This window comes from Hylobates moloch, unplaced genomic scaffold (assembly GCF_009828535.3).
Source record: "Hylobates moloch isolate HMO894 unplaced genomic scaffold, HMol_V3 SCAFFOLD_16, whole genome shotgun sequence".
NCBI lineage: Eukaryota > Metazoa > Chordata > Mammalia > Primates > Hylobatidae > Hylobates > Hylobates moloch.
Window position 1 is genome coordinate 57579560 of NW_026652291.1, and position 71199 is coordinate 57650758.

At 40.0% G+C, this 71199-nt stretch overlaps 2 protein-coding genes and 2 non-coding genes across 7 annotated transcripts; all 4 read left to right on the top strand.

The window, feature by feature from the left end:
• The first annotated feature begins 2710 nt into the window (after positions 1-2710).
• Positions 2711-25436, top strand: CCNB1IP1 (cyclin B1 interacting protein 1). 4 transcript variants are annotated; one of them, XM_032179447.2, is made up of 7 exons: positions 2711-2843; positions 6728-6888; positions 9659-9736; positions 10796-10910; positions 19259-19592; positions 21989-22322; positions 24033-25436. In XM_032179447.2, the coding sequence occupies exons 5-7, from the start codon at positions 19296-19298 to the stop codon at positions 24233-24235; spliced, it is 834 nt and encodes a 277-aa protein (XP_032035338.1). In that variant the 5' UTR covers positions 2711-2843; positions 6728-6888; positions 9659-9736; positions 10796-10910; positions 19259-19295; the 3' UTR covers positions 24236-25436. The 4 variants fall into 4 exon arrangements, with proteins under 4 accessions (XP_032035338.1, XP_058285792.1, XP_058285793.1 ...); XM_058429809.1 differs by lacking the exons at positions 2711-2843; positions 6728-6888; positions 9659-9736; positions 10796-10910 and adding an exon at positions 13568-13607; XM_058429810.1 differs by lacking the exons at positions 2711-2843; positions 6728-6888; positions 9659-9736; positions 10796-10910 and adding an exon at positions 17823-18001.
• Positions 9926-10002, top strand: LOC116456484 (small nucleolar RNA SNORD126). The gene has a single exon (XR_004244707.1). It is a non-coding gene; the product is annotated as a small nucleolar RNA SNORD126 (small nucleolar RNA).
• LOC116456474 (small nucleolar RNA SNORA79) lies at positions 12798-12945 on the top strand. The gene has a single exon (XR_004244702.1). It is a non-coding gene; the product is annotated as a small nucleolar RNA SNORA79 (small nucleolar RNA).
• A 2335-nt stretch (positions 25437-27771) lies between the features above and the next one.
• On the top strand, positions 27772-48924 carry TTC5 (tetratricopeptide repeat domain 5). The gene is made up of 10 exons (XM_032179448.2): positions 27772-27845; positions 32104-32236; positions 33266-33477; positions 34578-34728; positions 35138-35229; positions 38403-38459; positions 38998-39144; positions 39325-39539; positions 42731-42875; positions 45451-48924. The coding sequence occupies exons 1-10, from the start codon at positions 27795-27797 to the stop codon at positions 45568-45570; spliced, it is 1323 nt and encodes a 440-aa protein (XP_032035339.1). The 5' UTR covers positions 27772-27794; the 3' UTR covers positions 45571-48924.
• Positions 48925-71199: the final 22275 nt, after the last annotated feature.

Sequence of the window (71199 nt, forward strand, 5' to 3'; positions counted from 1 at the left end):
TTAGTTTGTTTGTTTTTTAATTAATTTATTTTTTGGAGACAAAGTCTTGCCCTGTCTCCCAGGCTGGAGTATAGTGGTACAATCTTGGCTCACTGCAACCTACACCTCATTAGTTCCAGCGATTCTCCTGCCTTCGCCTCCCAAGTAGCTGGGATTACAGGTGTGCACCACCATGCCTGGCTAATTTTTTCTATTTTTAGTAGAGATGGGGTTTCAACGTGTTGGCCAGGCTGGTCTTGAACTCCTGGCTTCAAGAGATCCACCCGCTTTGGCCTCCCAAAGTGCTGGGATTACAGGTCTGAGCCATCGCACCAAGCCTGGGTTATTTATTTAGTTAGTTAGTTTTTGAGACAGGCCCTCACTCTGTCACTCAGGCTGGAGTGCAGTGGCACAATCTTGGTTCACTGCAACCTCCACCTCCCGGGTTCAAGTGATCGATCCTCCCACCTCAGCTTCCTGAGTAGCTGGGACTACAAGCCCATACCACCATGCCCAGCTAATTTTTGTATTTTTAGTAGAGACGAGGTTTCACCATGTTGGCTAGGCTGTGGGGTAATTTATTTTAAAAAAGAAATTTATTTTTTGCAGTTATGGATGCTGTGAAGTCCCAGGTGAAGGGACTGCCTCTGGGTTGCATCTGAACTCCTTCTTGCTGGAGGGGACTAGCTGTGATGTTCCAAGGTGTGGCAGGAAATCACATGGCCAGGAGGCTGAGACTGCTAACATGCTATCCTTAAGTCTCTTTTCCTTTTCTTTAAAACCACTAGTTCCCCTCCCATGATAACCTATTAATCCATGAATAGATTAATTTATTCATGAGGGCAGAGCTCTCATGATCCAGTCACCTCTTGAAGGCCCCACTTCTAATGAGGATTAAGTTTCAGCCACTTTAGGGATTAAGTTTCTTGTGTGATCTCGGTCATGCAACCTTTGCCTCCGGTTCAGCCTTCTCCTGCCTCAGCCTCTCCGTAGTGGGATGGGCCTGCCACCACCCTAGTAGAAACGGGGTTTCACCGTGGTCTCGATCTCCTGACCTCGTGATCCGCCTGTCTCGGCCTCCCAAAGTGCTGGGATTACAAGCGTGAGCCACCGCGCCTGGCCGAGTTTCAACATTTGAAGGGGACATTCAAACCATAGCAACTGGGATCTGAATCCTGACTTTACCACTTGCTAAATAGACAAATTCCTTAATCTCTATAACTCTGTTTCCTTTTTTTTTTTTTTTTTTTTGGTGAAATAGTTATAATGAAAGTGCTTACCTTCTTGGGTTAATGTGAAGATTAAACAAGGTAATGAATATTACATTTCTTGAATGTTTATAGTAAACATTCAAGAAATGTTTTGACTCTAGAAGTTACAATAAATCAATTATGAAACAACAAATGAGGATTTGATGCTAAATGTTGGGAAATTTGGGGCAGGTAAACACTAAAGTGGATTGGAATAGGTAATTTCTGGTAAGATGGAAGCAGGGTGGGTAGGATGAAATGATTAAAAAATGAGAACTACTATGAGTTAGAGTTGTATCATTTCTTTGTATACCTTGAATCTTTATACTTCAAATATTTGCACATTACATGTATATTTGTACATATAACACATATTTGTATATGTATTCTCTATTATTATAATAGTATTTATTAAGAATAATGATGAATATTGTGCCAGGGAGTCCTCTAATTATGGCTTAAAAAGAAATCTTTCAGCTTGGGCAACATGGCGAAACCCCGTCTCTACAAAAAATACAAAAATTAGCTGGGTGTGGTGGTGTACGCCTGTAGTCCCAGCTACTTAGTGGGGTGCTGAGGCAGGAGGATCGCTTGAACCCAGGAGGTCAAGGCTGCAGTGAGTCGAGATTTCACCACTGCACTCCAGCCTGAGACACAAAGTGAGACCCTGTTTCAAAAAAAAAAAAAAATTTAACAGAGTAAGAACCTATACTTTAACTGGAGGGTGATGTGAGGAGTCAAAATAATTGATTCATCAATTATGTCCTCAGCAATGAAAGTCATTGTTTTTGTCTGGAGATGTGTAAAACGTACACTTTGCTCTCTAGTTGTTTATAGTCTACTTGGGAAGATAAATCTAACAAGAAATATGTAATAACAATAATAACAGCTAACATTGTTGAGTACTGTGTACCAGGTATTGTACTGAGTACATTATATAAATTATTTTACTTAATCCTCACAACCATCAGAGTAGGAAGATTTCATCTTTTTTCCCTCTTTTTATGGTTGAGGGAACTGAGGCTTAGATGTGTGCAAATAAGTGGCAAGGTTCAGATTCAAAATCAGATAAATTTTATTTGAAGCCTAAAACAGTTAATCCACCTACCTTTTATCTGCTAAGCCTGTTAGTTCAAAGATTACCTGAAGGTAAATTTTATCAGGCCAGCTTTGGATCTGGGGGGAAAAAAATGAAGGTAAATTTTAACTTGAATCGATCTACACTGTTTATAATGGAATCTGTTGCCTAGCATAAGTTAACCATGTTGAGGTCACAAAGATAATAAATTACCCTTAAGGGATGAAAATTCTTTGGAATAGAATGCAGTAGGCCCACGCAAACAACAACGTGTATAAATAGCTTAAATTAGCCTGTTTTTGCCTAAGTACATTAACTCAAAAGGAAACTTGGTTTAAGAAGTTCACTCTAAAAATAGTTCAAGAAGCATCACTGGTCCATAAAGAGAGAGGGGTGGAGTGGGTTACGTCATTTCAGCACCTTTTAAGGTAAAGGAGGAGGGAATCCTCTTGAACTCATTAGCCAATCAGGTTCTGAAGACACTTCCCAAGGCGACTTCCTGTCTCTCCACTTTCCCTCTCCGTTTTGGTGGGCTGGTGAGTGTGCGCTTAATTTTGCTGTCTAATTGTTTTGAATTTCTCTTCCATTTGAGTTATATACCCAGGTGGCAGGCCTTTATTTCATAAGTCAGCATTGGAGTGTGTGTGAGTCGCAAGGAGATTAATTTCGGCTGTGTGGAGGTTGGGAGAAGGCAGTGAAATGCTCTGCCTGGCTTGTTTCCACGTGGGCCTCTGCAGTACTGGGTTTGCCTTCCATCTCCGAGTCCTGGTGACCCAGGAACAATAGGCTGTGCTTCATGTGCACAGTGCGTGTGTTCTTGGAAAACGCCGGCTTCATTTTGCTTGGCGGGAAAGATATTATCATCCCAATGCTGTTTTGATTTATATCTCCCTGGGTGAGGTCAGATTTCGGGAGAAGGCGTTCAGCTTAGTAGAGTTTAATTCTCCGGTGAGCGTCTAGAGGGCCCAGGTCCTTACTGGGTTTGTGGAAGCTGCAGCGGTCCTTGTCTTTCCCCTGGCCTTTGCTCAGATCATTTCGGCTTTCTTGGTGAACCTGGGCAGCAAACTCTGAAGACAGATAAGCCTTAAAAGGAGCTCCTAATTTTTAATGTTGCCACTGTGGTGATTGTGTCCTTAAAAGCTATGGAAAAAGATCAGGGAGCTTAGTTCAGGGCGAGCCTCTAGATTTAAATTCCAGCGCCACAGTTTACAGCTCTGGTGACCTTGGGAGAAGCAGTGAGCCATTCCGAGACTTAGCTTTCCAAGATCAGATAAAATATATAAAAACTAGGCTCCAGTTGGTGTGTAATAAATGTTAGGTACCTTTAGAAGTAAGCAGTACTTATTTATTTACAGTAAGTATTTTGGATATCTGTTTTCTCATAAAAAGTTTTGCTTAGTGACCTTCAATGTAATTTCACTACATTCCTTTCTTTCTTTTGATACATGTTAATTTTTTTTTTTTTTTTTTTTTGAGACGGAGTCTCGCTCTATCCCCCAGGCTGGAGTGCAGTGGCGCGATCTCGGCTCAATGCAAGCTCCGCCTCCCGGGTTCACGCCATCCTCCTGCCTCAGCCTCCCGAGTAGCTGGGACTACAGGCGCCTGTCACCACGCACGGCTAATTTTTTGTATTTTTAGTAGAGACGGGGTTTCACCGTGGTCTCGATCTCCTGACCTCCTGATCCACCCGCCTCGGCCTCCCAAAGTGCTGGGATTACAAGCGTGAGCCACCGCGCCCGGCCGACGCCCGGCTAATTTTTTGTATTTTTAGTAGAAACGGGGTTTCACCATGGTCTCGATCTGACCTCGTGATCCGCCCGCCTCGGCCTCCCAAAGTGCTGGGATTACAAGCGTGAGCCACCGCGCCCGGCCACTCAAAGTGGATCTTAAAGCAGATTGGGTTTTGGTATATTCTTGTTTAAAAGGACTCTAGATATTTTGCAGTGCTTCCTATTTATATTTATGTTGTACACATAGTGGTGATTAGAAACCAATCAATACTCTAAACTTGATTGAGCAATAAAGGATTTTCTACCGAAAGGAAAATCATCTTGATGGCTTTTATATGAATATATCTTTGCCCACTTTGGTTTGAGTAGGGGATGGTTTATCTTGTTATGAGCATGTGTTTAATGTTGGGAAGGAGTGACAGCAGTGACCCAGAACAACCAAGTCATCTTTGTATTCACAGGGGCAGAAAGGGCATGCTTTCAGTGTTTACTTAGAATATGTGTGCTGGATATGCCCCTGAACTCATGGTGTTGAGGGAGTATTTTAGTATTAAGTTGAGTATTAAGTTACAGTGTTGAGGGAGTATTTTAGTATTAAGTTAGGAAAAGCTGAAATGTATTTTAGGACGTAAACATGCAAAATAAAAAAGGAAGCTTTTGGGAATTTCTCCAAAGCTGTTTTAGTCTTAAGAGGCTTAGTTCTGGTTTTTTAGGTGGAAGTTTCGTGAGTTGGGAAAAAATTACGTTCTTTCCAATGGAAGCATGCTTTTGTTAATAAGTAACTTCATAATACATTGGAGTCTTCATTGTTAAGTAGGAAATGAGGGGAAGGAGGAAGCAAACCTGTGTCTTTTTTTGCTTGAAAGACAATATGGCCGGGCGCGGTGGCTCATGCCTGTAACCCCAACACTTTGGGAGGCCGAGGAGGGTGGATCACCTGAGGTTGGGAGTTCCAGACCAACCTTATCAACATGGAGAAACCCCGTCTCTACTAAAAATACAAAATTAGCCGGGTGTGTTGGCACATGCCTGTAATCCCAGCTACTCGGGAGGCTGAGGCAGGAGAATCGCTTGAATCCGGGAGGTGGAGGTTGTGGTGAGCCGAGATCACGCCATTGCACTCTAGTAGTCTGGGCAACAAGAGCAAAACTCCATCTCAAAAAAAAAAAAAAAAAAAAAAAGACGCACTATCTTGGAGTTGGAAGGGCCCTTATGAGTACTGTATGAGTGACCTTTCTGGCTTCTGGGTTATTGTGAGAAGTGTGACTTTTTGTTGTTAAATTTGTTTTTATTGTAGATTCATGGGGTACATGTGCAGGTTTGTTTCAGGGTATATTGCATGATGCTGAGGTTTGGGCTTCTATTGATCCTGCCATCTAGGTAGTAAACATTGTACCCAATAGGAAGATTTTCAGCTCTTGCCCCTCTCTTTTTTTTTTTTTTTTTTTTTTTTTGAGACGGAGTCTCGCTCTGTCGCCCAGGCTGGAGTGCAGTGGTGCAATCTCGGCTCACTGCAAGCTCCGCCTCCCAGGTTCACGCCATTCTCCTGGCTCAGCCTCTCTGAGTAGCTGGGACTACAGGTGCCCGCCACCACGCCCGGCTAATTTTTTGTATTTTTAGTAGAGACGGGGTTTCACTGTGGTCTCGATCTGCTGACCTCGTGATCCGCCCGTCTCGGCCTCCCAAAGTGCTGGGATTACAAGCGTGAGCCACCGCGCCCGGCAGCTCTTGCCCCTCTCTCTCCTTTCTTCCTTTTGGAGTACCTAGTGTCTCTTGTACCCAACTTTATGTCCCTGTGAACCCAGTATTTAGCTCCCTACGCAAGGCTTAGCTCCCACTTATAAGTGAGAACATGCAATACTTGGTTTTCTGTTTTTGTGTAAATTCGTTTAGGATAATGGCCTCTAACAGCATCCAGCAGCTCCATTTGCTGTAAAGAACATTTTTTTTTTTTTTTATGTCTGTGGAAAAGTGTAAAATTTTTAGGCAGAATATTTGCCTTTCTACTCACTAGCTGGTTGACCTTGGGCAAGACATAGAAATAACATATTAAACATTTAACTCCATGCCAGCTACAGTGCAAAGTGCATTTATTACCTCAGTCTTCACGGAAGTTTTAAGAGGTATGTGGTATTTGTCCTCATTTTACAGAGGGGACAGCTGAGGTTTAGAGAAGTTGCATAACTTACCCATGGGCACAGCAAATACATGAGAGAGCCAGGATTAAAATCTAGTTTAGTATGATTTCAAAATCTATTATTTTAGGGAATATTAATTAGTGCAGCTATTATGGAAAACAGTATGGAAATTTCTCAAAAAATTAAAAGTAGAACTACCATATAATCCAGAAATCCCATTTCTGGGTATATTCAAAGGAAATACAATTAGTATGTCAGAGATATCTATACTCCCATGTTCATTGCATCATTATTCACAAAAGCCAAGATACGGAATTGACCTGAGGGTCCATCAACAGATGAATGGATAAAGCAAATATGATACATATGTACAGTGGAATACTACTCTGCCTTAAAAAGGAAGGAAACTCTGATAGTGAGTGGGAAATAAAACTTGGAGTCTGTTCTGATAGCAGTAACTTATATAACTATCTCTAAAGGAAAACTATGCCAAGCTATTAGTTTAGTATTTACTTCCTATAAACAAAATTTTGTGTCTTCATTTTGTTTCAGGTTGAAGATGAAATCCACTGAGGAGGGAAGTCCAGCACCGTGTGTGCCAGTCCAGAACTGGCCCATCTGTAGACCCCCTGAAAATCATATGGGCCTGCCGGGCGCGGTGGCTCACGCTTGTAGTCCCAGCACTTGGGAGGCCGAGGCGGGCGGATCACGAGGTCAGGAGATCGAGACCACGGTGAAACCCCGTCTCTACTAAAAATACAAAAAAATTAGCCGGGCGTGGTGGCGGGCGCCTGTAGTCCCAGCTACTCGGAGAGGCTGAGGCAGGAGAATGGTGTGAACCTGGGAGGCGGAGCTTGCGTTGAGCCGACATTGCGCCACTGCGCTCCAGCCTGGGCGACAGAGCGAGACTCCGTCTCAAAAAAAAAAAAAAAAAAGAAAATCATATGGGCTTGGATTTGGATTTGGATATTCTCAACAGAAAGGGTTAAAGGCTGATGGTACCTAAAGCCTGGTACTTGAATTTTGATCAAGATAAGCTGCCTTAAGTTCTCTTAATTACACATATTTGTGTCTTTTCTATCTAAAAAGCCTAGCTTAGAGATTCTTTGAGTTACCATTGTATCCTATAATGCTAGGTGGCACCGAGTAAATTGGAATACAGTCAAAAGGAATGGTAATGAAATCTTAACACAAGTATCTGCTGATTTAGTATCAATTTGTAGTTTGTATTAGGCCTTCATGAAGCATCTGTTCACACCTATAAAATGCACCTTTTGGCTATGAACACTAGTACTTTGAAGTGATTATTGCCCACAGTCAACAAAATGCTGGGATCATTGATTGTTTATGGAGCATTTGCAAAATACTTAGTAAATACGAAATGTCCTTTGTATGGTGGAATGACACTTGTTGAAGCATGCATGACTAGAATCCTGCAGGGAGCATCACATATTGGGAAAGGTATCACATATGTGATATGTCACATATTTAACATCAGGATTTATGTGCCAGGCTTTGTGCTATGTGTCAAAACAAAAAGACCAGGCCTCTTGCAATCTGAGTTTTGTTTGTGAGTTGAGATTAATAGAGAAGTTGTTCCTTTCAACCTATAATTATTATCCTGTAAGAATACTTAGATCAAGTAGTTTTTTTTTTAATTTCCTTTTTAAAAAAATTTATTTTGGGTTTGGAGAGATCAAGGAGTTTTAAGGTAGACGTTGTTAAAACTGGAGAAACCTTTCACACCATGTCTTGCTTCTTGTCTACATTCTCTTAGTTAACGTTGCATCCTGCTGATCTGAAAACATTTTACATAGTTAAAGCATTGTAGAAATATAGGGCAAGGAAGAAGTAAAATAACATTTTGATCATATCTGTCTGAGATATTTAAAATGCTTCAGTTTCTTTCCAACCTACTGAGCTAGCATGTCACTGCATTACATTTTAAAGCAAACCATCTTCTTTAGCTCTGCTTATTTCCTGTACGAAGTACCATGGTGGATTGAAGAGTATGGAGTTTTGATGGAATTGAATTTAAATCCTAGCTCTTACTAGTTAGGTGACCTTAAGAAATTTATGTAATTTTTCTGAGCCTCAATTTTCCTGTAAATAGGGGGTTGTAAAATGTAAATGATACAAATTCTATACTGCTTGACAGATAGGATTTCTAAAGAATGATAACCACTGCTTTCTTATCTGTCAGCTTATTTTAGACTCATTCTTAAAGGCACTGATGTCCAATGGAGGCTTCTGTTATGATGGAAATGCTCTATGTTTGTACTGCCAATATAGCTATTGAGTAATGAAAATGTGACTAAGGTAATGGAGAAATTTACTTTTTAACTCTAATTAAGTGGTTACTTATTGGACATGCAACTTTAGGGTCCACTTATGACCCACTCTTTTTGCTTCATGAAGCCTTCCTTGACCAATTCTACTTCTTTTCTTAACCTTACTTGCTTTCTACTACTTATTTGGTGGTATGTTAATTTCTATGAGTCTTGTCTTTCTGGCTAGATTGTATGAGTTTATGGATTTTTAAATCTCCACATTGCTGCATGAAAAAGAACACAATGATGAAAGTATAACTGCAGTATTTTTAGCTAACAAGTTTTAGATGATCATAACAAGTAAATACAAAAAATTTTCTAGCTAGTAATTAGGTGAAGAGTAGGGAATAGTGTGAAGGTTGGCCTGCAAAGATGAACTGCGTATCTAGTATGTATGTGACCTGAAAGTTCAGATTACATGCAAATGCTGGAAGAGGAAATTAAAGCAAGCCTCTTTCTTACATTGCCATCTTGTGGCAGACTTGGGTTACAAATGTTACTAATTCAATTTTCCTATATAAAGGGAAGATTTTCTTCAGATTGTTTTGACAAAGGATTACAAAGAGTAAAGGTTAAATACCATCCGGCATTGGCTCAAATGAAATTGAAACATGCTTTGAAAAAACTATTTTGGATTATTTTCTCAGTTACCTGAATCTTACAAGTTCTTAACTCCTTCCTCTTGCATAACTGTTTTCTTACTGTGAAGCTGTTAACCTTTATAGCCTTTCAGAAGTTGGTTAGACTATTGTGCAGTTTTATCCAAGCTTGTAAATTTATACAAAATTAAGCTTGTGTAGGTGTCCTGCTCAGTTTTTTGTTGTTGTTGTTGCTGTTAAATTTTTTTGTTTTGTTTTGTTTTGTTTTGTTTGAGACAGGGTCTTACTCTGTTGCCTAGGCTGGAGTACAGTGGCACGATCACAGCTCACTGTAACCTTGAACTCCTGATCCTGCCCTATTTGATATTGAGCTTGGGCATTTGGTGACATTTTCCAAATAGATGAGTCAATAATTTGTATTAATGAATGGAGAGTTAAATAAAGGATGCACGGTTACTCTAAATTTTCTTGTGACTTGGTGTAGAACATGCTGGTGTGAGTTGTCATGTAATCATAACCTTTGTGAATTAATTTATTTTTTTTTAATTTTCCAGAAATGATCCTAGGTAATTGATAGATCCTGTGGTTCAACTGGATTTCTAGATAGAAGCTGGATTCATGTGATGCCAGAGGTAAGAGTAAGAGCAAAATCTTCATTTTTACCTCATTTGGATTTCTAATCACTTAGCAAGACTTGGGACTCAGTGTTATTAGTGGATGGAATTTGGTAATTCAAAAAAATCCCCAGTTCTAACCTTAGGAGAATTTTCCTGTTTAGGGATGAGGAGCCGGTGCTGGTTTGCCCTTCCCCAGTCATTTACAGTTTGCCATGATGAAATGCATGTTAAGTCCGTGTTTCAGCTGATCAGCCTGATTAAACACATGCTCTGAGCAGACTAAAGCTAGGGGCAAACACCTGCAATTGAATTCTGCTTGTTGGAATTCATACTGGGATTTAGTCTGTAATCCCAGGTAATTCTTAGATCTTAATAAATTATGAATTTGAAACTAATGTTTTGTTGTGCTTTGATCTTTTGCGATATCTCTATATCCCCAAAAAATCACTTTTGTGAGTTAGAACTAGGGTCAGGAATCATTAATCTAAAAGTTAAAACACTACAGAAAAAGCACTGGCAATGGTATAATTCTATAGGCAATTTAGCCTGGCAGTTTTAAACTAATCATTATTTTATCAATCTATACATATAGATTAAAGGAAACACAGAGTTGATTAAATCAATTTTGTGAAGACTATACGGTACAACACTATAGAGTCACTTAAAAGTTATGATACAGGTTTATGTTTATTGAAATGGAATGGTATTCATGACACATGAAAAACAGATTATATAGAGCAATATGTTTCTGCTTAAATATTTTTATATGCATATGTTTGCTTAAGAAAACTGAAAGGATATATATACTAAAATACTAGGGGTTATTTTCTCTAGAATTGGGTTCTACAAGCAATCTTTTATTATTATAAACCTATTTTCTAATTTTATTGTATTCATGTATTATAATATCTTAAAAGTTATTTTAGGTAACTTAGGACAAGCTTATATTCTTTACCTGTGCCAGCATTTTCAGCAGAGAATTAGGTAGAAAGAAGGGTGAATACAGGAAATACAAACAACTCAAAGTAATATCAGGACTTGAAATAATTTTTTAGCTTTTGTTATCTTTTGCAGGAGTAAAATTTCAAGAGACTGAAACCAGATCTGAGTTTTGCTGTTCCAGCCTGGACCTCTTTGGTGCTGTAAATCCTGGATATACAGTAGATGAGTACTGCGTTTTTCTTTTATGGTAAGGCTTACGTTGAGATTGAGAAGCTTTGACATATATATGAGTCTTTGAAAATTCAGGTTTGTGACTTCATGGCCAGCTGCTATGGTGCTATAAATTTCACTTTTTAAAAGTCAGTTGAGGCCAGGAGTGGTGGCTCACACCTGTAATCCTAGCACTTTGGGAGGCCGAGGTGGGTGGATTGTCTGAGCTCAGGAGTTTGAGACCAGACTGGCCAACATGGCAAAACCCCATCTCCACTAAAAAAATACAAAAAATTATCTGGGCCTGGTGGTGTGCGCCTGTAGTCCCAGCTACTCAGGAGGCTGAGGCAGGAGGCTGAGGCTTGAACCCAGGAGGTGGAAGTTGCAGTGAGCAGAGATAGCGCAACTGTACTCCAGCCTGAATGACAGCGAGATTCCATCTCCAAAAAAAAGTCAATTAAGATGTCGGGAAGTAGCATTGTATAGTATATATATGGGTTCTGGAGACTGAGTTCAAACCCATGCTCTATCACTTCACCAGTTATACAGCATTGGCAAGTTTCCTAATATCTGTGTCTTAGTTTTATATTTTAGAGGATGGCAACAGTATTTGACTCAGGGTGGTTATTTTGAAGATTAAATTAGTCAGGGTGTGGGTAAAGCATACGGTAAATGCTCAGTTTGATGTTAACTATTTTGTCATCAGAATCCATGTGTATATTTCTCTTAGATTCTGTACTACCTGGCAATTTTTGACATCTGCATAATAGATTGACGAAAATTCTTTGTTTTGGCCTGATGTGATGGCTCATGCCTGTAAACCCAGCACTTTGGGAGGTGAAGTGGGCAGATCACCTAAGGTCAGAAGTTCAAGACCAGCCTGGCTAATATGGTGAAACCTCGTTTCTACCAAAAATACAAAAATTAGCTGGGTGTGGTGGCATGCACCTGTAATCCCAGCTACTTGGGAGGCTGAGGCAGGAGAATCTCTTGAACTTGGGAAGCAGAGGTTGTGGTGAGCTGAGATCACACCACTGCATTCCAGCTTGGGTGACAGAGCTAGACTTCGTCTCAAAAAAAAAAGAGGAAATTCTTTTTATTGCTTATATATCTTTCTGTTAATTAGACTACCCCTCATTACCTTCACCCCGCCCCTCAAAACTTAATTTCTAGAATTAGTCATAGGCACTGTAATGTCTATCTTTATATAATTGTTGGAATAACATTTTCTTTAGTTGATTAATCTTGATTTTGGTACTAACTTGTTATCTAGTTCCTCATTTTCCCTTGCTGGATCAGTTGATCCTTAATGATCTCTTCTAGTTCTTACTTTTTTTTTTTGGGACGGAGTCTCGCTCTGTCGCCCAGGCTGGAGTGCAGTCTCGGCTCACTGCAAGCTCCGCCTCCTGGGTTCACGCCATTCTCCTGCCTCAGCCTCCTGAGTAGCTGGGAATACAGGCGCCCGCCACCGCACCCGGCTAATTTTTTTTTGTATTTTTAGTAGAGACGGGGTTTCACCGTGGTCTCGATCTTCTGACCTCATGATCTACCTGCCTCGGCCTCCCAAAGTGCTGTGATTACAGGCGTGAGCCACCGTGCCCAGCCTCTAGTTCTTATTTAGATGTAATGATTCCTATCTTATAAGAGTCTCTTGGTGTCTTCATTTTTTTTTTTTTGAGACAGGGACTCACTCCATTGCCCAGGCTGGAGTGCAGTGGCATAATCAGGGCTCACTGCAGCCCTGGCTTCCCAACCTCAGGTGATTCTCTCACCTCAGGCTCCCAAGTAGCTGGGCCCACAGGCCACCATGCCTGGCTAATTTTTTGTATTTTTTGTAGAGATGGGGTTTTGCCATGTTGCCCAGGTTGGGATGTCTTTATTTTTTATAAACGTTTCTTACATTAATGTGGTTGGAGTTAAACTTTGATGGCTGTTCCTCTCACTGCTTGAAGCCTTAGGCAGTGGGATTTTGATCCATCATATATCAAAAATGGCTTATCTTCACTCAGGGCACCATGAGGATGGGCTGGCTGTCCGTTAGTGCCTTCTGATTTTTGCGGAGTCAAACAATTACTAAACAGGTCGTGATTCCAGATTAAGAAAATGTACCTGTGATTAAAAAAATAAAAGAAGCAGCCTAGTTTCAAAACACGAGCATATAGTAATTAGATAGCTGTCATCTGGCACTATGAAATAAAACCAGTTGATTCTGGGAGTTACTGAAACATACTCTAAAGTCATTCATGTTCAAATTTTAAATGGTTTACTCAGTTTTTTAGAGTGGTTGCTCACACACATGTCAGGGCAGTTTTAAAAATACACTTTTTGGCTGGGTGCGGTGGCTCACATCTATAATCCCAGCACTTTAGGAGGCTGAGGTGGGTGGATCACCTGAGGTCAGGAGTTCGAGACCAGCCTGGCCAACATGGTGAAACCCTGTCTCTACTAAAAATATAAAAATTAGTTGGGCATGGTGGTGCACACCTGTAGTCCCAGCTACTTGGGAAGCTGAGGCAAGAGAATCGCTTGAATCTGGGAGGTGGAGATTGCAGTAAGCCGAGATTGTGCCACTGCACTCCAGCCTGGGTGACAGAGTGAGATACTCTGTCTCAAAAAAAAAAAAAAAATTTATATATCTAAAACTTTTCTTTGCAGTATGAAGGCAGATAATTCTTGAAGTTAAAGATGGACTTTTTTCACCAGAAATGGCTTTATGGAATCAATTTGCAAAAATGTAAGAGGTGGCAAAGGAAAGAATAAAATAATATTTTCATTTTCTTATGTTATTCTTAGATCCTTTGGTAGATTGTAAACTCCATGAAAGCAAGATACCTTCTTTTTCCCTAAGGCCTGGCCCAAAAGAGATACCAAAAAAATACTTGCTTATATATTAACTTAGTCTCTGGGTATAGGAGCCATAGAGGGTTCATGGTGGGGTGGTGGGGAAGGTGGGGGAAGCCCTGATTGACAAACCAGGGCAGTTTCCAAAAGGAATTCTTGGCATGTGTACTCAAGGAGACATGTATAGAACATTCACTGTGGTATTGTTTTTAATTGTAAAACCTGGAATCAGTGCCTATTATAAGAATGACTGCCAAAACCAATCTATTTATGTGAGGAATAGATACATAAAACCTTACTGGTACTTAGTAGGAAATCTTTTATTGTTAATATTTTATTTACAATCTTACTTGATATTTATCATTGAGTTAAATTGCACATACCATTCAGGTATGGTTAAAAACTCATTTCTGCTTCATGTTGAAATATTCTCAATTGTTTTGGCTAAAGCATACTGTCCTGTATGCTGTGTTTACATCCATGATGGTATATTTAACATGCAAGGGGTACAAAATAAAAATCCAAATATTGAAAGTCTGGTATACTTTACTGTTTTTGTAATGAGATTTAATACTCATGCTTATACCAGAATCTCACAAATGGTATGCAACTGTACTAACTTGTGTTTGCCAGAATATGAAACCCATTCTTTAAATTAAGATTCTTGATCACGCCTGTAATCCCAGCACTTCAGGAGGCCGAGGAGGGTAGATCAGGAGGTCTAGGAGTTCAAGACCAGCCTGGCCAAGATGGTGAAACCCCATCTCTACTAAAAATACAAAAAAAAATTAGCTGGGTGCGGCAGCGTGCCTGTAGTCCCAGCTATGCAGGAGGCTGAGGCAAGGAATTGCTTGAACCCAGGAGGCGGAGGTTGCTGTGAGCTGAGATCGTGCCACTGCACTCCAGCGTGGGTGACAGAGCGAGACTCCGTCTCAAAAAAAAAAAAGATTCTCGAAATTGCTTCATCAATAATATACATTTCATGAATATTCAGTAGTTTGTCTAAAAACAGTAAACAACTGAGTTAAACGATTTTACAAATTACAAGAAATATGTTAGGTCTTCAGGCAGTCAGACTTTTCTGTTGCAAATCTCAACTTTTGGCTATAAAAACAAGGTATCAAAATAAACAGGAAGTTACTTCTATGTGTTCAAATATAGCAAACTAGTACTTGAAACTCAAAGCCTTTTCTCCTTCATTATAATATCTTCAGACTGCTTTTCTCTATATAGATTCTCATGGAAAGTATTTCTTTTCTTTTTTTTTTTTGAGACGGAGTTTTGCTCTTGTTGCCCAGGCTGGAGTGCAATGGCGTGATCTCGGCTCAGCGCAAATCCACCTTCTAGGTTCAAGCTATTCTCCTGCCTCAGCCTCCTGAGTAGCTGAGATTACAGGCATGCACCACCATATCCATCTAATTTTTGTATTTTCTTGTAGAGATGGGGTTTGATCATGTTGGCCAGGCTGGACTCAAACTCCTGACCTCAGGTGATCCACCTGCCTTGGCCTTCCAAAGAGCTGGAATATAATTTTGTTCTTCTGAGTAGTTTTGCCTTTGTGGTTGGTTGCCTTGTTTTGTATAGTCAATAAATATGATGAAATATCGTTCTAAAAGCAAATGAAATATAACATTTCTAATATTTTGATGCATATTGTATCCCTTGCATGGTAAATATAACCTAGAAATGTTATAGACTAGACTACCACTCCATCAAATAGTGAAGTTGTTGGAATGTTTGCTTTCTTGAATGTTGTGGTCACTCTGGCCTTCACAACTCTTATTGTAAGTTATTCAGACTCTTTATGTTGGGAAGAATGAATTAAAGTTGTATATATGAAAAGCAAAACTTTAGAATTATTGAAAAGCAAGAGTATGATATCGGAGTAGACATAAGTACAAAAACAAAAAGTTGATAAATTTGTGTACACTAAAATTCAAACTTATGTTTGCATGTCATATTACTGTTAAATGACTCCATATAAATCAAGAAAATCATCAAAGGACATGAACAGGCAAATCACAGATGAGGATCCCTGAGTAGTCATTCAGATGAAAAAATGCTCACTCTTACGAGTAATGAAAGAGTTGTACATTAAAACAACGCTGAGATACCATTTCACTGTCATCAGATAGACAACAATGAAATAAAGTAAAACAACCTGACATGTCTGCATGTTGCTGAATTTATAGCATTGGGCTCTTCTATACTTTGTTGGTGGCAGTGAAATTTATGCTTTTACATTGGAGAGTGGTTTGGCAACATTTAGTTGATTTGAAGTTGCTTATATACTAACCCAGGCTCTGGGTGTGTTATATTCTAGAGGAATTTTTGGCATGTGTACTCAAGGAGACACCTACAGAATGTTCATTGCAGTATTGTTTTTAATTGTAAAAACCCACAATCAATGTCTATTAGAAGAATGGATAAATTGTAGCATATTTGCAGTACATGGTGTTAAAATGAATTAATGTTAAGTATTTATTAACTTAGATACATCTCCAGGAAGTGATCATATTGCAGTACAAAGGGAATTGGCTAGGATCACAAAGTTAGGTACTAGTCAAATTAGAATATTTTGCATTTTTCAACTTTAAATGAGTTGTACTTTTTTTTTGTATTAATATTTCTACATTTGGCATAGTTAAAACCAGAATTCACACAGAAGGCTCGAACAGCCAAAAACAGATGTTAGGGAGTATATGGTTCACACATGAAGATCTCATTTTTTTGAAACTGGTTTATACCAGAATTAAGTTACCACTTTAAAGTTATCAGAAGATATTTTAGGAAATGTACAAAGGCCTAATTACTCTGAAACAGTTGACAAACCTTGTAGGAAGTTGCATAGTTTTTGACAGTTTTTTGTTTGAAGGAAAAAGATTTGAGATTGTGGTTTGGCACTACTCAGGGGTTTGCAGGGTTTGATGTCCATTGCGTGGCTAATTGCATCTGTTACTAATTCATAATAGGTTCACAACATCTGGAAAGATGGCTACAAAAGACGGTATAAGGCTGGGCATGGTGGCGCACGCCTGTAATCCCGGCACGTTGGGAGGCCGAGGTGGGTGGATCACTGGAGGTCAAGAGTTTGAAACCAGCTTGGCCAACATGGCGAGACCCTGTGTCTACTAAAAATACAAAAATTAGCGGGGTGTGGTGGCATGTGCCTGTAATCCCAGCTACTCCAGAGGCTGAGGCAAGAGAATTGCTTGAACCCGGAAGGCGGAGGTTGCAGTGAGCCAAGATCTCGTCACAGCACTCCAGCCTGGGCGACAGAGTGAGACCCTATCTGGAAAAGAAAAAAAAGCTTCATTAAGGTTTATATCCTGAGGACCTGTCTAGCTTTCCTCTTCAGGTTAATTTTTAATCTGAATTCCAACAGATCTATATAGATTAAGCAGAAAATAATTACCTAAAGCAGCTGCTGTGGGTAAGCACAGAAGAGCAAAGAAAATGACAGGCAACAGCATTAGAGTAAAACTGGCACAGTGCAATCATTTAAACACTGCCAGCAGTTCCAGGCGAGCACGCAGGTAGGTCACCTCAAAGTTCTGACCCTCAATACTATCGCTTAATTAATTATTATTATTATTATTTTTTAAGACGGAGTGTCGCTCTTGTTGCCCTGGCTGGAGTGCAATGGTGCGATCTCGGCTCACTGCAACCTTTGCCTCCTGGGTTCAAGTGATTCTCCTGCCTCAGCCTCCCGAGTAGCTGGGATTACAGGCGTCCACCACCACGCCCAGCTGATTTTTGTATTTTAGTAGAGACGGGGTTTCACCGTGTTGGCCACGCTGGTCTGGAACTCCTGACCTCAGATGATTTGCCCGCCTCAGCCTCCCAAAGTGTTGGGATTACAGACGTGAGCCACCGCGCCCGGCCCACTATCGCTTAATTTAAAGAGCTGTAATGCATGTTTGTAATGCAGACTCAAGGAAAATTATAATTTCCTTAAATGTGTATAGACGATGTGTGAGAGTGGAAAGATGTCTATTCCAAGGTGGATAAAAAATAAAATGGTGGACTACCTCAACATGGAGGTGCTAGCTGTCCAATTACAGCTGTCACAGTGTTTCTGGGAATTTCTCCTGATTCTTAGCCGGAGCTGTTGGCCGCAACTCCCTCAGCCTGGCAGGTCCCAGGATGCTTCGGGGCAACCCCACGCATGCGCGCTCTGGCGTAGTTTCCTGAAGTACTCGCGCACAGAGAATCCTGGAATCTTCACTTGGGGAGTTGTGGAGGCGACGGAGTTTTTCCGCGCTTTTTCTTTCAGCCTCAGATTAAGTATCGTTTGTTATTATTATTGTTACTATTATTTTCTCTACTGAGCGCGGAAAGCTGGCTGAAAATTCCAGAGTGTAATTTCTGTGGGTCTGTTTCTCTAAAACTTGCCCCTCACGCAGCTTGTACAGACATTAGATTGGCGCTTACTCCCAGCTGGTGGAAGATTCGGAATTAGCTGCGCCTCTCCTGCGTGAGAGAGGACTCAGCTTTAAAGCTTCCCAGCTCTTCTGCTTTCCCGCTGTCCCCTACTCTGCCAGATGTAAAATAGGCCTCTTAATCTTAACTGTGGCTGCCAGGTGACATACCTGAGGAAACTTACTCAGCAGGGCTATTGGGATAAAGGTGTGCGAGTGTTCCTTTCTGTCGACCCGGAGGGCCAAGGCAACTTTTTTTTTTTTTTTCCGCCCCCGGGACGGAGTCTCTGTCGCCGGCTGGAGTGCAATGGCGCGATCTTGGCTCACTGCAAGCTCCGCCTCCGGAGTTCGAACGATTCTCCTGCCTCAGCCTCCCGAGTAGCTGGGACTACAGGCACCTGCCACCACACCCGGCTAATCTTTTGTATTTTTAGTAGAAACGGGGTTTCACCATGTTAGGCTGGTCTCGAACTCCTGACCTCGTGATCTGCTCGCGTCGGCCTCCTAAAGTGCTGAGATTATACAGGGGTGAGCCACCGCGCCCGGCCTATATATATATATATGTTTTGAGAGAGATTCTTGCTCTGTCGCCCAGGCTGGAGTGCAGTGGTGTGATCTCGCTTCACTGCAACCTCTGCCTCCCGGATTCAGGTGATTCTCCTGCCTCAGCCTCCCGAGTAGCTGGGATTAGAGGCTTGAATCACCACGCCTGGCTAATTTTTGTATTTTTAATAGAGACTGGGTTTCACCATGTTGGCCTGGCTGGTCTCGAACTCCTGACCTGAAGGGACCCGCCTGCCTTGGCTTCCCAAAGTGCTGGGATTGTAAGCTTGAGCCACTGAGCCTGGCCCACGTATATATTATTTTTGACTTTAGCAAGCTCGTAACCACCTTTGTCTTTACCTTTTATCCTTAAAGTGTTTTTAGAAAACCGGACAAACAAGAAGCACAATTAATATTATTGAGTAACTGAAATCAATATATCAATTATAATAAATACAAGGAATATAATGTGCAGTATTTTATGATAAAACCGTGCATGTTATATTTATTTTTTACTTATTATTTATTTTATTTTCATTGCAATTTAACTTACTTGGCCTTTTTATTTACCCCTTCTTAGGACTCTCTTCAGCTTCTGGAGACCTCACTATCCTCTTATGTCTTTGTGTGAAGACATGCTGCTTTGTAATTATCGAAAGTGTCGCATCAAACTCTCTGGCTATGCATGGGTCACTGCCTGCTCTCACATCTTCTGTGATCAGCATGGCAGTGGTGAGTTTAGTCGCTCACCAGCTATCTGTCCTGCCTGCAACAGTACCCTTTCTGGAAAGCTAGATATTGTCCGCACAGAACTCAGTCCATCAGAGGAATATAAAGCTATGGTATTGGCAGGACTGCGACCAGAGATCGTGTTGGACATTAGCTCCCGAGCACTGGCCTTCTGGACATATCAGGTTAGTGCTTAGTCTAGTTTCTCTTGAGCATATGATTTATGGCATTTGTGGGAACTTCTAGTGTCTTTCCTTTGTTATATTATTATTAATTTTTTATGAGTATATGAAAAACTCTTTTTTTAAAATTATTTTCAAAAGCAATAATGTTTATTGTTGAAAATCAAAAGGAAGAAAATTAAAGCACTCATAATTCCATCACTCAGAGATAACCATTGTTGATATTTTGGGTATACACACACTCTCTCTCTCTCTCTCTCTCTCTTCTGTATAAAAGTAAGATAATAACACACACACTGTTTCATTGTTAGAGTTGACAATATATTATATCTGGTATGAATTTTTCTTCCTTTTGAGACGGGGTTTTCTTGTGTTGCCCAGGCTAGTCTCTAACTCCTGGGTTCAAGCCATTCTCCCGCCTCAGCCTCCTGAGTAACCTATGCTTCACTTGGTATGAATATCTTGTTAAATATTTTTTAGTTAACTATTCTATAATCATATTTTAATGGTTATATTGTATCATAATTTATTTCCAAGTTATTAAAATGCTGTGATAAGCATTCTTATCAAATACACATCCTTAACTTTTTCCCTTATGATTTCTACTTTTAATATTTCCTTTGAAAGACCTCCCTGTGGATGACTTTAATTAAGCATGTCCTTGAATGTATTGTTACATCTTACATATACACTTATACTTAAGGATGTTTGTCATCTGTCAAGTAACTTTTTATTATATTTTTCTGGGTAAGTTGTTTCTCTTACATGCTCCTCTATTTTTCAGCTCCTTTGGTTAAATACCAAATAGTGTTTTTGCTGGCTTATGTGGTGAGAGTATGTTTATTTTTGTAAGCAACTGCCAAATTGTCTTCGAAAGTGGCTGTACCATTTTATATTGCCAGCAGCAATGAGTGAGAATTCCTGTTGCTCCACATCTTTGCCAGAAGTTGGTATTGTCCATGTTCTGGGTCTTGGCCATTTTAATATGTGTATAGTGGTATCTCATTTTGCATGTCTCTGATGACATATGATGTGGAGCATCTTTTCATATGCTTTTTTGCCTTTTTTTTTTTTGGTGAGGTGTATATGAAGTTCTTGGTCTATTTTTAGATTGTTTTCTTATTGTTGAGTTTTAAGTGTTCTTTTTATCCTTACTGTTGAGTTTGAAGTATTCTTTGATCCTTTATCAGAGCTATCTTTTGCAAATATACTCTCCTGATCTGTGGCTTGTCTTTTCATTCTCTTACAGGGTCTTTCACAGAGCAGAGATTTTTAAGTTTAATGAAGTCCTGCTTATCAATTTTCTCTTTCATGGATTATACCTTTGGTGTATTTTAAAAGTCACTGCCAAATCCAAGATCACCTAGATTTTACCCTATGTTATCTTCTGGGAGTTTCATAGTTTTGCATTTTATGTTTAAGTCTGTGAACCATCTTGAGTTTATTTTTGTGAAAAGTGTAAGATCTGTCTAGATTCATTGGGTCCTCAATTTTTTGCTGGCTATTGGCCAGAGGCTGTTCTTAGTTACTTGCCTCTTGGGCCTTCCTAACATGGCTGCTTGCTTCCTCAAAGCCAGCAAGGGAGTGTGTCTCCTAGTAAGACAGACCTTATAGTCTTAGGTAATATACTTATGAAGTGACAACCTGTCACATTTTCTGTAGTATTCTAGTCACAGGTCCTGCCCACGTGCAAGGGGATAGGGAGTTACACAAGGGTGTATGTACCAGGAGACAATGATAATTTGGGGTTGTCTCAGAGTCTGTTCTTCATGCTCTGGATTACTTGAAAAATGGGATTATATTTCTTAAAAACCTTTGGAAAACATGTCACTTGTTAAAGTAAGACAAATACTCAGTTCTATTGGTGGTATAAAGTTAGTGGTTAGAGAGTATTCTTCCAGAATTTTTTTCTATGCATTTAGTAACACACTGTTTTCTGTGCCTCATTGTGTATCCTGATTGCTTCTTTTTTTTTTTTTTTTTGAGACAGAGTCTCGCTCTGTCACCCAGGCTGGAGTGCAGTGGCGCAATCTCGGCTCACTGCAAGCTCTGCCTCCCGGGTTCACGCCATTCTCCTGCCTCAGCCTCTCCGAGTAGCTGGGACTACAGGCGCCCGCCACCACGCCCGGCTAATTTTTTGTATTTTTAGTAGAGACGGGGTTTCACCGTGGTCTCGATCTCCTGACCTCGTGATCCGCCCGCCTTGGCCTCCCAAAGTGCTGGGATTACAAGCGTGAGCCACCGCGCCCGGCCTCCTGATTGCTTCTTAAACTGGGTTCTAAATGTTAAAATAACCTCCCTGTATAAGCATCTTTCTTTTCCTTTTGTGTTTGTATAACATTTTACAATATATAACTTTGTACCCAATACCTTAAAAATCTTTTTTCTTTTGGAACCAGGTACATCAGGAACGTCTCTATCAAGAATACAATTTCAGCAAGGCTGAGGGCCATCTGAAACAGATGGAGAAGATATATACTCAGCAAATACAAAGCAAGGATGTAGAATTGACCTCTATGAAAGGAGAGATCACCTCCATGAAGAAAGTACTAGAAGAATACAAGAAAAAGTTCAGTGACATCTCTGAGAAACTTATGGAGCGCAATCGTCAGTATCAAAAGCTCCAAGGCCTCTATGATAGCCTAAGGCTACGAAACATCACTATTGCTAACCATGAAGGCACCCTTGAACCGTCCATGATTGCACAGTCTGGTGTTCTTGGCTTCCCATTAGGTAAGAAAGGACGTGTATCAAGTGTCTGTGCTTTAAATCAATGATTTTTTATACTGCTCTGCCCACTTCCAAGCATTCAGTGGAGACGATAAGACAAGCATCGAGTTGTGGTAGGCTATGAATTCTTCACCCATGTTTCAACCTGTACATCATTGCTTTTATCTATTGTATTTGCTTACATTTAAATTAAAGCTTTAATTTGAGCAGAGTTAATGTCTGCAAAATGAAAGTTTGCAAATTGCTACATTAAGTTAAAAGCTACATAGTTGTAGTAATAATAATATTAGCTGTCATTTATTGATTCCTAAGTGCTAGGCACTGTTGTGTTTTACATAAATTCATATAATTTACAAAACTTTATGAAGTAAGTATTATTGTCCTTCTTTTATACAGATGAGAAAGCTGAGGCACAGAAAGTTAAGTAATTTGGTCAATATCACTAAACTGTTTTCAGAGCCTATACTCTTAACCATTTGCTATCCTCCAAGAAGGCTATGTTTCAATTTTTTTCACCTGCCAATACTGATTGTACAATTCTTAAGTTGTCAGTTTGGTTGTTTTGTTCTTTTGTCTAATCATTTTTCCATTTATCAAATATTTAGCAAATATGTTTTATGTACCAGGTTGTTAGGTATGATCCTAACTAATGAGGATATAAAGATTATCTAAATAGGATTCTTTCTTTAAATCACAATCTAGTATGATGCCATCTCTTTTCTGCTTGTTAGGTGCCTTGCAGATGGAATGAATTTCCTATCTTCCTGAGCTCTCTCCTTTATACTACTTTTTATGTAACAAAATCCAATAGATTTTTGCTATGCTATTAATGGAAATTGTTTTTGGCATACAAAAAAGTGAAGCCTCTTGTGCTGGACTTTCCTAATACTCATTTTTGGATATTTACTATAGGCTGAGGAAAAAGATTTAATGGGGGAGGAGCTGATGTCTTAGAAATGGTATGAGGTGGTCAGGTGCGGCCCAGCACTTTGGGAGATTGAGGTGGGAGAATCACTTGAGCCCAGGAGTTTGAGACCAGCCTGGGCAATATAGTGAGACCCTGTCTCTACAAAAAAAGGGGGGGTCAGGTATGAGATGATGAGATGAGGAATATCAGATATAAGAATAAAAACCTAAATTTCTGCTTAACTTTCAGTTTTACTTATATAATGTAATTTAGTCAGTCAGTTACTGTAAATGGGCATTATAGATATACTTATTTTTTTGTCACTGTCCACATTTGTCTTATTTTTTTCATATTCACCAGTTCTTTCCCATTCCTTTTTTTGTACACAGTTAACCTTTTTATGTCCTGCTGCCACTGTTAGCTTGAAGGATATATAGTCAGCATTTTCCTGTAGTTATTTGGTCCTTTAAAACCTGTAATAGCCATGGAAGGGTTCAGTGGAAGTAGTTAAATGTTCATTTAATCAGATCTATTATCTGCTTTGTCTTAAGCCTATGCTAATTGATATTGGGTCATGGTATATGCCAATATTTCATAGCTATATTTTTTCTAGAATGTTTATTACAATGTTTTTTAAAAAAATTATTCTTAACCTGGGGCAAAAGATTTTATATGTCTGTTTTTTTCTAAGACAAATATTGGAGAAAAAATATATATTCATATATATATATTTGATGATTCCTCTGAAGTAGATTATATAGATAACAAAAGAATAAAATTATGTTTTTCCCTTTTTTCTGCCCTAGGTAACAACTCCAAGTTTCCTTTGGATAATACACCTGTTCGAAATCGGGGCGATGGAGATGGAGATTTTCAGTTCAGACCATTTTTTGCGGGTTCTCCCACAGCACCTGAGCCCAGCAACAGCTTTTTTAGTTTTGTCTCTCCAAGTGGTGAACTAGAGCAGCAGCAAGTTTCTAGCAGGGCCTTCAAAGTAAAAAGAATTTGAGCCATGCATGGTGTCACACACCTGTGATCCCAGCTACTTAGGAGGTTGAGGCTGGGAGGATCACTTGAGCCCAGGAGTCTGAGGCTATAGTGATCTAAGATCATGCCACTGCACTCCAGCCTGGGCAACAGAGTGAGACCCTGTTTCTACAAAAAAAATAAAGATAATTTAGCTAACTTTACAGAATGTTTCTATGTTCATCTTTAGTGATTTCATTTGGCAAATCTTTTTTCTAGATAGGACTCCCCAGCTTCCCTATGCTTTTAAGTCTCTGAAGTTGTTTTCACATTATCAACATAACAAACACATTGGCAGTGGAGAGTGGTTTAGAGTCTGGTTTCTTTGTTTCCATTATTTAAAGCATAAGCATTTTATTAATCTCAATTCCATTGTGAACTGCTGAATTTTCATCCCTAGTGTGAGAAGGTCACAATAGTATTTGTTTCAATAGATAACTGTTTCTCCCTGGGCTGTTTCTGACTGAGCTGTGTTGTTTATGCCTTAAGTACCTGTGTTATATGCTACATGTTGCTTTGAATTCTGGTATTTATGCATATCTGTATATGTAAGTATGTTAATGTACACTGATATTTTTGCTGTGTTTGCCAGTATGTTTATATGAAAATTTTGGTCTTGGAAAATGGTGGGTGATGTGTGGTTTGTTATTTGGGTATGTGTATTTACTTGTATATATTTATGTATTTACCTTCATATTAACTTGTTTGGAGGTGTGCTTATGTCAGTGAATGAGAGTACAATTTGATGCATGTATGTTCAGTCCCTATTTGTATTTAAAAGTAACTCACGTTGATGAAGTTATTTTTTAAAGTTAATTTTTTTGGCGTTTACAGTTGGCCCTCTGTATCCATAGGTTCTGCTTCCGTAGATTCAGCCAACCATATATCAAAAATATTTGAGAAAAAATAAAAATAATAACAATAAAAAAATACAAATTAAAAACCAGTACTATATAACAACTATTTGGGTAGCATTTACATTGTAGGTATTATAAATAATTTAGAGGTGATTTAAAGTATTTGGGAGAATCTGTAGGTTATATGCAACTACCATGCCATTTTATAAAAGTGACCTGAGCATCCAAGGATTTTGGTATCCGTGAGGGTTCCTGGAACCAATCCCCCAAAGATACCAAAGGAAGACTGTATTTTAAAATAAAGCTACTTCTTTACCTTTTTGTCAACTGTTGCCTTGGGTTTACTTATTTAGGAATGCACTTCTGCAGAAAGTTTACCAATGTGTTACTGATCTCAAGAGACTATATTAAAATAATTTAAAAGATTTATTGTTTTCCTTTATTTAGTATTTCTGACTATTATTATGGAAATTAAATTCTGTTTAATTATGCATCTATTTATTTAAAATGTAGAGCCATGATAGAAATTTGAAGGACATTCTCAGTAACTTTATGTCCTGTTAGAGGAAAGACTTGAAAGCATACTGGCTGGAGGGGCAGAAGATCTGGGTTCTGGTTTCTATTTTGAACTTTCTTGGACTTAGTCTCTGTATCTGTAAAATGAAGGATTGAATTAAATTATCCTTACAGCCTTTTCTAACTCTTAAATTTTAGGATTGATTCTTAATGGTTTAAGATGTGTTAACAATGGAATTACCCTAAATGCCAAATCCCATTGTTTTTTAGGTAATAAAAATTATACTGAAATCATTTGAAGATATTTTATATTTAGTCATTGTAGAAAGGCAATTAAATACCCCTGCTTTACATAATTGAAAAGCAAGTAGTGTTTCCTTCACTGGGAATATAGAGTATAAAATCTCTTAAAAATTATTCTTAGTGTGCACCAAAATTATTTATTACTGTTTTTTTGAGATGGAGTCTTGCTGTGTCTCCCAGGCTGGAGTGCAGTGGCAGCATCTTGGCTCACTGCAACCTCCGCCTCCTGGGTTCAAGTGGTTCTCCTGCCTTGGCCTCCCAAGTAGCTGGGATTACAGGTGCACACCACCACACCTGGCTAATTTTTGTATCTTTAGTAGAGACGGGGTTTCACCACATTGGCCAGACTGGTCTTGAACTCCTGACCTCAAGTGATTATCTGCCTGCCTTGGCCTCCCAAAGTGCTGGGATTACAGGTGTGAGCCACGGTGCCCAGCCTCGTGTGCACCAAAGTTAAAATGTCTGCGAAAGAGGATGAAAAATTTTAAAGTTTTAGGGCCGAGTGTGGTGGCTAACGCCTGTAATCCTAGCACTTTGGGAAGCTGAGGCGGGTGAATCACGAGGTCAGGAGATTGAGACCATCCTGCCTAACACGGTGAAACCCCATCTCTACTAAAAATACAAAAAATAAGCCGGGCGTGGTGGCATGCGCCTGTAGTCCCAGCTACTCGGGAGGCTGAGGCAGGAGAATCGCTTGAACCCGGGAGGCGGAGGTTGCAGTGAGCCAAGATGGCGCCATTGCACTCCAGCCTGGGCTACACAGTGAGACTCCATCTCAAAAAAAAAAAAAAATAGTTTTAAAACATCCCTCCCTATTTTATAGCTAACGACATAGATTTTATAGGTTACAATACAAACTATTTCCTTTACGTTGGAAAATGAGGAAATGATTTTTATGTACGTTCATGATTTCTGCCTTGAACGTTTTGCTTCTTTGTTAGGTCCACAGAATCAGCTTGAAGCTGTAATTAAAACTAAAAAAGTAAAGCAAAACTGCCAGGAATATTACATGACACTTTAAAAGATTTATTCACAAGTTTAATCACAAGGTACAAACCTGAAAGTTACAAAAAGGCATAGAGTGAAAAGTCTACCCCAGTTCCCTAGTCACTCATTTTTGCTCCAGCCACTCACTTCTGCTGTTTGTAAGCAATAGTCTTGCCAGTGTCTTGTGTCTCTTTCCAGAGACTATGTAGAAGCAAATAATTTTTTATTTAAAAATTATGTTTATATTTGAAAAGGTGATACATATAGATGGCAAGAAAATTCAAAAGGGCAGGCAGTGAAAATTTTCTTCGCTCACCCACGGTTCCCCAGTTTCTGTTTCCCTCTGCAGAGACAGTCATCTTTTCTTATATATCCTTCTGGATGTTGTCTATAAATATGGAGGCATTATTAGTGTAGAGCACGGTGGTTTTTATGAGCCATCCCAAGTGTAGTATTTATTAGGATAGTGCATTAAAGTGATAAAATTAATCATACATAGAAAATTATTGCAAAGTTTGGAAAAGATTGAGTAAAGTAGCATTTGTACTACATGGCTTTCGAAATTTCAAACACAGGTGTGCACTTCTTAAACTCTCTTCTTTATGGATATTATAATCTTAGTATAAATAAGTAGGAAGATATGAAACAAGAACATAGAAACTAAGCTGAGGACATTTTGTTTCCAGGATCTGGGAAAGAAAGAAGTTTATGAACTCCCAAGTGATTGTAGAGCATCTCTGTGGAAATGGTTAAGTTGGTCTGAAGCAAAGCCCTTCGGTGGCAGAAAAGCCTCCAGAGCGCCAGATGTCGCTGTGGTTCCGTGGTGAGAGAGGGCGTGCGTCTCTGTGGTTATAAAGTTGGGGGTGGAGTGGCCGGGAGATGATGGCTGATGAAGAGGAAGAAGTCAAGCCGATCTTGCAGAAATTGCAGGTGGGGCCGTAGATTAAATTCTGTATGTGTTTTTGTTTACTCCGAATGAAGCAGGGAGTCCAGTTTATGTACTGCCTGCGAATTCCCCGGCACACACGCGAAGCTGCGTGCGTCTGTGTGGTTACTATAACAACCCTCGAGGGTGCAGCCGCAGCCAGCCAGGGAGCTTCCCAGTGTGTTGGAACCTCCTGCTGCCGACCTGACTGCGGTTAATTTCAGTCCTGTATGGAAGATTTGTTGCTCCTAACTATTCATGTACATTTTTAGAGAGGACATTGTTTTCTCGATTCATCCATAGCGAATAGCATATACATGTGTGTGGCAGATCTGCATGAACTATCACCACATGTTGTTTTGATCCCTACAAAAGCCATTTAACACCTTTCTGCTTTGAATTTGCCAACAATCACGCTAATGACCTGCACTGCAAGTGTCCTGGTTACTCCCCTTAGGATTTCAGTTTTGATTTCTTTCAACCTGCGTAATTCCACTTTGGGGTCTGATGCAGAGGGGTCCAGACTCCACGTAGTCCACAGGTGACTGTGCTTCTGAGTAAGACTAGTCTTTTGGACTTGGTAGGGAGGCGTTAACTAGTTGCTTGGCTGTTTGCCGTTAAGAACTCACGATTTTCCTTAAACTTCAGGAACTCAGTTCTTCGTTCTAAGACGGCCTATAACTTAAATATTAGAACTATGACAGGCTTGTAACTTGCCTAAAGGTGTTTAACGCACAAATTTAAATATTGGTGAAATTTCTTTGTTCTTGAGTACATTAAAATAGTAACACTTTTTAGAGTGTTCCAGCTGATTTGGATTAACTTCATTTTATTCCCTAATTGTGACTGGCTGAAATCAGAGATTCTCAATTCTGGTTCTATATTAGAAACATTATTTGTGTATATATGTTTGTATATGCACAGAAAAAATCTGAAAAGTATACAAATCAGTGGTTATCACTGAGGTTGTTTGGGGGAATTTTTTACTTTCTGTTTTTTACATGTATCTGTTTGAATTTTAACGACTTACATGTATTGATTTTGCCATGAGAAAGTAAGTTTCTAAAAACGTTCAGTCCAGGGGAAAACAAAACCAAACAATAAAACCAACTTCTTGAATGTTTGGTTTAACAACTAAAACCAATCAATAAGCCCCTCTCTAAAACTCTTAATTTGCAGCCATGTTGATTGCAGGACAAAAGGAAATTGGTTGTAATTTTTTATGAGAATTGTCTTTTCCTAGGTTCATTTGCGGTAAATGTCCTAAGCAGCTTGGGAGAGGATACTTCCGTTATCTTGGGATGGGGTCGGTGCAGGAATGGAATAAAGGAGTGAAGTAGAAAAGAGGAAAAGGATTAGATAATGGTGTTGCTGTTCAGGGAGATGGTGGTAAACTTTGATTTCATTGTTAAAGACATTTTAGTGTGAAAGGAATGTATAAAAGGATATTTTTCAAAGTGTGTTTTACAGTTTCATTACAGTCATCTGGGGTGCCTGTTAAAAATGTAGAATTTTGAGTTCTGCTAAACTGTTAAAATCAGAGTCTCTGCAGGCTGGGTCTTGGATATAATACAATAAAATTTGAAAAGCATTACTGCAGAGGGTGCTAGTCTGTTCCCTTCATTCCGGATAGGATTTTAAATTAAGTATAGCACATATGTATTTGTTAGAACAGGGATAGTTAGTTAATTCAATCAAGTGTAGTGAATTAGAGCCTATCATGTCCCAAGGCCCGTTCTGGTGCTCAGGTGTAGCTCGAAACAAAACAGATTAAAGGCCTTTCCATCCTGGAGCTTACATTTCAGTGGTGGAGACAGACAATAGACAATTAATGATAGGCCACATGATTTTAAATAAGTATGAAGAAAAATAAGAGTATGATTTAACAGTAGAGGAGAGAAGGAAGGGATTCATTTGGGTTGAGGATTTAGGGAAAACCTTTCTGGAATTGATATTTGATCTAAGATCTAAATGATGAGGAGGAATAAGTTATGCAGAGATCTCGAGAAAGTGTCCAGGCATAAGGGCTTCCAGGTGGGCTGAGCTTGATGGGTTTGAGAAACTGCATGAAGGCAACTCTGGCTTGAGTATTGTAGGAAAGAGAATGGTGAGAAATGAAGTTTGTGTCAGGATGGGTGGTGGTAGGTCAGCTCATACAGTCTTCTAGGTCATGATAACGACTTGGATTTTATTCTGTCTGCAACGGGAAACTAGTTGAAGGTTTGTGATACGGTGTACGTTTTTTATAAGCTCACTCCCACTACAGTGAGGAGAATGGGAGAGAACAGAAACAAGATGACTGGTTAAGAAGCTCTTGCCGGGCGTGGTGGCTCAAGCCTGTAATCCCAGCACTTTGGGAGGCCGAGGCGGGCGGATCACGAGGTCAGGAGATCGAGACCATCCTGGCTAACACGGTGAAACCCCGTCTCTACTAAAAATACAAAAAATTAGCCGGGCGTGGTGGCGGGCGCCTGTAGTCCCAGCTCCTCGGGAGGCTGAGGCAGGAGAATGGCGTGAACCCAGGAGGCGGAGCTTGCAGTGAGCAGAGATCGCGCCACTGCACTCCAGCCTGGGGGACAGAGCAAGACTCCGTCTCAAAAAAAAAAAAAAAAAAGAAGCTCTTGCAGTCCAGGCAAGTAATGAAGCTGATGTAATCCAGGAATGGTCATAGTGGGACGGAGACAGGTGGATGAATTCAGGATGTGTTGTGAAGATTGTTGATTATACTCGATGGGAAGTGATTATATATTTCTGCTGCTATCTATTCAGTTTCAGGAAAGAATAGGGTATCTCTTATCCGAAATGCTTAGGACTAGAAGTTTTTTGGATTTTGGATTTTTTTGAATTTTGGAATATCTGCATATACATAATGAGATAACTTGGGGATGGGACCCAAATCTAAATATGAAACTTGGTGGCTTATGCCTGTAGTCCCAGCACTTTGGGGGGCTGAGGTGGGAGGATTGCTTGAAATCAGGAGTTTGAGACCAGCCTGGGCAACCTATGAGACTGTTTTTTTTTTTTTTTTTTTTTTTTTTTTTGAGACTGAGCCTCGCTCTGTTGCCAGGCTGGAGTGCAGTGGCGTGATCTTGGCTCACTGCAACCTCTGCCTCCCAGGTTCAAGCGATTCTCCTGCCTCAGCCTCCCGAGTAGGTGGGACTACAGGTGTGTGCCACCATGCCTGGCTAATTTTTGTATTTTTAGTAGAGACCGGGTTTCACCGTGTTGGCCAGGATGGTTTCGATCTCTTTGTGATCTGTCTGCCTTGGACTACCAAAGTTCTGGGATTACAGGCATGAGTCACCGCGCCTGGTGACCCTGTCTTTTAAAAAAGAAAAAAAAATTGTTTCATTTACACTTTATACCCATAGGCTGAAAGTAATTTGATACAACATTTTTAATAATTTTGTGCCTGAAACAACATTTTGACTGCATTTTGACTGTGTGTCAGGTGTGGAATTTTCTACTTGTGGTGTCAGCATTTCAAAAGTTTCGGATTTTGGAGGATTTCAGATTTTTGGATTAGGGATGCTTGACCTGTAGTAGAAAAGCTTTGCCTGGTATGACAGGAAGACTCAGAGGCATTTAAGAGGAAAGAGAATATTTATTTGTAAAAAATCCAAGACAGCAAGAAGATGACTTGACAAAAAAATCAAACTAAACAAAACCACAATAAGCATTTAAAAGAACAAAATGCTGCAAAAATACCAAAGCTACCAAGTTCAGATTGGTATGTTTGTGGTGGAAAACAATGACTCTCTAACACGTTTATTATATTCACAAAGGTTGTATTGTATTTTCAGATCTCAGCGTATGAAAAATCAGGGATAAAATGGTTTTAGTTGAGAAGTCCAACTTTAAGAGTAAAGTTCAAAGTGTTATTCTTTTAAGATCAGGACCATATAGAATGATCTTACTAACTTTTGGTTTATCTTAAGTTGCAGTGTTTCTCTCCTCATGACTGTGGTATGTGAAGTGCTTAGTCATATTAGAAGCCCTGCTGAGGCAGGGAGAGAAAATGGTCATCACAATACAGACACTGGCATGGGACAACATGGGACCATGAGAGCTGGCCTGGGGTACTGGCTGCTTTTCCTCATGATTTGTGGCATTTTAGTAAACCTATCCACCTGCCTATTGTGCCATTCATAGATGAGAAAGAGAATTGGTATTTCTAGACCAAGAGCTGGTATGGCTAGCCAATTTCAAGTTTCCCTGTCCAGTGATCTCTCCACTTAATGGTTCCATTGTCATACTTTTTAGGAACTAGTGGATCAGCTCTATTCATTTCGAGACTGCTATTTCGAGACACATAGTGTTGAGGATGCTGGGAGGAAGCAACAGGATGTGCGGAAGGAGATGGAGAAGACCCTACAGCAGATGGAAGAAGTAGTGGGTATGAGCCCTAGAGATTGTACAACCCCATCCTTCAGTGAAATGTGATTGACCTTTGCTCCCTCCTCATAGATTCTTTGGTATCCTATCTGTTACTGCTATAGGGTAGTACAACGTAATATTACTTCTCAGGGCCCCCGTGCAACCTTTCATTCCCTAAGCCACTTTTCCTAAAATTTGATTATAGCAAATGGCATGAAATTAAAGAGCATACTTACTTGAACTATTGCAGTAATCTGACTTTCTGCCTCTAATTTCTTTTACTTTCAAATCCACTTATCTAATACCATGGCCATGGCTATCTTTCTGAATCATTACTTCATGCATTTAACCTTATCCTCTCATCTGCCTTTTTGCTCAGGTATCTTTAAAGATTCCTGCTATTGACTAGCTGAAGTCTAACCCCCTTAACCTGGTATTTAAGTGTCCATTGTTTTACTCTGTTTTCTAACCTTATCTCTGACTAATTACTTGTAGAGGAACTTTCTGTTTCATCCAGGTTGAACCGTCTGTTCTCCCATGAACATGGCCACATGTACTTCTGATTCTGTGTCTTTGTTTATATCATTTTCTAACCTGGAGGGTCTTTTCTTCTCTCTCTCTCTCCGTTTTGTTTTAATGATAACTATTTGTCCTGACTCCTCTTCTCTTCACTTGTTAAAGCCCATTCATTGGGCTAATGCCATATGTTCTTTTTCATGGTTTTAATTTTCCATGTTTATGCTTTGTCTTCTCCTCCAGATTGTAAACCCCTCTAGGAAAGTTAGCAACCAAGCTGATCCTTGTAGATAGGGGCCCCAGAAACAGATGGCAGAAGCTCTAGAAATAGTGCTTTCTTTGTTGCCTAACTAGCTAACATAGCACTCTGCCTATGGTGAGCTTTCAATAAATGGTTTATTGATAAATATTTTCCTCAACTCTTTTTATTCCTAAAACTGACGTGTAGTTATTTTTTGAGAGAAAGTGCCCTGGTCTTTAACTGTAAGATTGCTTGTTTTTTTCCCACTTTATCTTTTTTTCTTTCTCTTAGGTTCTGTCCAGGGCAAGGCACAAGTTCTAATGCTAACTGGGAAAGCACTAAATGTGACTCCTGACTATAGCCCTAAGGCTGAGGAGCTTCTGTCAAAGGCTGTGAAGCTGGAGCCCGAGCTGGTGGAAGCCTGGAACCAGCTGGGTGAGGTGTACTGGAAAAAAGGGGATGTTGCAGCTGCCCACACCTGCTTCTCAGGAGCCCTTACCCATGTGAGCTGCCCCCTATCCCTTTGGAAAGCACAGATGGGAAGGATGAATTTCTTTGGTTCTATGAGTTTCCCTGGGACATGAATACCAGAGCAGAACTGAAATTGAACTAGGACAGAATCAGGAGGGAGGAAAGGTCAGAGAGCAGACTGGAATGAGGGAAATAGAGGCAGGGGCCTAGGAAAGGAAGATGATGATGGGATCAGGTTCAGGGGGAGAAAGGAAGTGAAGAAAAGCTAGCAGCTAAGCTGATCCTTGTAGATGGTGGTTGAAGATACAGATGGCAGCAAGAATTTAGATGAAAAAATTAGGGCTGGGTGTGGTAGCTTACACCTGTAATCCTAGCACTTTGAGAGGCTGAGGCAGGAGGATCACTTGGATCACTTGAGCTCAGGAGTTTGAGACCAGCCTAGGCAATATGGTGAGACCTTGTCTCTACAAAAAAAAAAAAAAAAAAAAAAAAATATATATATATATATATATATATATTTAAAATATATATTTTATATATATATATTTTACATATATATATATATATAAGCTGGGCATGGTTGTACGTGCCTGTAATCCCAGTTACTCAGGAGGCCAAGGCACAAGAATCACTTGAACCCAGGAGGTGGAGGTTGCTGTGAGCCGAGATTGTGCCACTGCACTCCATCCTGGGCGACAGAGTGAGACCCTGTCACAAAAAGAAAAATACGGCCAGGTGCGGTGGCTCACACCTGTAATCCCGCGCTTTGGGAGGCTGAGGCAGGCAGATCACTTGAGGTCAGGAGTTCAAGACCAGCCTGGCCAACGTGGTGAAACTCAGTCTCTACTAAAAATACAAAAATTAGCCGGGCATGGTGGTGCATACCTGTAGTCCCAGCTACTTGGGAAGCTGAGGCAGGAGAATGACTTAACTTGGGAGGCAAAGGTTGCACTGAGCCGAGATCGCGCCATTGCACTTCAGCCTGGGTGACAGAGTAAGACTCCACCTCAAACAAAACAAAACAAAAAAATTAAAAAGGTGAAAAATTAGATTTAGAAGATTGAGTTCAGAATAGATCTGGAAAGGGGAGGTAGAATCAGGAAGATTGAGTATGTGCCTTTTCTATTTGCAGTGCAGGAACAAAGTCTCCTTGCAAAACCTGTCAATGGTGCTTCGTCAGCTGCGGACTGACACTGAAGATGAACATTCTCACCATGTCATGGACAGTGTCCGACAGGCTAAGTTGGCTGTTCAGATGGATGTCCATGATGGCCGCTCCTGGTGTGAGTGCTCTCAAAAGATCTCCAACAGGTTTCTAGAGCAGATGTTTTCAATCACAGCAACATTTGCAGTCCATCTTTTGAGTCTGATTCTGAGGTTTAAGCCAGAGAGGGCATCTTTGTTTTGAAGACACACGAAAGACATTTTGGGGAACTACTTTTCTAGGAACTCTTCGATCTTTTGATCCTAGTTTTCACGTAAGCAAGGCAGGGCTTTTGTACAGTCTGTTCAAATTTCAGTTTGGTGTCCTTGGTGCTCTATCCTAGTGGAATTTTGGGTATACTAAGTATCGTGTCATTCCTGGTTTGGGTTTCTTGTGGGACCTTTCAAATATACTTTTAAGAATGATCAAAATAAGTCATATCTTGAACTTGGACTCTGAGATGATTTGTCACTGTGTTTCACTTTCAGATATTCTTGGGAATTCATATCTTTCCCTTTACTTCTCTACTGGCCAGAACCCTAAGATCTCCCAGCAAGCCCTCAGTGCCTATGCCCAAGCAGTAAGTACTTATGGTCACCAGGCCAGATGAATAGGCAACAACAGAAGCAAAAGCATTGTTCAGTCTTCTTTGTGGCCCTTTAGCAAGCATCATGGGCAGTGGCAGTGTTTGCTGGCATCTCATTTTTGTGATTTTGCAAAGATGTGTCTGCAGAGATGATTGACTTCTTATAACTTGAGTGTTAGGAACCACTTGCATTGTGTTGCATTGGTGCTGGATAGCTCCTTGACCTGTCTAGGTTTCTTACGCACATATATAACCAAATCACAGAGCTGCCTCAACGTGTTCATCTTTTTTAATGGGAAAAAAGTCTATTAAAATAATGCTTATTAATATTTTTGTACATTCATTTTAAAGAACAGTGAAAACTTATACTTCAGTGTAAATTAAGTGCTATCCCCAAATTAACTGTTAGATAATATTATGGCTCTGGATTTCCCGTGGGCGAAAAGAGAAAACAATGTGTAGCTTGTTCTGTGTCATTTCCTAGGAATTAAGTGAATTAGGTTATTTAGGTTTTCAAGAAATTTATTTAGGTTTTCAAGCATTTTTATGTTGATAGGCATTTGCATAGGACTTTCCCTCAGACTTTGAGTGCCTTTTTTCTCATTATTAGAATTGGCTTCTGACTTCACATTGGTCCTCTGAGCAGCACTTTTTATTTAGCTCTCATATTTACCTTTCTTCTTTTTTGAGACGATCCCTGTCACCCCAGCTGGATCAGGTAGTCGTACTCGATCATGAAGTCCTTTGGTTCAGTCCTCTCCTGCCCTCAGCCGTGGTCTCGATCTCCTGACCTCGTGATCCACCCGCCTCGGCCTCCCAAAGTGCTGGGATTACAAGCGTGAGCCACCGCGCCCGGCCACAAAGAACTCTTAAAACCAACAATATAAAGACAAATAATCCAATTTAAAAATTGGCAAAACTGGCCCCTGAATTAAAAAGAAAATTGGCAAAGGACCTGAATAGACATTTCTCCCAAGTAGATATACAAATGGCAAATAAGCATATGAAAAATGGTCAGTGCGATTATTCATCAGAGAAATGCAAATCAAAACCATAACGAGAAAGAATACTCGGCTCACTGCAACCTATGCCTCCTGGGTTCAAGTTATTCTCACGCCTCAGCCTCCTGAGTACTGGGACTACAGGTGTGCACCATCTGGCCCAGCTAACTTTTTCTTTCTTTCTTTCTTTCTTTTTTTGAGATGGAGTCTCGCTCTCGCCCAGGCTTGAGTGCAGTGGTGCAATCTTGGCTCACTGCAACCTCCGTCTCCCGGGTTCACGCCATTCTCCTTCCTCAGCCTCTCCGAGTAGCTGGGACTACAGGCGCCCGCCACCAGGCCCGGCTAATTTTTTTTTTGTATTTTTTTTTTTTTTTTTTTTTAGTAGAGACGGGGTTTCACCGTGGTCTCGATCTGCTGACCTCGTGATCCGCCCACCTCGGCCTCCCAAAGTGCTGGGATTACAAGCGTGAGCCACCGCGCCTGGCCTTACCTTTCTTCTTTTGCTTCCCTTGATATAGAGAATTGCTTTTTAACTTATCATTACTTATTCTGCTCCATGTGGTAGAATAAAGAACACAGTTACTGTATGTTCATATTTGCAATTCAGAGACTGCCCTTTTAAATTTGTTTTTCTCCCCCTCCTGCCACTCTCCCCACAACTCTACCTTTGATTTTAAACTACCCTTTTTCAATCACGGAACTTTTGGAGCAATTATATTTTACTCTAATTTCTTAATTTGGTGAATGTTTACATTTTAAAGAATAGTGTGGTATATTCCTTCAACATTTTATATTTGGCTTCTGCTAAATAGTCACTTTTTAATCTTTTTTTTTTTTTTTTTGAGATGGAGTCTCACTCTGCCACCCAGGCTGGAGTGCAGTGGCATGATCTCGGCTTGCTGCAACCTCTGTCTCCCAGGTTCAAGTGATTCTCCTGCTTTAGCCTCTCGAGTAGCTGGTATTACAGGCACGCGCCACCATGCCCGCCTAATTTTTGTATTTTTAGTAGAGACGGGGTTTCACCATATTGGCCAGGCTGGTCTTGAACTCTTGACCTTAGGTGATCCATCTGCCTCGGTCTCCCAAAGTGTTGGGATTACAAGTGTGAGCCACCATGCCTGGTCATCTCTTTTTAATCTGAAGTTTTTCGCCCAGACCTGCATTTGTAAACATATCTGAACCAACCATTTAAACAATTTTAATTCATGTTGTTTGTGCTTTTACAATGCGTCAGGTAATGAAGAGAATTAAAAAAATATAATAAGCATAGTCATGAACATAGCCAGCAGTTGCTTCACAGCACATGGTCTGCACTGTCTTGTGGTGTCTGGCCATCTATTTTATCTGTTTAAAAAAAATTCTTTTTCTGGCCATCTATTTTAGTTAGAGTCTGAATTTGGCTTTCTATGTGTGTTTTAAGGGAACTTGGATGTAGAAACATGATTCCACATGTGTCTGGAGCTAGGTCTATGGGCAGAGGAAATGCATTAAATGAACACCATTTCTATCCTAGCCTTTCTTCATTTATTGCCAGCACTTCAATATTTAAATTTTTAAAAATCAAAATGATTTCACCTATATCATTCATTTATTTATTTTTTTTGAGATGAAGTCTCACTCTGTCACCCAGGCTTGAGTGCAGTGGTGTGATCTCGGCTCACTGCAACCTCCACCTCCCGTGTTAAAGCAATTCTGCCTCAGCCTCCTGAGTAGCTGGAATTACAGGTGCATGCCACCATGCCTGGCTAATTTTTGTATTTTTAGTAGAGACAGTGTTTTACCAGGTTGGCCAGTCTGGTCTTGAGCTCCTGACCTCAGGTGATCCGCCAGCCTCGGCTTTCCAAAGTGCTGGGATTACAGCTGTGAGCCACTGTGCCCGGCCCACATATTTCATTTATATAAATATTTATTCTATCTTGATAATACTACATGGATAAATTATAATAATATTTTAAAGTCTCACACATACAAAAACACTTATACCCTAAGGTTTTAGGGACTAAGATACCCACACTGTTATACGGTAACTGCTTCTGTGGTATAGATAACATTTTGACTAGGAAGAAACTTCCATTTCCCTAGGAAGAGGAGGTGTAGGACATGCTGGGCATGTCAGTCCTTAACATTGAGACAGGATCCACTGATAATCTTTTCATCCCATTACAGGAGAAGGTTGACAGAAAAGCTTCTAGCAATCCTGACCTTCATCTGAACAGGGCGACGGTAAGACCTTTGGGGTGTAGTCATCTGAGGGTCAAATAAATAAGACATCTAGGTCTTAGCTTGTGAGGATAACTGAGTTTGCATAGGGACAAGATTGGGTACAGACTGCGAGAGGAAAGCCATGCTATTTCTATAAATAGCTAGCTCAGTTTGGCTTCAGTATCTGGTGTAGTCACTGGAGGGAAAGGAGAAGGGGCTGAGGAGGTGGAAGAATATGTAGAGAATGGGGGGATCTTTTAGAAGACTTCTGAAATGTTAAGTAAATATTAAGGTCAAGTGACCCAAAATATACAACTTAACTATTTTAGAGTTTGGAAATTAGCTTCTTTGCAATGATTCCATCTTTGCGGTTGTGATCATCTTGGTTAGGAAGAAAGATGTAAGGTGTTACCAGCTCTTCAGGCTATTTGTGGTAGCACAGGAAAATAACCAGGAAGGAAAACAGTTTATTTCTCTAGATTCCTAGCCCATGGTGCCATTATTCCTTCGGGATAGTTTGTTTGGATATACTTATAATTGGGATATACTTCTTGTACAGTTGCATAAATATGAAGAGAATTATGGGGAGGCCCTGGAGGGCTTCTCTCGGGCTGCAGCCCTGGACCCTGCCTGGCCAGAGCCCTGGCAACGAGAGCAACAACTTCTGGAATTCCTGGATAGATTAACCAGCCTCCTTGAGAGTAAGGTAAAAATGTCTGAAGGGCTGAATTCTACTTTTTAAAAAAAATTTTGCCATGGGTCAATAAAATAAGAATAAATAGGTTTAGGAGGTAGTGATCCTGTAGAAGTGGGTGGGAGGGAAGGATTAGAATCTCAAGGAAGGCGACTAGTTTCCAGATTCTTACCTATTTCCCCTTCTTTGCAGGGAAAGGTGAAGACCAAAAAGCTGCAGAGCATGCTGGGAAGCTTGCGCCCGGCCCATCTAGGCCCTTGCGGTGATGGGCACTATCAGTCAGCCTCTGGGCAGAAAGTGACCCTGGAGCTCAAGCCACTGAGTACGCTTCAGCCTGGGGTGAACAGCGGTGCCGTCATCCTGGGAAAGGTGGTATTTAGCCTCACCACAGAGGAGAAAGTCCCCTTGTGAGTTTCTCTTGGATTTCCCCCGTTTTACCCTTTTGAACTAATTGCTCTCACTTCCTGTTCTTTCCCTGGCAGTTGAGAAGATTGTCAGTGGTCACAGATTTGTGACTTCTGGTTTCCTTCTGTGACTGTCCCATGGGCAGATATTGCCTGGGTGATGTTTAACAATCTTTTGATCAAAGGCTTTTGTAGATTCTGTCACTGCCCATTTTTATCCCTGAGTTTGGTGCTATGTGGATTCCTATATCCATAGTTGAAACTTGGCAGGACATATTTTTTTATAAGACAGAAACCTCAAAATTCTTCTGTCCCTTTGCATTTTCATGATCATAGAAGTTGAAGGAGGACAAATTCTTAGTCTTGTTTGTACTTAGGTATACTTAGGCAGTTCTGAAATGTGAGCTTTGAGTCATAATTTAAAGTCTGGTTGAGAGATTGTCTTAGATGTCATTTAACAAATATTTATTGAGTGTTTAGTATATGTGTCATAGGGAGTGAGAAAAAAGAAATGTAAAGGACCCAGGTGCAGGTGCGTCTAGCAGCAGAGGAAATGAATTAAGAATATTTATTTAGAAAATTTTTGGATCTTGAAAAGTTAGGGCTTAGTGAATGCCACCATTCCTTGGTCCTTCACTCACTTCCTAATCCCTGGTTGACTGATTTCCCCTTTCTCTTTTCTACTGAAATTGTTATTTTCCTAGGATCACCGTTGTCTTTCTAGGCACTGGATCCAGCAACTTCTATTGCGTGGTTCCAAAACATTCTGACTTCTCTCTCACTATTGCCTTTCACATCCCTTCTGTTCCATCTAAACAGAAATATTCACAATTCCCATTACATGCCCAAGCTTTCTCCATGGCATTTTCTAGGGGTTTGTGTGTTTGATGAGTTGAAAGGCGAAAAGATAGTTGAGAACAGTTTAGTTAACTAGAGCAAATCCTAGAGCTGAGAAGAATTAGAAAGGGATATAGACAAAGGTAGGTTTTGGAGGACCTTGAGAACAAATAGATATTTTGCCACTCCTTGGTTTCTCTTTTTCTGCCCAACTTTTAAATCTTAGGTTCCGAGGACTCTACTTTTTTTTTTTTTCCTGTTTTCTCTTTATACCAGGATGGCCTATAGTTGCTAACTTTGATCACTTATCAGTGGTTGCTTGACATATTGTGTAGAAGGATTCCGAGGCTTTGACTGGATTCATCAGGAGAGTGCTTTGCTTGATTGCAATGTTTCCTGGGAATTCAGGTGTGTCAAGTGATGGCATGAGTGTGATTCTTCTCCATCCTGTCTATAGATCATCTTGCCTTGTGATGTCATATAAACCCAAGGCTTTGGCAGCCTCCTCTATGCTCACATATGTATCTCCAGCCCAAGCTTCATTACCAAGTGTTGGATTCCTATAACCAACTGCATCTGGGTTCCAATAAGAAATCTCTAACTCAGTATTTCAGTATTACTCACCTAAATCTTTCTCTGTAAACCTGCTTCTCCTCTCTGGATTCCTTGTGAATGAATGGTATCACCTCTCAGTTACTTGATGAAGACTTTTGGAAGAATAGGCTTCTCCATTCTCCAAAAAGATTTGCCTTTTTTGTCCTGTAGACTTGACTTCTCTGTGTTTACCACCTTAGTTCACCCCCTTATCACTTCTCCAAATAGGTCTCCCTGATTCTCTGGTTTCCTCCAGTGTTCCACAGTGCTGCCAGAGAAATGTTTCTTAGATGTAAATCTGACCATTGCTACTTCTTATTTAAGATCCCTTACTGGTACTATATGTAGCTTTTGGGATAAAGTGTGAACTACTTAGCTTAGCATACAAAGTCCTTCATGATTTGCTCCCTGCTTCTCTTTCCATTATCTTCTGTCTCTTTCCCACCTGTGCCTTTTGTTTCAACCGTGGAACAATTTTGTTGGTTTTAGAGCAGCTGTTTTCCTGCCTCTGTGTCTTACATGCAGTTACTCTGCCTGGATAATCTCTAGCTTCTTCTTGGCATAGCTAACATCCTCTTCTGCCCCCAACATTTTGTTATAAAAATTTTCAAACATACAGCTAAGTTGAAAGAATTTTACATTGAACATTTGTGTTCTCAACCACTTATATTCTACCATTAACATTTTATTTTACTTAGCTTATTACATTTCGGTCTGTTTATCCTGCTGTCAGAGTAAATTGCAGAGATCAATATACTTTACATACTTTAGCATGCAGTCATTAACTGAGTTCAGTATTTGTTTCAATTTTTTCTTTTTATGTAAAATTTACATACAATGAAATGTACAATTTTAAGCTTACATTTCATAGCTTTCAACAAATGGAAAATATCTGTATAAGCCAAATAGAGATCATTACCACCATTCCGGGAAGTTCCCTCATATTCCCTCCAAGTCAATCTCTGTTCCTATTCCCTCAGAGGTTTTTAAAATTTTTACCGAGGATTAATTTTTCTCTTTTAACCCAGCTGGTTTTTTACCCTTTAAGATTCACTTTGAGCGTCACCTCTTCCAGGAAATCTTCCCTGCTTTCCAATTTTGATTTAGATATTTCTCCTCTGGGCTCCCACAGTCCAATCTGTGGCTTTGTTGAATTCAGCACAAGGGAAAAGTTATTCTAGCACCCATCACACTGTGCTGTAAGTGATGACTTCATTGTCTGACTCCTGCTAGACTATAGGACATTCATAGCTGGATTGGTATCTTACTGCTAAACACAATGCTTGGCACATATGTAGTATTCGGTGAAAGTCTGTGGAATTAAACTACACAGACAGTGATGGTCAGAGGCTTTGGTTAAGAGTATGATAGTTAAATTGATAGATCGGGAATAATGTTACAACTGTAACATGTTGGTCTAGTTCATCATTAATATTTGTTGAATGGCTTCAGTGTGCTTTGTCCTAAGTTCTTAGCAAAGTGACTGATGAGTTTCAGAAAAATGAAGACTCAGATGTACAAAGTGGAGGATGGTACCTCTCATAGGTTTTCTGAGTAACTGAGAAAAAGCATTTGTTTATTTTGTTAGTATTTTATTTTTAAAATTTAATTAACTAAGTTAAATTTTATATTTTATTTTAATTACCTATCACTGACTTTAAGTCCAGTATTTTGCTAGTATTTTTAAGCCACTGTTTCTGCTCTTCTTTCCTACCCACATACCTTTTTGTTTTCCTCTCTCCTAATCTATCTTTACCTGGCAGTACATTTGGCTTGGTAGATTCAGATGGACCTTGCTATGCAGTGATGGTGTACAATATAGTGCAGAGCTGGGGAGTGCTCATTGGAGACTCTGTAGCCATCCCTGAGCCCAACCTGCGGCTTCACCGAATTGAGCACAAAGGAAAGGTGAGCAATGGCTAGGATTCTCTTCCAACTCGTAGGCTCTAAAAGTAGAACCAAGCTTATCTTTTTATAAAAGATATAGAAATAATTATATGTGAGTATGTGTGTAGGCTATGTGTATATATATTTGTGTGTATTTTTTTATATATTTATTTTTACTAAGAAGGTAAACTGGTAAGCAAAAAAATAAAAAAATGGAGTGAAATATTATCACTCAGGTGTTATATTATCACTCAGATATTACTGCCTTTTAACTGTTACTGTTAACAGTTTGGTGTATATACCTAAAGTCTTTTCTTTTCACAAATAATACACATATATTTATATCTATATTTTAAATCATGAGTGGGATATTATATGCAAATGTTTGTGAATGTTTCCTATGTTTTTACATATTTCACCACATTGAGTAGACATGGGGTGATGAAGATGGTAATGATAGTTAACATTTATTTAACACTTAATTGAGTGCTAGACACTGTGCTGAGTTTTTATTACCTGCCTTGCCCCATTCAATTCTTACAAAAACCTTATGAATGTAGATATTTAACTACTGTTTAACTATTTAGATTGGGGTTGGCAAAGCCCATTGACCAAATCTGGCTCACTGCTTGTTTTTATTAATAATCGTTTCTAGGCTGGGCATGGTGGCTCATGTGTAAAATCCCAGCACTTTGGAAGGCCAAGGTGGGAGGATCACTTGAGCCCAGGAGTTTAAGACCAGCCTGGGCAACATAGTGAGACCCTGTCTCTACAAAAAAATGTTAAAAAGCTTAGCCAGGTATGGTAGCACATGCCTGTAGTCCCAGCTACTAAGGAGGTTGAAGTGAGAGAACCACTTTATCTCAGGAGTTTGAGGCTGCAGTAAGCCATTATTGTCCCATTGCATGCCAGCCTGGGTGATAGAGAAAGTCTGCCTCAAAAAAAAAAAAAAAAAAAAAAAAAAAAAAGGACAAAAAAGAGAATGGTTTCTATGTTCTTAAATGAAAAAACTGACAGAAGCATAATATTTTGTGATATGTGAAAATTACAGGAAATTCAGATTTCAGTGTCCACAAATAAAGTTTTATTGGAACACAGCCTCACTCATTTGCTTACTATTGTCTGTGGCTATTTTTGCACTATAGTGTCAGAGGTGACTTGTTCTGTAACAGAGACCATATGACCTACAAAGCCTAAAATATTTACTATCTGGCCGTTTACAGAAAGACTGTGATGACCTCAGATCTAGATTAGTACTTTTATAATAGAAAAAAAAAATTAGAAATACAGTGAGGATTTTTATATCGTTGCTTGTATCTATGATTAGTTCCTTAAATGAATTTCTAATGTAGACTCCTGGGTCCAAAGGGTATGCAGAATTCTGAGGCTTTTGATATATATTGCCAAATAATTCTTTGGAAAATGATACTAGTTAGTTGTCACTACCAACAGTGGATGTAAATAAGTGTTTCTCGGTAGTTTTTTTCTCAACTCTGGTTGGAAACCTTTGAAAAGTTATTTTCTAATTTTACATGGAAAATATAGCATGAATATTATTTTAATTTATATTTCTTTTTTTTTTTTTTTTTTTTGAGACGGAGTCTCGCTCTGTCGCCCAGGCTGGAGTGCAGTGGCGCAATCTTGGGCTCACTGCAAGCTCCACCTCCCGGGTTCACACCATTCTCCTGCCTCAGCCTCTCCAAGTAGCTGGGACTACAGGCGCCCGCCACCACACCCGGCTAATTTTTTTGTATTTTTAGTAGAGACGGGGTTTCACCATGGTCTCGATCTCCTGACCTCGTGATCCGCCCGCCTCGGCCTCCCAAAGTGCTGGGATTACAAGCGTGAGCCACCGTGCCCGGCTTTAATTTATATTTCTTGTATAAATTGCCATTTTTTTGGTCACTTCTCGATATTTCTGTGAAGACTTAAAAAAAATTGGTTTATGAGAACTTTTAAATTTACTTTACTTGGACTTAAAAGAGCCTGCCTCTCATTGCCATATTTTTTGGATTAAGATTATTTAACATGTTTTACAACTTAAAATACACTTGAACTGATAAAGTGAGCTGATACCCTTTTTGTTATTAGGAAAACGGCTACATTCTGTTTCATATTCTGTTTCCTCCTCTTGATATAAAAAAGAGAAGTAACTTTAATTTGTATTTGGTGGATTAAATTAGGACCTTATAAACATTTGGACTGAGATTTTCTCAGGATTCCCACTAACTCTGGTCAGCTGCTATGTGTATCTAGTTAATTATCAGGAAATACCGTGGGAAAAGGCAGCTTCTGTGAGAGTTGGTTGTATTCTTTTGTTAGGCAATGCCAGGAACCCGCCTTTTTTGGATCAAAGAGCTGTCTCATTCTTGTAGTGGCACTACATGACCTTACATGCTCCATGTTTTCCTTCTGAAGATTGAAAACTTTGGGAAAATTTCGTCCCCTTTGTTAGCTCAGTTTTGTCTGATGTGAGATGGAAGCAGAGGGGGTATACAACGGGGGAGGTGGTGCCGAAAGTTGCAAGTGGTGTATCCCCATGCTGGAGCTTTTTCCATCTTGGAATCTGTAGTGAACCTTTGTCTGTCTTTTCTAGGACTATTCCTTTTCCAGTGTTCGAGTGGAGACGCCCCTCCTGCTAGTGGTGAATGGGAAGCCTCAGGGATCCAGCAGCCAGGCTGTTGCCACAGTGGCATCACGACCACAGTGTGAATGACCTTCTTTGACTTGCACGCTCAACAGGGAGTGGAGGAGAGGAGACAAGGCCCTGGACAGCCAGTCCAGCCACATCCAGTGATTCAGCAGGGATGGGAGGAATGTTTTAAATGAAGACTTTCTCTTTCCCTGCCTGTTTTACACTTCGTATCTCTTCTCTCTCCTCTGTCCTCATCATGTTCCAGCTCTCTACAGGGCCACATACTCTTCTGGCATATCTCTCCTGTCTCTTCCACTGCTCTCTATGTTTTAAGCAAAGAGCATGGAATTGGTAGAAGTCTTGGGATCTTGCCATGGGACAGAGTCCCCAAGGTTCCTGTTGTTGCCTCCTTCCTAAGCCTCATATGTATATATCAGTTCAGTATTTATTGCTAAAGGAGGGGGCTTAATTTTGTAATGGCTTTTATTTTTAGCAATTTTTATTTTTATTTTTGAAATTTAGGTCCTTCCTCTTCTTTGGGGCTGGAACAGAATTAAATTTGTTTGAAAAAAAAAATACCACGTAGTTTGGCCTGCTTTATTCTCCCTAGGCTTGTATTCTTGGCTTTAGGATCACTTCAATTTATTGGAGTAATACCCCCGTTTTTTTCTTTATACAAAGTAGTTTATTTCTCTCCCAGTTAAAAGAATTCCGACAATAGACAGCCCAAGGCAGGAATGGCAACTCCACAAAGTTGCTAGAGACCAGCTTTCTTCCATTTTCCCATTCTGTCATTCCCTTGGGGTGGTCTTCACTATGGTCCAAGATGACAGAGCAATACTGTTCTAATAGTGTTACTAGGCTGAAGGACCAGAGAGAGTTAGATAACTCAGTTTCTTTAGAGTCTAATGACATGTTTTATAACAGTTTATCTTAATATCCTTGTGGTAAAATTGAGAAATATGAGTGAGGATTAATAACCAATTGAATTGGCTGGGCACGGTGGCTCATGCCTGTAATCCCACCACTTTGGGAGTCCAAGGCGGGTGGATCATGAAGTCAGGAGCAAGACCAGCCTGGCCAAGATGGTGAAACTCCATGTCTACTAAAAATACAAAAATTAGCTGGGCGTGATGGCAGGCACCTGTAATCACAGCTACTGGGGAGGCTGAGGCAGAGAATTGCTTGAATCTGGGAGGTGGAGGTTGCAGTGAGCCGAGATCGCACCACTGCACTCCAGCTTGGGCGACAGAGCGAGACTCTGTCTCAGACAACAACAACTGAATGCCTATAATATATTAATGTATACAGATGAATTGAGAAGTCTTCTAGTGAAATGGCTCAGATCTTTGTTCTTGGTCCAGTCCTGTTCAGTTCTTGGTCAGTGCCTTGAATATCATTGATGACTCATTAAATTTATAAAGAATGCAGAGGCCTCCTCAGAGAATAGATGATAGAAATGCATTGATGAGAGAAGTTTATCTATCTATCAATCTATCTAAGAAGTCATAAAGCTGAGTCTAATAAGATAAAATTTTCAGTCCATTCTTTTGGTCCAAAAAGGCTAACGTTCTCAGGTATAGCTTCAATATCATATATGAAAATTACTAAGAATCTTAGTAGATAAGCTAAAGTCAGTATGAGTAACCAGTCTGATATAGTTTGCAAAAACACTCTTCGTGGACTGCAGCAAAAAAACCTGTGGTATCAAGAGACAGTTTTTATTACAAGTACTGTCTGTTATACCACATATGGAGTCTTAAATTAGTTTTGGGTGTCATTTTGAGGCCTAGAGTCATAGAAGAGTGATAAGGAGCTTGTGGGGTATAAAAATAACTTGAGAAATGGCTGAAAGCAACTAGGGAAGATGGGGGTAGTAGTATGTGTAAGCATTTGAGGCAGTAGAGATGTGGGACCCAAATACTGTTCCCCTTTTATTCAAGTTCTGAGATGAGTTGACATGTTCTGTGTAGGGCTAGAGAGTAGAAAAATGGCCAGTAGGTGGTAGCCAGAGAGAAGCAGTGCGTACAAACAAGTAAGTATGCAAAATTTGTACATACAGCTTCAGGAATAACTAGAATACCCATAAAATATCCACCTGCCTTAAAAACTAGAACATCATTGATAACTTGGAAGCCCTTGTGTACCTCTCCATGATCTCATTTGTTTTCACAGCTATATAATATCTCATTGTATGATTATACCATAATTTATTCATCCTATTGTTAAAGGATATTTGAGTTTCCGGTTTTTCTTTTTTTACTATCAAAGCACTACACTATTAATATTCTTGTATATGTCCTGATAGGTAAGTGTAAAAGTTTCTTTTACAGCAATGGCTCTTGAAGAGTGGTTCCCAGACCTGCAGCATCAGCATCCCTTGGAACTTCTTTGAAATGCAAATTCTCAAGCCCCCTACCCAGACTTACTGAATTCAAAACTCTGTGGGAAGAGCCCAGCAATCTGTGTTTAGCAAACCCTCCAGGTGATTCTGATGCACAGTAAAATTTGAGAACCACTGTTTAAGAGTATTGACATAGAATGGAATTGCTGGATCATAGAGTATATACATGTTCAACTTTTTTGAGAAGCACTAAACATTTCCAAAGTGTTTATATTAGTTTATGTCTGTACTATCAATAGATGAGTCACCCCAATGCTCCCCATCCTCTTCTGTGCTTGGTATTTTAGGTATTGCACATACAGGAGATTTGAGTATTATTTCTTTGTGGCCTTAATTTGCATTTCTCTGATTATTAATGAGCTTGAGCATCTTTTCGTATATTTAGAAGCCACTAATATTTTCTCTCGGTAAAATGCCTATTCATGTCTTTGCACACTTCTGTATTGGATGTCAAATTGATTTATATATTCTCTGTACTAATCGTTTGTCTGCATACAGTTTTATCTTGTTTTTTTTATTCCATTGGGTCTTTTGCTGAACAGAAGTTCTTAATTTCAATGTCAGTGAATTTATCTATCTTTTATGATAATGCTTTTTGTGTTTTAAGAGGTTCTTAGCTCTCCTAAAGTCATAAGGACATTTTCCCTCTATTTTATGAAGTTATATCATTTTGTCCTTTTCTTGCAGTATGACTTTATTTTATGTTATGTATGGATACAATTTTTTTATAATGAGTAAATAGCCCAGCACCTTTTATTAAAGAATCAATCCTTTCCCTACTGATCTTTAAAGCCCAGTCTGTCTTTTTTTTTTTGAAGTTGTCTAGCTTTTTAATTTTTATCAACCAGATGATTATAAAATATCACATAGTAGGCATAAATTACATTTCTCTGTCCATTCCTGTTTCTTCTTCTATGAAATGTCTGTTTTCTTTTGTCCAGTTTTTATTGAGTTGTCTTCTTATTGATTCCTTACATGTTCTGGATACTAATGCATTATAAATTATGTTTTCCAAATATATTTATCCAAATTTATACAGCTTGCTTTTTCATTTTCTTAATGATCTCTTTTATTATTATTATTATTATTATTATTATTATTATTATACTTTAAGTTTTAGGGTACATGTGCACAACATGCAGGTTTGTTACATATGTATACATGTGCCATGTTGGTGTGCTGCACCCATTAACTCATCATTTAGCATTAGATATATCTCCTAATGCTATCCCTCCCCCCTCCCCCCACCCCACAACAGGCCCCGGTGTGTGATGTTCCCCTTCCTGTGTCCATGTGTTCTCATTGTTCAATTCCCACCTATGAGTGAGAACATGCGGTGTTTGGTTTTTTGTCCTTGCGATAGTTTGCTGAGAATGATGGTTTCCAGCTTCATCCATGTCCCTACAAAGGACATGAACTCATCATTTTTTATGGCTGCATAGTATTCCATGGTGTATATGTGCCACATTTTCTTAATCCAGTCTATCATTGTTGGACATTTGGGTTGGTTCCAAGTCTTTGCTATTGTGAATAGTGCCACAATAAAATACATGTGCATGTGTCTTTATAGCAGCATTATTTATAATCCTTTGGGTATATACCCAGTAATGGGATGGCTGGGTCAAATGGTATTTCTAGTTCTAGATCCCTGAGGAATTGCCACACCGACTTCCACAATGGTTGAACTAGTTTACAGTCCCACCAACAGTGTAAAAGTGTTCCTATTTCTCCACATCCTCTCCAGCACCTGTTGTTTCCTGACTTTTTAATGACGGCCATTCTAACTGGTGTGAGATGGTATCTCATTGTGGTTTTGATTTGCATTTCTCTGATGGCCAGTGATGATGAGCATTTTTTCATGTGTTTTTTGGCTGCATAAATGTCTTCTTTTGAGAAGCATCTGTTCATATCCTTTGCCCACTTTTTGATGGAGTTGTTTTTTTCTTGTAAATTTATTTGAGTTCATTGTAGATTCTGGATATTAGCCCTTTGTCAGATGAGTAGGTTGCAAAAATTTTCTCCCATTCTGTAGGTTGCCTGTTCACTCTGATGGTGGTTTCTTTTGCTGTGCAGAAGCTCTTTAGTTTAATTAGATCCCATTTGGCAAATTTTGGCTTTTGTTGCCATTGCTTTTGGTGTTTCAGACATGAAGTCCTTGCCCATGCCTGTGTCCTGAATGGTATTGCCTAGGTTTTCTTGTAGGGTTTTAATGGTTTTAGTTCTAACATGTAAGTCTTTAATCCATCTTGAATTAATTTTTGTATAAGGTGTAAGGAAGGGATCCAGTTGCAGCTTTCTACATATGGCTAGCCAGTTTTCCCAGCACCATTTATTAAATAGGGAATCCTTTCCCCATTGCTTGTTTTTGTCAGGTTTGTCAAAGATCAGATAGTTGTAGATATGCAGCATTATTTCTGAGGGCTCTGTTCTGTTCCATTGGTCTATATCTCTGTTTTGGTACCAGTACCATGCTGTTTTGGTTACTGTAGCCTTGTAGTATAGTTTGAAGTCAGGTAGCGTGATGCCTCCAGCTTTGTTCTTTTGGCTTAGGATTGACTTGGCGATGCAGGCTCTTTTTTGGTTCCATATCAACTTTAAAGTAGTTTTTTCCAATTCTGTGAAGAAAGTCATTGGTAGCTTGATGGGGATGGCATTGAATCTATAAATCACCTTGGGCAGTATGGCCATTTTCACGATATTAATTCTTCCTACCCATGAGCATGAAATGTTCTTCCATTTGTTTGTATCCTCTTTTATTTCATTGAACAGTGGTTTGTAGTTCTCCTTGAAGAGGTCCTTCACATCCCTTGTAAGTTGTATTCCTAGGTATTTTATTCTCTTTGAAGCAATTGTGAATGGGAGTTCACTCATGATTTGGCTCTGTTTGTCTGTTATTGGTATATAAGAATGCTTGTGATTTTTGCACATTGATTTTGTATCCTGAGACTTTGCTGAAGTTGCTTATCAGCTTAAGGAGACTTTGAGCTGAGATGATGGGGTTTTCTAGATATACAATCATGTCATCTGCAAACAGGGACAATTTGACTTCCTCTTTTCCTAATTGAATGCCCTTTATTTTCTTCTCCTGCCTAATTGCCCCGGCCAGAACTTCCAACACTATGTTGAATAGGAGTGGTGAGAGAGGGCGGCATCTTGTCTTGTGCCATTTTCAAAGGGAATGCTTCCAGTTTTTGTCCATTCAGTATGATATTGGCTGTGGGTTTGTCATAGGTAGCTCTTATTATTTTGAGATACGTCCCATCAATACCTAACTTATTGACAGTTTTTAGCATGAAGGGTTGTTGAATTTTGTCAAAGGCCTTTTCTGCATCTATTGAGATAATCATGTGGTTTTTGTCTTTGGTTCTGTTTATATGCTGGATTACATTTATTGATTTTCGTATGTTGAACCAGCCTTGCATCCCAGGGATGAAGCCCACTTGATCATGGTGGATAAGCTTTTTGATGTGTTGCTGGATTCGGTTTGCTAGTATTTTATTGAGGATTTTTGCATCAATGTTCATCAAGGGTATTGGTCTAAAATTCTCTTTTTTTGGTTGTGTCTCTGCCAGGCTTTGGTATCAGGATGATGCTGGCCTCATAAAATGAGTTAGGGAGGATTCCCTCTTTTTCTATTGTTTGGAATAGTTTCAGAAGGAATGGTACCAGCTCCTCCTTGTACCTCTGGTAGAATTCGGCTGTGAATCCATCTGGTCCTGGACTTTTTTTGGTTGGTAAGCTATTAATTATTGCCTCAGTTTCAGAGCCTGTTATTGGTCTATTCAGAGATTCAACTTCTTCCTGGTTTAGTCTTGGGAGACTGTATGTGTTGAGGAATTTATCCATTTCTTCTAGATTTTCTAGTTTATTTGCATAGAGGTGTTTATAGTATTCTCTGATAGTAGATTGTATTTCTGTGGGATCGGTGGTGATATCCCCTTTGTCATTTTTTATTGCGTCTATTTGATTCTTCTCTCTTTTCTTCTTTATTAGTCTTGCTAGCAGTCTATCAATTTTGTTGATCTTTTCAAAAAAACCAGCTCCTGGATTCATTGATTTTTTGAAGGGTTTTTTGTGTCTCTATTTCCTTCAGTTCTGCTCTGATCTTAGTTATTTGTTGCCTTCTGCTAGCTTTTGAATGTGTTTGCTCTTGCTTCTCTAGTTCTTTTAATTGTGATATTAGGGTGTCAATTTTAGATCTTTCCTGCTTTCTCTTGTGGGCATTTAGTGCTATAAATTTCCCTCTACACACTGCTTTGAATGTGTCCCAGAGATTCTGGTATGTTGTGTCTTTGTTCTCGTTGGTTTCAAAGAGCATCTTTATTTCCTTCTTCATTTCGTTATGTACCCAGTAGTCATTCAGGAGCAGGTTGTTCAGTTTCCATGTAGCTGAGCGGTTTTGAGTGAGTTTCTTAATCTTGAGTTCTAGTTTGATTGCACTATGGTCTGAGAGACTGTTATAATTTCTGTTCTTTTACATTTGCTGAGGAGAGCTTTACTTCCAAGTATGTGGTCAATTTTGGAATAGGTGTGGTGTGGTGCTGAAAAGAATGTATATTCTGTTGATTTGGGGTGGAGAGTTCTCAGGTCCACTTGGTGTGGAGCTGAGTTCAATTCCTGGGTATCCTTGTTAACTTTCTGTCTCGTTGATCTGTCTAATGTTGACAGTGGGGTGTTAAAGTCTGCCATTATTATTGTGTGGGAGTCTAAGTCTCTTTGTAGGTCACTAAGGACTTGCTTTATGAATCTGGGTGCTCCTGTATTGGGTGCATATATATTTAGGATAGTTAGCTCTTCTTGGTGAATTGATCCCTTTACCATTATGTAATGGCCTTCTTTGTCTCTTTTGATCTTTGCTGGTTTAAAGTCTGTTTTATCAGAGACTAGGATTGCAACCCCTGCTTTTTTTTATTTTCCATTTTCTTGGTAGATCTTCCTCCATCCCTTTATTTTGAGCCTATGTGTGTCTCTGCACGTGAGATGGGTTTCCTGAATACAGCACACTGATGGGTCTTGACTCTTTATCCAATTTGCCAGTCTGTGCCTTTTAATTGGAGCATTTAGCCCATTTACATTTAAGGTTAGTATTGTTATGTGTGAATTTGATCCTGCCATTATGATGTTAGCTGGTTATTTTGCTCGTTAGTTGATGCAGTTTCTTCCTAGCCTTGATGGTCTTTACAATTTGGCATGTTTTTGCAGTGGCTGGTACTAGTTGTTCCTTTCCATGTTAGTGCTTCCTTCAGGAGCTCTTTTAGGGCAGGCCTGGTGGTGACAGAATCTCTCAGCATTTGCTTGTCTGTAAAGTATTTTATATCTCCTTCACTTATGAAGCTTAGTTTGGCTGGATATGAAATTCTGGGTTGAAAATTCTTTTCTTTAAGAATGTTGAATAGTGTCCCCCACTCTCTTCTGGCTTGTGGAGTTTCTGCCGAGAGATCCACTGTTAGTCTGATGGGCTTCCCTTTGTGGGTAACCCGGCCTTTCTCTCTGGCTGCCCTTAATATTTTTTCCTTCATTTCAACTTTGGTGAATCTGACAATTACGTGTCTTGGAGTTGCTCTTCTCGAGGAGTATCTTTGTGGTGTTCTCTGTATTTTCTGAATCTGAATGTTGGCCTGTCTTGCTAGATTGGGGAAGTTCTCCTGGATAATATCCTGCAGAGTGTTTTCCAACTTGGCTCCATTCTCCCCATCACTTTCAGGTACACCAATCAGATGCAGATTTGTTCTTTTCACATAGTCGCATATTTCTTGGAAGCTTTGTTCATTTCTTTTTATTCTTTTTTCTCTAAACTTCTCTGCATGCTTCATTTCATTCATTTCGTCTTCCATTGCTGATACCCTTTCTTCTAGTTGATCGCATCGGTTACTGACGCTTGTGCATTCGTCACATAGTTCTTGTGCCGTGGTTTTCAGCTCCATCTGGTCCTTTAAAGACTTCTCTGCATTGGTTATTCTAGTTATCCATTCATCTAATTTTTTTTCCAAGTTTTTAACTTCTTTGCCATTGGTTCGAACTTCCTCCTGTAGCTCGGAGTAGTTTGATCTTCTGAAGCCTTCCTCTCTCAACTCGTCAAAGTCATTCTCCATCCAGCTTTGTTCCATTGCTGGTGAGGAGCTGCATTCCTTTGGAGGAGGAGAGGCACTCTGATTTTTGGAGTTTCTGGTTTTTCTGCTCTGTTTTTTCCCCATCTTTGTGGTTTTATCTACCTTTGGTCTTTGATGATGGTGATGTACAGATGGGTTTTTGGTGTGGATGTCCTTTCTGTTTGTTAGTTTTCCTTCTAACAGTCAGGACCCTCAGCTGCAGGTCTGTTGGAGTTTACTGGAGGTCCACTCCAGACCCTGTTTGCCTGGGTATCAGCAGTGGTGGCTGCAGAACAGCGGATATTGGTAAACCGCAAATGCTGCTGCCTGATCATTCCTCTGGAAGTTTTGTCTCAGAGGAGTACCTGGCCATGTGAGGTGTCAGTCCGCTCCTACTGGGGGGTGCCTCTTAGTTAGGCTACTCGGGGGTCAGGGACCCACTTGACGAGGCAGTCTGCCCGTTCTCAGATCTCAAGCTGCATGCTGGGAGAACCACTACTCTCTTCAAAGCTGTCAGACAGGGACATTTAAGTCTGCAGAGGTTATTGCTGTCTTTTGTTTGTCTCTGCCCTGTCCCCAGAGGTGGAGCCTACAGAGGCAGGCAGACCTCCCTGAGCTGTTGTGGGCTCCACCCAGTTCGAGCTTCCTGTCCGCTTTGTTTACCTACTCAAGCCTGAGCAATGGCAGGCGCCCCTCCACCAGCCTCGCTGCTGCCTTGCAGTTTGATCTCAGAGTGCTGTGCAAGCAATGAGCGAGACTCCGTGGGTGTAGGACCCTCTGAGCCAGGTGCGGGATATAATCTCCTGGTGTGCCGTTTGATAAGCCCATTGGAAAAGCGCAGTATTAGGGTGGGAGTGACCCGATTTTCCAGGTGCCGTCTGCCACCCCTTTCTTTGACTAGGAAAGGGAATTCCCTGACCCCTTGTGCTTCCCGGGTGAGGTGATGCCTCGCCCTGCTTCGGCTCACGGACGATGTGCTGCACCCACTGTCCTGCACCCACTGTCCGGCACTCCCCAATGAGATGAACCCGGTACCTCAATTGGAAATGCAGAAATCACTGGTCTTCTGCGTCACTCACGCTGGGAGCTGTAGACTGGAGCTGTTCCTATTCGGCCATCTTGGCTCCACCCTGCCCAGTCTGTCTTACACTGACTTTCCATCTCTCTCTCCCTATCTTTCTGTCCATCCATCCATCCATCCATCCATCCATCCATCCACCCACCCACCCACACTGATCTTTAAAGCCCAGCCTGTCTTAATCAACTTTCCATATGTATCTCTGTTCTTGAGTTCTCTATTCTTTTTTTTTTTTTTTTTTGAGACAGACTCTCACTCTGTCACCCAGGCTGGAGTGCAGTAGCGCAATCACAGCTCACTGCAGCCTCAACCTCCCAGGCTCAAGCAATCCTCTCACCTCAGCCTCCCAAGTTGTTGGGATTACAGGTGTGTGCCACTATCCCTGGCTAATTTTTTTAAAATATATTTTTTGTAGAGATAGGGTCTCGCCATGTTGCTCAGGCTGGTCTGGAACTCCTGAGCTCAAGTGATCCTCCCACCTCGGCCTCCCACGGTGTTGGGATTACAAGCATGAGCCACCACGCCTGGCCCTCTATTCTGATCTGTTCTGCTCTGTTTATTTTTATGCCAGTAGTATATTGCCTTATAGTTTTATAAGAAATCAGTATCTTTGGGAGGCCGAGGTGGGTGGATCACCTGAGGTCGGAAGTTCGAGACCAGCCTGACCAACATGGAGAAACTCCGTCTCTACTAAAAATACAAAATTAGCTGGGCATGGTGGCGCATGCCTGTAATCCCAGCTACTCAGGAGACTGAGGTAGGAGAATCCATTGAACCCGGGAGGCGGAGGTTGTGGTGAGCTGAGATCGTGCCATTTTACTCTAGCCTGGGCAACAAAGAGTGAAACTCTGTCTCAAAGAAAAAAAAAAGTCAGTATCCAATCAGACAAGTTCTTTTATGTTGTTCTTCACAAGTGTCCCATTTATACTTTAAAATCAGCTTGTAACTTTTCATGAAAAATTCTGGGGACTTTCGTTGGGATTGCATTGAATTTACAGATCAGTTTAGGAAGAATAGGCATCCTTCATAATGTTGAGTCTTCTTACCATTTTCTTTATGTAAGTCAGTCCTCTTCATTGTCTCTTTTTTTTGTGACTACGTGATTTTACTATTTCTGTAGTAGTTGCCAAATGGTGATATTCTAATTTCATTCTAATTTCTACATTTACTAACTGCAATCAGACTCATCTATTTTTAAAATCCCGGCTCTGCCCCTTGAGCTGTACAATCTTAGGGTACCATTAGGAAAGAAAATAATGGTCAGCTCAGAATTTTGTTTCCAGTGAAAATGTGTATTTTGGCCGGGCGCGGTGGCTCACGCTTGTAATCCCAGCACTTTGGGAGGCCGAGGTGGGCGGATCACGAGGTCAGGAGATCGAGACCACGGTGAAACCCCGTCTCTACTAAAAATACAAAAAATTAGCCGGGCGTGGTGGCAGGCGCCTGTAGTCCCAGCTACTCGGAGAGGCTGAGGCAGGAGAATGGCGTGAACCCACGAGGAGGAGCTTGCAGTGAGCTGAGATCGTGCCACTGCACTCCAGCGTGGGCGGCAGAGCGAGACTCCGTCTCAAAAAAAAAAAAAAAAAAAATGTGTATCTTTCCCTGGCTCTTTCTTTTCTCTCTTCCTGTCTGTTATTTCCTTCCCTCTGCTTTTGGCCACAGAGGTTGGCCTTGGTTGCTGGGTTACCTTAGTAGTAGGGTTAGAACACCCTAGAAGGCAGTGCAGTGAGGGAAAAGGTGAGCAGAGAAGATGTGTGTTAGTGGTGTATTAGCCAGCTCCCAAGGATTCAAACAGGAAGTGGGGAGGTAGTCACATGGAGGCACGTTGGCAGCTAGCCAGCCAGCTAGCATCTGAGGACATGGATGTATTAGGAGAATGTAAGATAGAGGCAGGGAACATTAGAGATGTGGTTATGAGATTGGATTTTGAAACACGTAAGGTATAAATAAGTATGAACACTCTTGGTGTCTGCATAACATACTGCATGAGAGGGAATCATATTTCTTGATGAAATTGACAATATCAGCATGGCATCTGGAATTGTCTGAGCCTAGAACCTCTTGTGTAAAAATATGAGCTTTAGAAGTCTCCCACTGGCCAAATCTGGCACATAAGCATGAAAATAAGTGATTGTAACAAAATGGAGCCCATTGGATAATATACTAAATGAGTATTTTTGATATGAAGATAAAAAAATAGAAAAATGAAGGAGAAGGGAATACTCTTTAGAGTAGATGTCAACTACAGGATGTCTAGAGCTGCCATTAGGCAATCATCATAGTATTAGATGGTTCAGATAGGAGTTATACAAAAAAGCTGGTTAGTGGAGATGTGATGAGGAACAGCTTACCGACATTGCCTTGAATATCTCTTATTCAATATAAAGTAAAAAGTGTAAATTAAAGCTGCATAGGGATGGCAGATGCCAACCAGACCAGGTCATTAATGGTTACGTCACCAGGGTGGGAGGGATAGCAAATGTGATCCCTGGTGGGAGGCACTAAGGGCACAGCACCATTTCTGTATTCTTCCTGCTAAGGGAACGTCACTGAATCTGGTCATGAAGAATAATCAGAAAGACCCAGTAGAGGATCATTCAATTTCATGTAGGATATTGAGGGCGAAAAGTACAAGGAATGATGAAGAACAGTTTGAGACTGGAGAAGGAGACAATGGTATGACCCCCGAATGCAACACATGTTCCACATGTTCCAGGGTGGGGATCCTGTAGCGGAAAGGAAAACAAGACACTGTCACATAGGAGGGAACATTTGAAGGGCATCTGTGGCTTGGGCAGTCGTGTTTTGACATTGGTTTTTGACTTAAATGGTAGCATGATTATGTAGAGAAAATTTTGCCTTGGGGAAAACCACAATGGCAAATTTAGGGTTGGACACCATGCCTGCCCCTTTCATGTTTCAGAAAGAAATGAATAAAATGCCATAATATATAAAGCAAAAAAAGTTATAAAGCAAATGAAGTAAAGAGTTTAACAGCTGAGGAATCTGGGCAAAGGATAAAAATATCCATACATTAGAAATTATTTCAAATTATTTTAAAAATTAAAAATGATTAATTTGCATTTGCTATGGTCCAAATGTATCCACCGAATTTCATGTGTTAAAACTTAATTACCCATGTGATAAGAGGTGGGACTTTCAGGAGGTGATTAAGTCATGAAGACAGAGCTGTCAGGGACGAAAGTAGTGTCTTTTCAAAATGGCGTGAGAGAGCAGGTTCATACCTTTTTTGCCCTTCTGCCTTCTGCCAAGTGAGGATGCAGCAAGACACCAGATACTGAATCTGGCACCTTCATCTTGGACTTCTCAGCCTGCAGAACTGTCAGAAATAAATTCTTTTTTTAATAAGTTATCCACTATCAGGTATTTTCTTAGCAGAACTAACAAACTATGAAAACATTGCATATTTTCGATTGTCAAAATGAAGTTGGATATTGTTAAATGTATTTGAATTCTTTGATTTTCCTAAATACAATGGAATGATCTGCATTTTTTTCTCCACCCAGTTTGCTTTTGTTTCCTATTTTTAACATTTGTATAAATGTGAGGAGTACAAGTGCAGTTTTGTTACATGGATGTATTGCTTAGCAGTGAAGCCTGGGCTTTTAGTGTAAACATCACACAAATAGTGTACATTGTACCCATTAAGTAATTGCTCATTCTTCACCCACCTCCTACCTTCCCACCCCTCCAAGTCTCCAGTGACTATTATTCCACACTCTGTATCCATGTGTGTACACATTATTTAACTCATATAGTGAGAACATGCTGTATTTTACTTTCTGAGTTGTTTCACTTAGGATAATGGTCTCCAGTTCCATCTATGTTGCTGAAAAAGATATGATTTCATTCTTTTTTTATGGCCAAACAGTATTCAATTGTGTGTGTATATACATATATATATATATGTATATATGTATATATGTGTGTATATATGTATATATGTGTGTGTGTGTATATATGTATATATGTGTGTATATATATGTATATATGTGTGTGTGTGTATATATATATATATATATACACACACATAAGTACACAAACACACACCCCACATTTTCTTTATCTAGTCATCCATTGATAGATATTTAGGTTGATTCCATGTCTTTGCTATTGTAAATAGTGCTATGAGAGACATGAGTGCAGGTGTCTTTTTGATATCATGATTTCTTTTCTTTTGGGTAGATACCCAGTAGTGGGATTGCTGTGTTGAATGGTAGGTCTATTTTTAGTTCTTTGAGAAATCTCCATATTGTTTTCCATAGAGGTTGTAGTAATTTCCATTCCCACCAACAGTATGTAGGAGTTGCCTTTTCTCTGTATCTTCTCCAACATGTTATTTATTTTTTAATAATAGCCATTCTGACTAATATAAGATGATATCCCATTATGGTTTTAATTTGCATTTCTCTGATAATTTGTGAAGTTGGGCATTTTTTCATATGCTTGTTGGCCATTTGTATGTCTTTTCTGAAAAATGTCCACTCATTTCCTTTGCCCATTTTTAATTGTATTTTTTATTTCCGTTGTTATTGAGTTGTTTGAGTTTCTTGTAAATTCTGGATATTGGTCCCCTGTTGGATCATAGATTACAAATATTTTCCCCCATTCTGCAGGTTGTCTGTTCACTCTGTTGATTATTTCTTTTGCTGTTCAGGAGCTTTTGAGTTTAATTAAGTCCCATTTGTCTATTTTTATTTTTGTTGCTTGTGCTTTCGCGGTCTTGGTTATGAATTCTTTAGACCAATGTCCAGAATAGTTTTCCCTGGATTTTCTTCTAGCATTTTTAGAGTTTCAGATCTTACATTTAAGTCTTCAGTTCATCCTGAGTTGATTTTTGTATATAGTGAGAGATAGGGATCCAGTTTCATTCTTCTGCATATGGCAATCCAATTTTGCCAGTACTATTTATTAAAAAGGGTGTCCTTTTTTTTCCCATGTATATATTTGTCAACTTTGTCAAAGATCAGTTGGCTGTAGATATGTGGGTTTATTTCTGGGTTCTCTTTTCTATTTCATTGATCTATGTGTCTATTTTCATACTAGTACCATGCTGTTTTGGTTACTATAGCTTTATAATATAATTTGAGGTCAGGTAATGCAATGCCTCCTTTTTTGTTCTCTTTGCTTAGGGTTGCTTTGGCTATTTAAGCTCTTTTTTTTTGGTTCTATATGAATTTTAGGATTGTTTTTTCTAGTTCTGTGAAAATGACATTGGTAATTTGATAGGAATTGCATTGAATCTGTACATTGCTTTGGGCAATGTGGTCATTCTGATGTTATTCATTCTTCTCCTTGAGTGTGGGATATTTTTCCATTTGTTTGTGTCATCTATGGTTTCTTTCATCAGTGTTTTGTAGTAAAGATCTTTCACCTCCTTTGTTAAATGTATTCCCAGATATTTTATTTCTTTGTAGCTATTGTAAATGGGATTGCTTTTTTAGTTTGGTTCTCAGCTTGTTATTGGTTATAAAAATGGTACTGATTTTTGTATATTGATTTTGTATCCTGAAACTTTGCTGTATTTGTTTATCAAATCTAAGAGTTTTTTAATAAAAGCATTTAGGGTTTTGTAAGTATAAGATTATATCATCAATGAACAGAGATATTGTGTTGGTGCAAAAGTAATTGTGGCAAATGGCAAAAATTGCAATTACTTTTGTACCAACCCAATAGTTTGACTTCTTCTTTTCCAGTTTGGATGTTGATATAGTTTGGATGTTTGTTCCTTCCAAGTCTCATATTGAAATGTAATCCTCAATGACAGAGGTGGGGCCTGGTGGGAGGTGCTTGTCTCATGGGGGTGGATCCCTTCTGAATGGCTTGGTGCTGTCCTTGAGAGAGTGAATTCTTGTGAAATCTGACTGTTTGAAAGTGTGTGGCACCTCCCCACCACTCTCTGTTCCTGCTCTTGCCATGTGATGTGACTGCTCCCGCTTCACTTTCTGCCATGATTGTAAGGTTTCTGAAGGCTTCACCAGAAGCAGATGCTGGAGCCATGCTGGTACAGCCTTCAGAACTCTGACCCAATTATACCTCTTTTCTTTATAAATTACCCAGTTTCAGGTATTTCTTTATAGCAATGCAAGAATGACCTAACAGAAAACTGGTATCAGGAGTGGGGCATTGCTATAAAGATACCTGAAAATGTGGAAGCAACTTTCAACTGGGTAATGGGCAGAGGTTGGAAGAGTTTATAGGGCTCAGAAGACAGGAAGATAAGGGAAAGTTTGGAACTTCTCAGAGACTGGTTCAATGGTTGTGACCAAAATACTGGTACCCAAGACTGGGTAATTTGTAAAAAAAGAGGTTTAATTGACTCACAGTTCAGCATGGCTGGGGAGGCCTCAGAAACTTACAATCATGGTGGAAGGGGAAGCAAACACGTCCTTCATCACATGGTGGCCGGAAGGAGAATGAGACTTCAGCAAAGGGGGAAGCTACTTATATAACCATGAGACCTTGTGAGAACTAACTCACTATTATGAGAACAGGATGGGGGAAACTGCCCCCATGATTCAATTTTCTCCAGGTTCCTCCCATGACACATGGGAACTAAAATTCAAGATGAGAGTTGGGTGAGGACATAGCCAAACCGTATCATTCCACTCCTTGCCCCCCCCCAATCTCATGTCCTCACATTTCAAAACAGAATCATGCCCTTCTAATAGTCCCCCAAAGTCTTAACCCATTCCAGAGTTAACTCAAAAGTCCGAGTCCAAAGTCTCATCTGAGACAATGCAAGTAAGTCCCTTTTGCCTATGAGCCTGTAAAATCAAAAGCAAGTTAGTTACTTCCTAGATAGAATGTGGGTACAGGCATTGAGTAAATACACCCATTCCAAGTGGGAGAAATTGGCCAAAACAAAGGGGTTACAGGCCCCATGCAAGTCTGAAATCCAATAGGGCAGTCATTAAACCGTAAAGTTCCAAAATAATCTCTTTTGACTTCTTGTCTCATATTCAGGTCACGGTGATGCAAGAGGTGGGCTCCCACAGCCTTGAGAAGGTCTTCCCCTGTGGTTTTGCAGGGTAAAGCCCCCCTCCTGGCTGCTTTCATGGGCTGGCATTGAGTGTACAAGCTGTTGGTGGATTTGCCATTCTGGGATCTGGAGGACTGTGGCCCTCTTCACACAGCTTCATTAGGGAGTGCCCCAGAGGGGACTCTGTGTGGGGTCTCTGGCCCCACATTTCCCTTCTGCACTGCCCTAGCAAAGGTTTTCCCTGAGAACTCCACTCCTGCAGCAAACTTCTGCCTGGACATCCAGACATTTCCATACATCTTCTGAAATCTAGGTGGAGGTTCCCAAACCTCAATTCTTGACTTCTGTGCACCCACAGGCCCAATACCACATGTATGCCACCAAGGCTTGGGGCTTGCACCCTCTGAAGCAATGGCCTGAGCTCCACGTTAGCCCCTTGTAGCCATGGCCAAGACACATGGCAGAAAGTCCCTAGACTGCACATAGCATCAAGGCCCTGGGTCTGGCCCACAAAACCGTTTCTTTCTTCTAGTCCTCTGAGCCTGTGATGCAAGGGCCTGCAGTGAAGACCTCTTACATACCCTGGAGATATTTTCCCCGTTGCCTTGGTGATTAACATTTGGCTCCTCGTTACTTATGCAGATTTCTGTAGCTGGCTTGAATTTCTCCTCAGAAAGTGGGTTTTTCTTTTCTATTGCATTGTCAGGCTGCAAATTTTCTGAACTTTTATGCTCTGCTTCCCTTTTAAACATAAGTTCCAATTCCAAACCATATCTTCATGAATACATAAAACTGAATGCTTTTAACAGCACCCGAGTTTTAACACTGAATGCTTTTAACAGCACCCGAGTTACCTTTTGAATTCTTTGCTTCTTGGAAATTCCTTTCACCAGATACCCTAAATCATCTCTCTCAAGTTCAAAGTTCCACAGATCTCTAGGGCAGGGGCAAAATGCTGCCAGTCTCTTTGCTAAAACATAGCAAGAGTCACTTTTACTCCAGTTCCCAACAAATTCCTCACCTCCTTCTGAGACCACTTCAGCCTGGACTTCATTGTCCACATCACTATAGCATTTTGATCAAAGTCATTCAACAAGCCTCCAGGCAGTTCCAAACTTTCCCACATCTTCCTGTCTTCTTCTGAACCCTCCACACTGTCCCAACTTCTGCCTGTTACCCAGTTCCAAAGTCACTTCCACATTTTTAGGTATCTTTACAGTAGTGCCCCACTCTCTCAGGTACCAATTTACTGTATTAGTCTGTTCTCATGCTGCTATTAAAGACATATATGAGACTGGATAATCTATAAAGGAAGGAGGTTTGACTCACAGTTCTGTATGGCTAGGGAAGCCTCAGGAAACTTACAATTATGGCAGAAGGGGAAGGAAACATGTCCTTCTTCACATGGCAGCAGGAAGGAGAATGAGAATCCAGCAAAGGGGGAAGCCCCTATTAAAACCATCAGATCTTGTAAAACTTACTATCATGAGAACAGAATGGGGAAAACCACCCCCATGATTTAATTATCTCCACCTGGTCCCTCCCACAATATGTAGGGATTATGGGTACTACAATTCAAGATGAGATTTGTGTGAAGACAGCCAAACCATATCAGTCTCAGATGGAAATAAGGAATTTATTGGGAATTGGAGTAAAGGTCACCCATGTTACACCCTAGCAAATAACTTTGCTGTATTATGCTCATGTCATAGGGATCTGTGGAAATTTGAAATTAAGAGTGATAACTTACGGTATGCAGTAAATGAAATTTCTAAGCAGAATTGTTCAAGATATGGCCTGGCTGCTTTTAACAGCCTATGACCAGATGTGGGAGCAAAATTACTTAAAGTTGGAACTTATATTTAAAAGGGAAACAGAGTGTAAAAGTTTGAAAATTTTGCAGCCTGGCCATATGGGAGAGAAAGAATCCAAGCACGTTGTGGAGCAAGCACTTGCTAGAGAGATCAGCATAAATAAAAGGGAGTCAAGTGCCAATATCCAAAACAATGGGGAAAAAAGACCTTGAAGGCATTTCAGAAATCTCTGAGGCAGCCTCTCCTATCACAGGTTCAGAGGCCTAGGAAGAAAGAATGGTTTCGTGGGCCAGTCCCAAAGTACTGCTGCCCTGTGCAGCTTTGTGACACTGCTCGCTGCTTCCTGGGTGCTCCAGCTCCAGCCTTGGCTCAAAGGACTCCAAATACTGCTCATGCTGTTGCTCTGGAGAGTGCAAGCTGCCATAAGCCTTGGTGGCCTCCATGTTTTGTTAAGTCTGTGGGCGTATGGATTGCAAGAGTGAAGGAGACTTGGCAGTGTCCCCCTAGATTTCAGAGGATATATGAGAAAGTCTGGGTGCCTAGGAAGAAGCCTGCTGCAGAGGTGGAGCCCTCATGGAGAACCTCTACTAGGGTAGTGAGGAGGGTAAATGTAGGGTTGGAACCCCTACACAGAGTCCCCACCAGGGCACTGCCCTCCAGATACCAAAATGATAGATCCGTCAACAGCTTGCACCCTGCTTCTGGAAAAGCCACAGACACTCAACTGCAACCTGTGGGAGCAGCTGTGAGGGCTGCACCTTGCAAAGCCACAGGGGCAGAGCTGCCCAAGACCTTGGGAGCCAACCTTTTGCATCAGTATGGGCTGGATATGGGACATGGAGTCAAAGGGGATTATTTTGGAGCTTTAAGAGTTGATGACTCCTCTGCTGAGTTTAAGACTTGTGTGGGACCTATTACCCCTTTCTTTTGGCCAATTTCTCCCTTTTGGAATGGTAACGTTTACCCAATGCCTGTACTACCATTGTATCTTGGGATTAAATAACCTGCTTTGATTTTACAGGGTCATAGGTGGAAGGAGATGAGTCTCAGGTGAGATTTAGAACTTTGGGTTCGATGCTGGAATGAGTTAAGAATTTTGGGCACTATTGGGAGCAGATGAGTATATTTTGCCATGTGAGAAGGATATTAGATTTGAGGGGCCAGGGGTGGAAAGATACAGCTTTGATATTTGTCCCAATCACATCTCATATTGAAATTTAATTGCCAATGTTGTAGGTGGGGCCTGGTGGGATGTGTTTGGGTCATGATGGCAGATCTTTCACAAATAACTTGGTGCTTTCCTTGAGATAGTGAGTTCTCATGAAATCTGGTTGTTTAAAGAGTGTGACGCTTCTCCTTCTTTCTTGCTCTCACTCTCACCAATGACATGTCTGCTTCTGCTTTACATTCTGCCATGATTTTAAAGGTTCTGAGGCTTTCACCAGAAGCAGATGCTGGAGCCATGCTGGAACACTCTGCAGAACTCTGAGCCAAGTAAACCTCTTTTGTTTATAAATTACCTAGTCTCAGGTATTTCTTTATAGCAATGTAAGAACAGCCTAACACAGATGCCTTTTATTTCATTCTTTTGCCTGGTTGCTCTGGCTATGACATCTAATACTATGTTAAATAAAAGTGGTGGAAGTTGGCATCCTTGTCTTATTTAAGTTCTTAGGTGAATTGCTTTCAACTTTTCCCCATTCAGTATGATGTTGGCTGTGGTTTGGCAAAAATGTCCTTTATTATTTTAAGGTATGTTTCTTCTGTCTAGTGTGTTGAGGGTTTTTATCATGAAGGGAGGCTGAATTTTATCAAATTCTTTTCCACATTTGTTGAGATGATCATAGGGTTTTTGTTTTTTAATTCTGTCTATGTGATGAATCACGTTTATTGATTTACATATGTTGAACCATCCTTGCGTCTCTGCAATAGAACCCAGTTGATCATGATGTATCATCTTTTTGATGTACTGTTGGATTTGGTTTGCTAGTATTTTGCTGAGGATTTTTGCACCTATGTTCATCAGAGATATTGGTCTGTAGTTTTCTTTTTTAGTTGTCCTTACCTGGCTTTAGTATCAAGGGGATACTGACTCCATAGAATGAATTAGGGAAGATTTTTTCCTTCTTGATATTTTGGAGCAGTTTCAGCAGGAGTGGTACCAGTCATTCTTTCTGCATTAGATAGAATTCAGCTGTGAATTCATCTAGTTCTGGGAGTTTTAGTTGTTCTTGGGAAGCTTTTTATTACTGATTCAATTTTACTACTTTTTATTGTTATGTTCAGGATTTCTATTTCTTTCTGGTTTAGTCTTTTGATATAATTGTATACTTTCTCCAGAAAGTTTGTTTATGGCTTTTATTAGATTTATTCCTGGCCACTTTATAGTTTTTGCTGCTATCATAAGTAGTATCATTTTTAAGAATTAAATTTTCTAACTGTGCTTCAGAATAGAAATACAATTAGTATTTTATTTATTTTTTGCAGCTATAGCCTTTTTAGAACTCCTTCATTCTAATAATTTGATGATTCCTTTGGGTTTTCTGTATGTAAATAATGACCACTTGGGGTCTTCTGCAATCCTTTTAGCTTTTGTTTAGTTTTTTTTCCCTGTACTCGTTAGGACCTCTAGTACGCTGAATAGAAATGGTGATAGCAAGTGTCTTTGTCTTGTTTCTGTACTTAAAGAAAATACTTTCAACATTTTCTTGTCAAATAAGATGTTTTTTATGTGGCTTTATATACAATTGCTCTTAGACACTAAGTTTGTTATGAGCTTTTATCAAAAATTTTAAATTTTATCTAATTTATCTTTTTCTATCTAATGCTTTTTTCTGTATTTATTGAAATGGCAAATGATTGTTTTCTGTTCCTTAACCTGTCAATGCGGTGAATAAGAGTACTCAACTTGCAATCAATGAATCAAATTTGTGTTATTGGTACAAACCTTACTTGGTTGAGATATATGTATTCTTTTTTTTTTTCTGAGACAGGATCTCTATTGCAGGCTGGAATGCAGTGGCACAGTTTTGGCTCACTGCAACCTCCACCTCCCAGGTTCAAGTGATTTTCTTGCCTCAGCCTCCCAAGTAGCTGGGATTACAGGCATGCACCACCATGCCTGGCTAATTTTTTTATTTTAGTAGAGATGGGGTTTCACGCCATGTTGCCCAGGCTGGTCTTGAAATCTTGACCTCAAGTGATTCACGTGCCTCAGCTGCCCAAACTGCTGGAATTACAGGCGTGAGCCACTGCACCCGGCCTAGGATATATAATATATTCTTATACACTGCTGTGTTCATTTAATTAGGTTTATGTGTCTGTGGGTGACAAGTTTAGTTTTTATCGCTTAGTGTATTCTAGTTTGGTTTTGGTATCAAATGTAAGCTCGCCTCATACAATGAGTAAAGTGTGTTTCCTCTGTGTGATTATTTGAAGAGTTTATATAAAATTGGCTTCTCTTTTTTTTTTGGTAGAATTTACCTGTAAAGTCATCAGTACTGCACCTTTTTTTAATAGAAAGGTTAACTACTGATTTAAACTCTTTGATGTTTATTGGTTTGAATTATTCAATTTTTCTCTTGAGTCAGTTTTAATATTTTGTATTTTTATAGTAATTTATCCATTTCATTTACACTTTCAAATTTTCTCCTCTTAACTGTTTGTAATATATGCCCATAACATCCTCTCATTTTTCTTTTTGTGGGAGCCTGTCTCTCCATCAAGCCAAGAATATCCTTTAATGATATCTAGGACAGGCTGTTCCTCCTCGTCTGTCCGTGACCCGTCAGCCTGTTGAGTACTGGCGAACCACAGTGCCTGGTACTGGCACGTTTATTGCCTTCATTCTTTCTAATCTTGATCTTTTATGCTGAAATATTAGTTTATTTATCTATTCTCAGAAGACATTCGGACAAAAATGCTATTTTTAATTTCAAAATGAAACTTGTGTTGTTAGGATTAGTCTCTGTATAAGTCAGAGTCACATTTTAAATTTTCCTAGGACTTGGTTGGTTTTCTCAGCACACTCTCAGCTCCTGGCAGGTTTGCGTAGAGCAGGCAACAATGGGAAAGTTCTCATAGAAGATTTTGCATCTATATGTGAATAGGGAGATGATGGAATGGGGCATATGTGGGAAGATACAGGAAAAAGAAAACCGTTCTTACTCCTTACCCCCCATAGGAGATGGTGCTGTACAGTGGGAAAGAGAACTGGATTATAGTTTTCTGCTCCCTAATTGTAACTTTCTTTTTCATTTATTTCAGTAAGTTATATATGCAATGGTGTAAAATTGGAAAGTTATTAAAAACTATACAGAGAAAAAGCTTCCTTTTCACCCCTGACCTCTGCTTCCCTTACTGGAGTAACTACTCTATTTTATTGTTTTCTTCCAGAGATATTCTATCTATATAAGCATAATGGTATATTGCTTAAAAATACACAAATAACACTGCCTGTGTGATTTTAGGAAAATCTTTTGAACTTCATTATTAACTTCTTTAAATTCCTAGATGAAAATACTTACACAAACCTGGAAAAACTCAGTGATTTTGTAGAAATCAAGTAGTGTTTGTGAACATGTTTGGAAAATCATCAGTTATTTTATAAGTGTGAGATGGAGCAGAGGGTAGTCATGAAAGTTTTACTTTTCTACACAAAAGACAATGAGTCACATGGGATCTGACTTGACAAGAGTGATTCTGAATTGGTAGCCTGGCTGTGTGTCAGCAGCCCCCTGGCTAATTCCTCTCATAGTGTGTTGAGGTTTTCTTCATGGCTAATGACAAGATCTATTCGCTTGAGATAGGAAGTGGAAGCTTGCCAGAGTGTGAGACACCTCACCTTCCTCTTTCACTCTTTCCCTTTGCCCTTCCTCACGTTCAGGGAGTTAGTATTGGAACTTTGGCTGATGCAACAGTTTGAGTCACTGTCCCTCTGTGCTGTGGGATCCACTCACTTTTAATGGGGAGTTGATGGAATCACTCCTAGCTCCCCCGCCCTGACTTCCTCCTCTAATTGGCTCTCAGGGGACTCCAACTCCTGCTAATCAACCATGGCAGAGCTGCTGCCGAGAGCCCGAAACTGGCACTCGGGGACTTAGGTTCTGTTGTGACTCTGCTCCTTCAACTTTCTTTTCTAATCTGTTAAAATAACTTTGCCTTTGGATTAGGCCTGGGAGAATGGGGTTCCTTTGGGCATTGCCTTTGCAGAGACAGCTTTAATAATGCCAACATCTTCTAGACTTTGCCAGCTATTGTGTTCAGCTTGAACCTTTTTGTTCATGCTGGCAGAGAGGGGAAATGATTAGGTATCTGGTTCATGTGTCCACAGCGGGGGAGGCGAATGATAGGAGAAAAGAGATGAAAAAGCATATAATTTGAGGAATGTGAGCCTCAACATATTGGTCCACATACTACTTCTCTATTAGCAAAAGGCCTTGTAGAAAACTTACCTTGTCTGCTTCTGTTTGTCACTGCCCAGAGGAAAGTAAACCTAGTTGTGCAGCTTTGGCCAATATTATTATTGTGTTACATTTAAAAAAATTATTTTTAAACTAGGCTTTGTCTTTTAAAGCAGTTTCAGGTTCACAGCAATATTGAATAGAAAGTACAGAGGGTTTCTATATACCTCTTCTCCCACCTTATGCCCAACCTTCCCCATTATCAATGTCCCATCTCAGAGTGGTACACTTCCTATAATTCTTGAGCCTACACTGACACATCATTATCACTCCAAGTCCATGGTTTATATTGGAGTTCACTCTTGGTGTTGTACATTTTATGGGTTTTGACAAATGTATACTGACATGTATTTATTAAACTATCATACAGAATAGTTTCATTGCTGTAAAATCCTGTGTGTTCTACCTGTCTGTCCCTATTCCTCCCCTCCTCCCTCACCCCTGGAAACCACTATCTTTTTTCATTTTTTAATTAAAAAATTTTTTTTCCTTATGCCTCCCAGGGCTTCCTTGCTAGAAACCACTATCTTTTTACTGTTTCTATACTTTTGCCTTTTTCAGAATGTCATAAAATTGGAATCAGAGTATGTACCTTTTCAGGTTGACTCCTTACTCCATGGATTACCTTTCAAAATGGACATTTAAAAATAATTTTAGAATGATACTAAAGCTACAATAGAGGGTAAGTGTATCTATGGCATACTCAAGCATATTTGTGTAACCTCTTTTTTGGGGATTGGGGGAACAGGGTCTCGCTCTGTTACTCAGGTTAGAGTTCAGTGGAATGATCATAGCTCACTGCACCCATAAACTCCTGGTCTTAAGCAATCCTCCTACCTCAGTCTCCCACACAGCTGGGACTACAGTCATGTGCCACCACGCCTGGCTAATTTTAAAAAAATTCTTAGTAGAGACCGGGCGCGATGGCTCACGCCTGTAATCCCAGGCTTTTGGGAGGCCAAGGCAGGCAGATCATGAGGTCAGGAGATCGAGACCATCCTGGATAACATGGTGAAACCCTGTCTCTACTAAAAATACAAAAAAATTAGGCGGGCGTGGTGGTGGGCGCCTGTAGTCCCAGCTACTGGGGAGGCTGAGGCAGGAGAATGGCGTGAACCCGGGAGGCGGAGCTTACAGTGAGCGGAGATTGTGCCACTGCACTCCAGCCTGGGTGGCAGAACAAGACTCCATCTCAAAAAAAAAAAAAAAAAAATTCTTAGTAGAGGTGAGGTCTCTGTTAACCAGGCTGGCCTCAAACTCTTGGATTCAAGTGATCCTCCTGCCTCGATCTCCCAAAGTGCTGTGATTATAAGTGTGAGCCACTGTGGCTGGCCTGTAACCTTTGTTCTGACAAATGGATAGTATTAAAGGAAATTTTCTTGACACCCAGTTTAGTCTGTTCTTGGACAAGCAATGCAGTAGGTTTGACTTTGAGTGCTTTATTACCAACACTTTCTGGCCAGGCCACAGTTAAGGTCCGGTTGGAAAACACTTGTTGAGGGTTGAATTGTTACCCTTTTACTGGATGATAGGGTAGTTTTCAGCCCATAGATAAACTTGCTTAAAAAACCAAGAAAGACATGGAAATCTGTCTATACATAGTTTCATCAGTGTTTATTGGGAACTGTGTTCTGGATAAAGCAATCGTATGTATACATTTTTATTATGTAATGTATAAGTGATGTGTAAATTATAAAGATCTCCTACGATACTGTGGTGTCTTCTAGATAGAAAATATATCTTTCTAAAATGTGTGCCTCATTCTAGTGTAGTGTCAATTTATAGTACACAATAAATATTTAATGAATAAACATTCTGTTGATTACAATTCTCTGAACGAATATTTTTCTATACCTGCTT

What these genes read in the sequence shown, in the direction of transcription:
- CCNB1IP1 (XM_058429809.1), top strand. Translation starts at nt 13,579, where the DNA reads ATGGCTTTATGGAATCAATTTGCAAAAAT. An exon ending in TGGCCTTCTGGACATATCAG is followed by an intron (nt 19,593 to 21,988) that starts GTTAGTGCTTAG and finishes TTTTGGAACCAG; the next exon opens with GTACATCAGGAACGTCTCTA. An exon ending in TGTTCTTGGCTTCCCATTAG is followed by an intron (nt 22,323 to 24,032) that starts GTAAGAAAGGAC and finishes TTTCTGCCCTAG; the next exon opens with GTAACAACTCCAAGTTTCCT.
- TTC5 (XM_032179448.2), top strand. Translation starts at nt 27,795, where the DNA reads ATGATGGCTGATGAAGAGGAAGAAGTCAAGCCGATCTTGCAGAAATTG. An exon ending in CCAGCCTCCTTGAGAGTAAG is followed by an intron (nt 39,145 to 39,324) that starts GTAAAAATGTCT and finishes CCTTCTTTGCAG; the next exon opens with GGAAAGGTGAAGACCAAAAA. An exon ending in ACAGAGGAGAAAGTCCCCTT is followed by an intron (nt 39,540 to 42,730) that starts GTGAGTTTCTCT and finishes TTTACCTGGCAG; the next exon opens with TACATTTGGCTTGGTAGATT.